At 44.1% G+C, this 72089-nt stretch overlaps 1 protein-coding gene across 1 annotated transcript; it reads left to right on the forward strand.

Moving 5' to 3' along the window:
* The first annotated feature begins 21888 nt into the window (after positions 1 to 21888).
* On the forward strand, positions 21889 to 50537 carry LOC115464705 (vomeronasal type-2 receptor 116-like). The gene is made up of 6 exons (XM_030195068.1): positions 21889 to 22108; positions 29459 to 29541; positions 39055 to 39843; positions 42171 to 42398; positions 43265 to 43391; positions 49633 to 50537. The coding sequence occupies exons 1-6, from the start codon at positions 21889 to 21891 to the stop codon at positions 50535 to 50537; spliced, it is 2352 nt and encodes a 783-aa protein (XP_030050928.1).
* The last annotated feature ends 21552 nt before the right edge of the window (positions 50538 to 72089 follow it).

Here is a 72089-nt window from a genome sequence, read left to right on the forward strand (position 1 = left end):
AAAGATTTTTACTATGTATTTTTGCTTCTAACGTTAACTTTTTTTCAAAGTCCTTTTTTGCCCTCCTTATCTCCGCTTTGCATTTGGCTTGGCATTCCTTATGTTTTATCTTGTTACTTTCAGTCGGTTCTCTTCTCCACTTTCTGAAGGATTGCTTTTTGGTTCTAATGACTTCCTTTACCTTACTGTTTAGCCACGCTGGCTGATGTTTGGTCTTTTTTCCCCTTTTTCTAATACGCGGATTATATTTGTTCTGAACTTCCAGGATGTTGTTTTTAAATAGCATTCACGCCTGATGCAAGTTTTTTGCCCTGTGAGCTGCTCCTTTCAGTCCTTTTCTCATTTTGTTGTAATCACCTTTTCTAAAGTTAAACGCTAGTGTATTTGATTTCCTAAATTCACTTACTTCAATGCCAATATCAAAACTGATCATATTATGATCACTGTTATCAATACTAGTAACTCCAACACCAGAATAGGCGCATTGACTGTAACTCCCTCCTGCAATGTGCTCTTGACCAGCCAATCATCCAGATAGAGAAACTCATATACTCCCAGTCTGTGCAAATAAGTGACAACTAGTACTAAACACTTGATGAATACCCTGGGAGCTGAAGCAAGGCCAAATGGCAGAACATAATACTGGTGTTTCTCTATTCGTAAACGGAGATACTTTTGTGACTGGGATGTTAATGGAACATGGGTTTAGGCATCCTTTAAATCCAGAGAGAACAGTCCTAGAATCCTTTCCCTTCTTCCCCTGGTGGCACAGGTTCAATTGCATTGGCCTGTAGAAGGGTAGAGATGACCTCTACAAGTACCTGCTTGTGCTGAGAGCTCATGAACGATCTCTCCATAGGTAATTTGGTGGTCTTTGATGCCAATGCAGGGCATAACTGAAATGAACTATATGAAGAACCCATCGACTGGAGGTTACAAGTGGCCACCTATGCTGGAAAAAATTCAGCCTCCCTTTTACTGGTAGGCCATCCGGGATGATTACTATGATGGCATGCTATGCTCTCCTGGAGCCAGTCAAAAGCTCATCCCTTGCTTCAACTGTGGAGCCAGCTGGAACATCAGGTCCAAACTGGCAAGGCCAAGAACTCTGGGTCCTGGGGTTCTGGGCACAGCAAGAAGGCAAAGTAAACCTACACCTTTGAGGCCCACTAGAAAATCTCCTAGATGATGAGTCTGCAGCTGGAGGTTGCTGAGACAGGGTCTGGATGGTATCAGTATGTTTCTTTATGAAGTCAGTGACTTCCTCCACTTTGTCCCTAGAAAGATTTTCTCCTTGGCAATATACATCCACCAATCTCTCCTGAACCGCTGGCAGTGACGTAGCCACAGGTGGGCCTGGGTGGGCCGGGGTCCACCCACTTAGGGCTTAGGCCCATTCAACAGTAGCACATGGTAATGAAAACGCTGCTCTCCACAATACTGGCACCTTCGCATGCTCAGTTTTCAGCGCATGCCTGCTGCAGACTACCAAGGTGGAGACTGGAGAGAAGCATTTTCCCACCAGCTGAGATATTTTTTTGATGTGGGGGTGGGGGAGAGAACATTTGATGCCCACCCACTTCTTGCCTAGGCCCACCCAAAATCTGCTGTCTGGCTACGCCCTGGCTGGTTCTAGGTCAGAGACATGTAGCCATGAAAGTCTGAGCATCCCCACACCCATGGCAGAGAGTCTGAACATAATATCAAAAGAATTGGAAGCATCCCTGGCTAAACACTTCCTGTGCTCCAGCTTCTTACTGGCCAACTGGTGAATCTCTGCAGCCTGCTCCTGTGAGAGACAATCCGCAATACTAAGTGTATCAAAATTGCAAGCAGAAGTTCGTGTATTGCGGGCAACAAGCATCAAGGCCTGAAAAAAAGGTCTTCCTCCCAAATAAGTCTCATGTCTGAGACACTCTACCTGGGGGAGCCGAGGCATGAGTCCTGGAGCTCCTAGCTCATTTGAGAGCAGATTTAACAACCAGAGAGAGGTGAGACAATTGTGCCCTCTCAAGTCCAGGAAACTTCTGGATGCAATACTGCGTATCCAACTTCTTAAGCGTGACCTTCACTGAGAGGGGAGATTCCCAGTTCTTCATCAGTACATCTTTAAGATAGGGTGCAATGGTACTGTGACTCCTTCCTTAGGAGGCGACTCATAGTCCAGAATGGATAACATCTCTGCCCTCCTCCATCAACTTAAATGGGATGGTCGAAGTCATCTTCTTGACAAAACCAGTGAAAGAGACCCTCAGGTGGAGATTTAGATATCTCTTGAGCTGAGGAGGGATCAGAAAGTACCCCATAAGACTCCTCCTCCAAGAAGTAATAAGGGTCCTCTGAGTCCCATAAGCGGTCCCAATCAAACTCCTCATTGTACTCAGACTGATCTAAGCGAGTCTGTGCCTGCCCCAGACCAGTGAAACCACGTCCATGCCCTGAAGAATGCCGAGGTACAGCCCTACCCTCAGACTCTGGAGAAGCTTCCTCCCCCAATGTCAAGAACGGTACTGCATTAATCAATGTCAACATTTTTTTGAGACACCAGCGCCGAGGATTTCTCCACAGGCATGGATGGAGCCTCAAGAAGAATCTGGGGTCGATCTGCAGTTGGCACAAACATACTCGATGCCTGAGCAGATTGCAACTGCAGTATCTGTGCCAGATCTTCCCAGAAATGGGAACTTGGCTGCTTGGAGACTTGTGCACTGGCACCTCTACCAATGGGAATGCTTCTCCCAGAATCAGATACTGGGCCAGCATGATCAGAAAAACAAAGTCACCAGACAACAATGGTAGAAAAAAAATCTTTTTATTTTCATTTTAGTGTTTGGAATATATCCACTTTGAGAATTTACATCAGCTATCATATTTTGCAATGTATAGCAATGTGTTTCTTTTTGTTTTTCTGGTATTGTGCTGCATGCAGAGTCTAACTTCTTAGGATTTCAGGTTAATTTTTGAAGAATTTGAATAGGGGCTATTTCTGTTCTGCATGTATGACTGCAAGGCCAAGTGTCTGACTAGGGATCTGTTTGCTAGGCTCTGAGATTTTGATAACACATTGTTTTTAGAGTTGGCAAGACTGTTCTCCTAATTCCTGGTCTGTATGCTAATTTGGTTTGTGTCATTTTGGGTATACTGCAGAGATTTTTTTTTCCTGGTAAAGGGCTTCTAAAACAGACATTATGCTATGAGAATCAGGTTCTCAACGTTAAAAATTTATATTTATTTACTTATATATGGCATTTTATCCCACATTAAACATGAATTAGATTGGAACCTGGGAGCATTTAATTTTTTTTTCCTGGAGAGAGTAATGCATTGTGGCACCCCCCCAGGCTCTGTCCCCGGCTATAGCCAGCTCTACAATTTGGGGGGGGACGGGATGCAGAGGTGGACTGGGGAGAGAGCCTGTTGTTAAACATTTACCAGCACACCACTTGGCTTGATGGACCTTCGGTCTGTCCCAGTATGGCAAAACTTATATACTTATGTCTATAAAATCCTGAGTGGTGTAGAACAGGTAGAAGTGAATCAATTTTTCACTGTTTCAGGGGACACTCAATGAAGTTACATGGAAAGACGTTTAAAATAAATACGATAAAACATTTTTTCACTCAAGGAATAGTTAAACTTTGGAACTTGTTACCAGAGGATGTGGTAACCACTGTTAGCATATCTGGCTTTAAAAATGGTTTGGACAAGTTCCTGGAGGAAAAGTCTATAGTTTGTTAGTGAGAAGGACATGGGGGAAGCCATTGCTTGCTCTACGAGTAGCATGTATTGTTGCTACTAATTAGGTTTCTGCCTGGTACTTGAGATCTGGCTTGGCCGCTGTAGGAAGCAGGATACTGGGCTAGATGGACCATTGGTTTGACCAAGTATGGTTGTGTCAGCATTGCCACGCAGCTTAGTAAACAGGGGGGTAAGAATGCATGGGGTGGGGGCAGCAACTGCAGTAGCAGCTTGAGGACACAGGCACCAGCTGCAGAGCTTGGAGAGCTCAGGCTGCCAGACTGCAGGAGGAGGAGGAAGTGGTCTTCAGCTGGGGACCCTTGCCAGCCACAGCAAAGGTGAAATCTAATTTGAGGGGGGCCTGAGCCCAAATTGGGGGACCCACCCTCCAGCATCCGAATATACCATCAAATTTTGTCTAGTTCAAAAGGAAATGCATTTTTGCTTTTATTTCTTCAGTTTTGCAGTACTTGCCAAGTTTAACTTATTGGGGTTCCCAGTTCAATTTTGGTGTTCATATTTCTAATTTCCAATCCCTTATTCTGTATTTGGTGAAGGTCTGTCTGTGTTTTGTGTGTGAAGAACTCATTTAAAGTAGTTTCATGTGTGGTAGTAATGGTAGGTGGAGAGATCAGTTGAGAGGACATTGGGGGGCAGGGGGAGGGCTTCCTTAATTCCTGCGTGAGCCCCAGCATGTCTAAAACCATCCCTGTTCGTCAGGTCATGCAGTTAGCATGGTTAATTGTTTTCTGTTGTGAGCATAAGGAAATTTCTTTCTCTACAGTATGATAATACAGTACTCATTAAATGATTTAGTTTTCAAGCACTTCTGTGTATTCGATCATTTGGTATCAAGCATATATATATATATATATATATATATATATATATATTGAATGTCAAAGGGCTTAATAACCTTTTTTAAAAGCACACATTTTGGCATTATGCTTGCCACCATTTTCCTGATATTCTTTTTCTTCAAGAAACCCATTATATTTGTCTTCAGCCATAAAAACTGCACATTGGAGGCAACTTCTCCAGCTTTGGGAGAAAAAAATGGAGTGGCATCTGCATTAAATCATCTCTCATCATGCAGATCACTGGATCGTGCAAGAAAAGAAAAAGTAATTGGACGGGAGGCCCTGGAAACAGAGTTAAGAGCGCAGAAAGAGTGAAGCAGAATTAGAGACTGGGAGCAACATGATTAGAAAAATAAAATCACATAAGCATAAGCACATAAGCACTGCCACGCTGGGAAAAGACCAAAGGTCCATCAAGCCCAGCACTCTGTCTCCAACAGTGGCCAATCCAGGCCCCAAGAATCTAGCAAAAAACCCAAAATTTAATAACGAACAATGGACTTTTCCTTCAGAAATCTGTCCAGACCCCCTTTAAACTCAGCTGCCATCACTACCTTCTCCGGCAATGAATTCCTGAGTCTAACTACGCGCTGAGTAAAGAAAAACTTTCTCCGATTTGTTTTAAACCTACCACATTCTAATTTCATCTTGTGTCCCCTGGTTCTATTATTGTTAGAAAGCGTAAACAAACGCTTCACATCTGTCCGCTCTATCCCGCTCATTATTTTGTAAACCTCATCACCTCTCAGCCGCCTTCTCTCCAGGCTAAAGAGTCCTAGCCGTCTTAACCTCTCCTCATAGGGTAGTCATCCCATCCCTTTTATCATTTTTGTTGCCCTTCTCTGCACCTTCTCCAATTCCTTTATATCTTTTTTGAGATGAGGCGACCAGAACTGAACACAATACTCCAGGTGCGGTCGCACCATGGAGCGAAATAATGGCATTATAACATCCTCATGCTTGGTTTCCATCCCTTTTCTAATAATACTCAACATTCTGTTCGCCTTCTTAGCCGCTGCAGCACATTGAGCTGAAGATTTCAACGTCCTATCCACGATGACTCCCAGATCCCTTTCTCGGTCTGTAACTCCTAACGCGGAACCTTGTATAACATAGCTGTAATTTGGGTTCCTCCTTCCCACATGCATCACTTTGCACTTGTCAATGTTGAACTTCATCTGCCATTTGGACGCCCAATCCCCCAGTCTCACGAAGTCTTCTTGTAATTTTTCACACTCCTCCCGCGACGAGACGACCCTGGATAACTTTGTGTCATCTGCGAATTTAATTACCTCACTAGTTACTCCCATCTCGAGGTCATTTATAAATATGTTAAAAAGCAGCGGTCCCAGCACAGACCCCTGAGGGACCCCACTAACAACCCTTCTCCATCGAGAATAATGGCCATTTAACCCTACTCTCTGCTTCCTATCCTTTAACCAGCTCTTAATCCATAATAATACACTGCCTCCGATCCCATGACTCTCCAGTTTCCTTTGGAGTCTTTCATGCGGCACTTTGTCAAATGCCTTCTGAAAATCTAGATATACAATATCCACTGGCTCCCCTTTGTCCACATGTTTGTTCACCCCCTCGAAAAAATGCAGTAGATTTGTGAGGCAATACTTCCCTTCACTAAAACCGTGCTGACTTTGTCTCAGTAGCCCATGCTTTTGTATGTGTTCTGTAATTCTATTCTTAATAATAGCCTCCACCATTTTTCCCGGCACCGACGTCAGACTCACCGGTCTATAATTTCCCGGATCGCCTCTGGAACCCTTTTTAAAAATCGGCGTTACATTGGCCACCCTCCAATCTTCCGGTACCACACCTGTTTTTAGGAATAAATTGCATATTACTAACAGTAGCTCCACAAGTTCATTTTTCAGCTCTATTAATACACTGGGATGAATACCATCTGGTCCCGGTGATTTACTACTTTTCAGTTTGCAGAACTGCCCCATTACATCCTCCAAGTTTACAGTGAAATCATTTAGTCTTTCTGACTCGTCTGCTTCAAATACCTTTTCCGGCACCGGTATCCCTCCCAAACCCTCCTCGGTGAAGACCGAAGCAAAGAATTTATTCAATTTCTCCGCTACGGCTTTGTCTTCCCTGATCGCCCCTTTAACACCACAGTCGTCCAGCGGCCCAACCGATTCTTTAGCCGGCTTCCTGCTTTTAATATACCTAAAAAAAGTTTTGCTATGTGTTTTTGCTTTTAATGCTAACTTTTTTTCAAAGTCCTTCTTAGCCCTCCTTATCTCCTTTTTGCATTCGGTTTGACATTCCTTATGTTTTATCTTATTGTTTTCAGTCTGTTCCTTTCTCCATTTTCTGAAGGATTTTTTTGGCTCTAATAGCTTCCTTTACCTTACCGTTTAGCCATGCCGGCTGACGTTTGGTCTTTTTTCCTCTTTTTCTAATACGCAGAATATATTTGTCCTGTACTTCTAGGATGGTGTTTTTGAACAGCATCCATGCCTGATTCAAGTTTTTTACCCTTTCAGCTGCTCCCTTCAGTCTTTTTTTCACCGTTCTTCTCATTTTATCATAATCTCCTTTTCTAAAGTTAAACGCTAATGTATTTGATTTCCTGAGTTAACTTACTTCGCAGCCAATTTCAAAACCGATCATATTATGATCACTGTTATCAAGCAGCCCTCACACCGTTACCCCCTGCACTAGATCATGAGCTCCACTAATGATTAAGTCTAGTATTTTTCCTTCTCTTGTCGGCTCCTGAACCAGCTGTTCCATGAAGCCGTCCTTGATTTCATCAAGAAATTTCACCTCCCTTGCGTGTACCGATGTTTCATTCACCCAGTCTATATCCGGATAATTGAAGTCACCCATTAATATTACATTGCCCTTTTTATTCGCTTCCCTAATTTCCCTTGTCATTGCTGCATCCGTCTGCTCATCTTGGCCAGGCGGACGGTAGTACACTCCTATCACCGTCCTTTTCCCCTTTTCACGTGGAATTTCAATCCACAAGGATTCCAATAGATGTTTTGTCTCCTGCAATATTTGCAGCCTATCTGAGTCAAGGTTCTCATTTACATACAGTGCTACCCCTCCTCCAATCCTATCCACCCTATTGCTACGATAAAATTTGTAGCCCTGTATGACTGTGTCCCATTGGTTATCTTCCTTCTACCAGGTCTCAGAGATGCCTATAATATCCAGTTTTTCATTGTGTTCAATGTACTCCAGCTCTCCCATCTTATGCCTCAGGCTCCTGGCATTTGCGTATAGACATTTCAATGTATGCGTGTTGTTCCGTATTTTATTATGTTTAATACATGGCATTATTAATATGTTGTCTTCTGTCTGGTCATTATTAATTTTATTTAAGGCTATCTGATCCTCTCTGATTTCTTTGTTATCCTTACTCACAAGTAACCCTATTTTCCCTATCTGGGTGATATCCTCAGAAGATACCTTCTCCCGAACCATGCGCTTTTGAGTGACTGTCAGCCTTCCCCCCATTTCTAGTTTAAAAGCTGCTCTATTTCCTTTTTAAAAGTTGACGCCAGCAGCCTGGTCCCACCCTGGTTAAGGTGAAGCCCATCAGATCAGAATAGGCTCTCCCTTCCCCAGAATGCTGACCAGTTCCTGATAAATCCAAAACCCTCCTCCCCACACCGTCTCATCCACGCATTGAGACTCCGGATCTCTGCCTGTCGCTTGGGCCCTGCGTGTGGAACAGGTAGTATTTCAGAAAATGCTATCCTAGAGGATCTGGATTTGAGCTTCCTTCCTAAAAGCATAAATGTAGCTTCCAGAACCTCTCTCCCACATATTCCTACGTCGTTGGTACCCACATTTACCAAGATGGCCGGCTCCTCCCCAGCACTATCTAAGATCTTGTCTAGGTGCCGCGTAAGGTCCGCCACCTTCGCACCAGGCAGGCAAGTCACCAGGCGATCCTCACGTCCACCAGACAACAAAGGTAGGAAAAATGGTTTTATTTTCAATTTAGTGATTTGAAATATGTCAGTTTCAAGAATTGACATCTGTTGTTTTTATATTTTGCATCAATTTTGAGAGTGGACTTCCCTTCCCCCCTTGCTAAACATACCTATGCTGGCAGGTCTACTGAAGCCCCACCAGCCAGAGAAATATAGTTCTGCTCCCCTCCTCATTCCACTGCTTCATGAGTGCAAAAGTCAGTTCCGGAACTGTATTTCTTTGGCTGGTATTTAAAGGGGTGCTACAGTTCTGGAGGGAGCCTGAGCCCAAAGTGGGATGGGGGCCCAGGTCCCTAAGGCCCCCTTGGCTATGCCACTGTTTTGCACTGTTCAGGAAGAAATGCATTTTTTTCTGTTTCTCTAGTATTGCACTGCATGCAGATTCTGGGAACTTAGGGTTTAGCTTTTGAAGGTTTACCTGTGTTTTGTATGTTTTGTTGCACCTGTTTACTCATTTGTTAGCATTTGGTCTACTAGTGGTTTAATACCTACCTCAGAAACATACTTATAAAGACCTCCCCCTTCCCTCTCTCTCTCCCTCCCTCCACTCCTTCCTCACCCCACTTCCAGTAGCAGAATTTGTGACACAGACATAGATTTCACATTTCTTTTTTATTTTAATTTCTTTATTGAACAAAATAAGTATGTAAGGCACAAGCTCAACAAAACAATTCAGTATTTTTTTAAATTTAATTCTTCTTTGTAGTTCTCCTTTTTTCTTCACATCTTTTCTTCTCTGTAGTTCATATTTGTTCCTCTCTATGGTTTAAAGAAAGAGAACAAGGTTATAAGTATTGCCCAATCCAATTTTAAGATCCCTCCAAATAGAATGAATAGCAGTTATGTAGCTTTTGCTTCTTTTGCGTAGAGACACCCCGGCAGCTATCCCCAGCGATGGAATGGCTGGGGATTGGAGGTGTAGCCGATGTTCGGCTGCCTCTGGCGTGAGCCTCAGAAAGAGAAAAGGATGGGGAGAGCCAGGAAGAGATGGAAGTGGCATTGCCTGATAAAAAATGCCCCCTAGCGATGGCAGTACTTGGGGACAGGGCATAGAAGAAGACCCTGAGAAGAAGCTCGAAGGTGTCCCCTTCAAACGCTGGTTTCCATCTCCTCCGGGCTCTTCATTGTTTCCTGTTCCTCAAAGATGGTTTCTAGACGGGGAGGACAAGAATGCAGCCGCGGTGGAATGGCAGGCAACACTGGTCTTCGGGCCGGAAGCGTCAGAAATGCTGCTTTCCGGCTTTGGAGGGAGATCCACCTGTCTAGAAAGCCCACGCCTGCTGCCATTCTATCCTGATCACTGCAGCTGGGATGGTGTTCCTGCCTCCTAGAGCTGCCGCATCCCTCCACCACCCCTGCGGCGGGAGAATCAGGAACAGCTGCAGTGATGTCTCCACCTCCCCTAGTACCCTCACATGGGGCAATTTTAGCATTGCGTAAGAGGCAGCAATTGCCCATGGCGCTTTCCAGAGAATCTGGTCAGCAATGAAGAACAGCCTGACTCTTGGTTCTGAAGCTGCTGATACTCTACTGATGTCACAATGTTGCCCCTTCTACTCATCCCCCACCCCATTGATGATGTCGTGCTGCCTGATTTACCCTTTCCTGCTTGCACCTTTTCTGAAGATATGTTTTTTTGCTCAGCTTTCCTAAAAGTTGTGTTGAAATAATTATACAGAGAGGGGAGGATGGGGGTTATTGGAAAAGACAGACTGAGAGAGACAGAGAGAGAGAGAGAGAGAGAGAGAGAGAGAGAGAGAGAGAGAGAGAGAGAGAGAGAGAGAGAACGAACAGTATGAGATTAAGGATATAAAAGACTTTGGGGCCATAATGATTCTGTCTAAATACCTCAATAACTGGATATGTTAAAAAAATATCCAGATAAGCCAGTACTACTCACTACAGCTAGTTAGATATATCCAGATACATTTATCTAGATATTTTAGTCTCTTATATGTGCATCTTCCTGATCTGAATATTATTAATAGTAACATGCATTTGGTTCATTAGTGCAGTATTTGTTTGTTTGTTTGTTTGTTTTTTTTTGCCATATAATGCCTTATAATGTGCAGTAACAGGGTAATCATGTAACAGGTGCCTGGTTAAAAATGGATTATAGAACACTAGAGCAAGTGCAGAAATCATGCCTAACTTGCAGGCACAGACATTTTCATCTACCCTAGAGCAGGTGTAATTTCCATGCCTGGACTGTGCAAGCATTGTCATAGTAACAATAGATGACGGCAGAGGACAAGAATCCATCCATTCTGTCCAACAAGATAAAACTCATAATTTTTCCTGATCTGTCCCTGCCATATCCAGGACACAGACTGTAGAAATCGGCCCAATACTGGCCTAAAACACAACCTGGTGCTCCCAGAGACTCACATAGAGGAAGTATTGGCTGAAACTCATTCACTCCCTTGTTTTTAATATCTTCCCCCACCCCATCTCTCTGGGTACCTGCCATGGGTTTCCTTGGTGATTAAACCAGTAATGGGTGATTCCCATACACTCCTTCCCCACCGGTGCTGTACCGTATTATTAAAAATATAGTAACTTTTATTGCAAACCAAAAAAATTCATAGAAGAGGTAGGTTTAAATCCCTTGCTGTTTTAGAGCATAGGAATAGCCATACTGGGTCAGACCAATGGTCCATCTAGGTCAGAAGCATCTGGTAGAAACCAAATTAGTAGCAACATTCCATGCTACCAATCCCAAGGCACAGAGAGAGAGAGAGAGGAGAGAGAGAGAGATGAGAGAGAGAGAGAGAGATTGTGTTTGTATAAGTGGGTTGTGGGCCTGTATGTGTGTGTGAGTGAGTGGGTTGGGGTACATGTGCAGAGCTGCCAAGGGGTCCCAATTTTTGAGAGGGAGATTTTAGTACACGCTCCCAGCCCTGCCCCACTTTGCCTTGGCCCCACCCCCTCTACCTCATGGCTCCGCTCACTGGCATACCTCAATCCTACGGCCATTGCAGAAAATATTTTATTTACACCAGTGACAGCAGGGATGGGTACGAGGGAGTGTTTCAGTTCACTCTCTTATACGCCCTATCCAGCATCTATTGCCCCCAGGGACATAACTGTGGTGGGGAAGGTGATGTACTGAGAGGTGTGGGTAAGGAAGGCATCAAGGAACTGGGTGAGGCAGTTAGAAATGGAAGGCTGGGTGAGACCCGTGTTCACAGCTAGGACAGACTGGAAACTCCCAGTGGCCAAAAAAGAGAGAGAAGCAGTGATCTTCAGGTGCACAGGGATGGGGTTGTTCCTATGGGCCCTGGCCTGCAGGAGGGGTTGGAGCTGGTCACAAAGGTGCTGAATGGCAGCCCTATCAAAATGGTACCTAGTGAGACACTGCAGGTCAGTGAGGTCTAGGAAACTCTGGGGCGTGCGTACCTCCTGCAGTGCCTCCCCTCTTCCTCTAACATGTAAGCCACCTGTGCATTTAGTGCCTCCATTTCCCCACACAATGCCACCAGTGCTTGCCTCTCCCTACTAACTTGGTGAAACACAGTAGCAACAAACAGAAGCTGACACTCACTCTCCCACCACGGACAAACAATGCAGTCACACACAGCAGAGCCACACTGCAAGCACTCCTGCCACACCCTCTAGCCAATCACTCTCCAAGCAGTCTTCACAAACACGGTGCAGCAGTACACAGGACAAAGAGACAAACAGAGACTACAAACAGGTAAGGGAATGAAATATGAACTTGGTAACAGTTAATGGAGAGGGATGGGGGAGATTGAGGAAGAAGTAGTGGTGTTTGGGTTTGGGGACTAGAAGGGTTAGGTAGGGAAAGGTGAAAAGGTAAAACACAAATGAGGCAGGTGAGGCTGACAACGTTCCGACCACAGCACACCAAACAACGATTCAGCTTTCTCACCCAACAACGCTCTTGCCACGCTCCAACTCCACACAATCACTAATGGGTCTAAAGACAACTTCCTCCTTACTCTGTTCACTTTTATTTCAGGTCTAACTAATGCCGGCCATGTTCCCACCCATGCGAAACAATTTCGCTAGCCGTTATACGTTGGAGGCAGCCATCTCGTAACATCGCCCCTATCATGCCTCTAACATGCCCCCTGAGGCGCTGGCCATAGATGGCCGGCTTCGCGTTGATGCCGGCCTTATGTCCCGGCTTCCATTATTGGATTCAGCCGGCCTTCTTTCACGGGGCCGGCCATGTGCCTTTTGTGTCGCTTTTTGCCCAGCCTTCTCGTTCGAAAATAAGCTGGATAGGCGCCTATGCGCACCCAATGCACATCAATTTGGAGTTACCACCCGGCTACCAAGTGGCCCTTGCGGTAATTTCATTTTTGACGTGCGTCTGCTACGTGTGCTGGAAAATAATTTTTATTTTCTGGCACACAGCAGAAACCGGATAGTAATCATCATTCTATGCGCGTAGACGATTACCGCATGGTTAACATGTGAGACCTTACCATTAAGTTAATGGCTGATGGTAAGGTTTCAGATCCAAAATTGACGCGCACTAGTTTTTATTTTGCCACACATCCATTTTTGGCAAAAATAAAAAAAGGCCTTTTTTACAGATGCGCTAAAAAATGGATATGTGCATGCCAAAAACAAGCACCTACACTAGTACAGCCCTTTTTTCGGCACACCTTAGTAAAAGGGCCCCTTAATCAATTGTGTGTGTAAATTCTAATTAATGCCAATCAGTGTCAATAATTGCTTGTAAAGTGGCAATTATCAACGCTGATTGACTTGTTAACTAATTAAGTTGCATACGCAAATCTGGAATACGACTGGATTTGCATGCACAACTTAAGTCGTGCTATATAGAATCCGGGGATACTGGCTAACCAGCTATATCACGCAATATAACCGGCTAGCCATGAATATTCAGCGCTTCGCCGGCTAAGGTTAATGGCCAAAGTGGATCGCCTAAATAACAGTCCTGTCTTATAAGCTTAACTGGCCAGTGCTGGATATTAAAGACCGGTTAAGTTTTAAACCAGCAAAAAAAAAAAAAAAATGAATATGTCCTGCCAGTCACTGGAAACAGTCTGGCATTGAATATCTGGGTTCAGCGCCAATTGCGGGACTTAGCCAGCCTGCCTCCTGCAGGCTGAATATTGGCCGGGTGTTTTTTAAAATACTGTAACTGGTGTTTCAGATAATGTGATCACTGCTGGCTGTAAATATTCATAATATTCCTGCTGCTTGCACTACCAAGCCACCTCTTCCTCTTCACCCTTTAACCCACTCCCTCAACCAACCAACCCAGGCCTCCTTCGCCTCTTTTCCTGATATCACCGAGGAGGAAACCGCCCACCTTCTTTCCTCCTCGAAATGCACCACCTGCTCCTCTGATCCCATCCCCACTAACTTACTAAACACCATCTCTCCTACTGTCACCCCCCCATCTGTCATATCCTCAACCTCTCTCTCTCCACTGCAACTGTCCCTGACTCCTTCAAGCATGCTGTAGTCACACCACTCCTCAAAAAACAATCACTAGACCCTACCTGCCCTTCCAACTACCGCCCCATCTCCCTCCTACCCTTCCTCTCCAAGATACTTGAACGCACTGTTCATAGCCGCTGCCTTGATTTTCTCTCCTCTCATGCCATCCTCGATCCGCTTCAATCCGGTTTTCGCCCTCTACACTCGACAGAAACGGCACTCACTAAAGACTGTAATGACCTGTTCCTTGCCAAACCCAAAGGCCACTACTCCATCCTCATCCTCCTCGACCTATCTGCCGCTTTTGACACTGTCAATCATAATTTACTTCTTGCTACACTATCCTCATTTGGGTTTCAGGGCTCTGTCCTCTCCTGGTTCTCCTCTTATCTCTCCCACCGTACCTTCAGAGTACATTCTCATGGATCTTCCTCCACCCCCATCACGCTCTCTGTTGGAGTTCCTCAGGGATCTGTCCTTGGACCCCTTCTTTTTTTCAATCTACACCTCTTCCCTGGGCTCGCTGATCTCATCTCATGGTTTCCAATATCATCTTTATGCTGACGACACCCAGCTTTATCTCTCCACACCAGACATTACTGCGGAAACCCAGGCCAAAATATCGGCCTGCTTATCCGACATTGCTGCCTGGATGTCCAACCGCCACCTGAAACTGAACATGGCCAAGACCGAGCTCATTGTCTTCCCACCAAAACCCACTTTTCCTCTCCCTCCACTCTCTATTTTAGTCGATAACACCCTCATCCTCCCCGTCTCATCTGCCCACAACCTTGGAGTCATCTTTAACTACTCCCTCTCCTTCTCTGCTCATATCCAGCATACAGCCAAGACCTGTCGCTTCTTTATCTATAACATCAGCAAACTTTGCCCTTTCCTCTCTGATCACACCACCCGAACTCTCATCCACTCTCTCATTACCTCTTGCCTTGACTACTGCAACCTACTCCTCACTGGCCTCCCACTTAACCATCTATTCCCCCTTCAATCTGTTCAGAACTCTGCTGCCCATCTTATCTTCCACCTAGACCGATATGCCCATATCACCCCTCTCCTCAAAGTACCCTTCTCCACCACTGCCAACTCCAGACTCCGCCCTTTCTGCCTCGCCTCACCCTATGCTTGGAATAAACTCCCTGAGCCCATATGCCAAGCCCCCTCCCTACCCATCTTCAAATCCTTGCTCAAAGCCCACCTCTTCAATGTCGCTTTCGGTACCTAACCATTGTACCTCTATCCAGGACATCTAGACTGCCTCAATCTTGATTGACTGCACTTTTGTCCTTTAGATTGTAAGCTCCTTTGAGCAGGGACTGTCCTTCTTTGTTAATTGTACAGCGCTGCGCAACCCTGGTAGCGCTTTAGAAATGTTAAATAGTAGTAGTAGTAGTAAAGTGTGTCTCAGTAAAGTGGCCACAGCAAAAGAAAGTTGGCAGATATTAGACAGCAAGGAAGTCATTGTTTTGCCTAATATTCCAAAGGCAATTTTTGAATGGTTCTAAAGTTTTATTTAGCCACTGTGGTATAACCAGCTAACATCAGGCAAACATTTTCTGGCAAGATTATGTGAATTTACTGTCAAAACCTGCCTCAAAGTAACCAGGTGGAATTACTGAGGCAATTAACATGAAGGAAATTCTGAGGGGGGGGGGGGTGGCAGGCAAGGAACAAACTGGGGCAATAACCAGAGGTATAGGACAGTTCCGGAGACATATGCAGAAGGGGAAAAACAAGATCTGTTTGTTTAATTCATAAAAAACAAATCTGTAGCAGGGAATCACAGTGGAATTCAGGGTGACCCTGAAAAGCCAAAACTAAAGTTGCTTGATAGTCAGCATGAAACTTCAGCCTGTATATTGTCAAAAGGATTATCTTTACTGCAAATCAATAATAACTGACAAAGGGTATAATCAGTACGCTGTGTAATTAAAGCAGAGCAAGGTCCAGAGAGTGAGAACTAATTAATAACTTTTTTTCTGCCTCAGCACACCTGATGTTTTGTTTTGTTTTCCCTTTTCTTTTCCCGCTGTGACTTGTTCTCTGCAGCTTCAAGCCGATTTAGGACAGTCACTTGGCCCGAGGTCAATTGCTCTCTTTGTTGCTTGTCTACTAGTTTCCATCTGTGGCATTACACACGTGACACACCCTCACATACTGAGCGTGTGTGGTGACTATTATCTAAGGAATATTCAAGTTGCAGTTAGGTAAAGACAAAAGACAATTTTCAACAACATTAACCAAGATACACAGGCCTGGTTGAAAACTGACCCTATTGACAGCCCGATGCTCAGAAGCAAACATGAGCGCTAGAGGTCATTAGCACCAAACTAGAGCCCCCATTAACCAGTGCACAGTGCTCAGAGGCCCCTAGCATGGGAAATAATGAGCTTGGCAAAGATTTATTTATGTATTTATTTATTTATTGCATTTGTATCCCACATTCCCCCACCTATTTGCAGGCTCAATGTGGCTTACATAGATTTGTTAAGATTGTCATTTCAGGATATCAGATACAGTTAGTAATGTGTAGCAATCAAGGAAGGGTAGAGAGAAGAAGGAAGAGAGTGATTAGGGTAGTTATAGAAGGTAGGTGTTCATAATTGAGTGGATTGGTGAAGTGACTTAGTGAGATTATAGGGCAAATAGCATGCTAATATAGTCAAAAGGTTGTGAATAAGGTCATTTCCTATTCCCTCTGATACAGAGAACAGCACACTGTGAACAAGGGTACCCTTACCGCTGTAAACCTTACGCCAGCTTGGAGCCGGTGTAAGGGTGTCTAAAGAGGTGGAGAAGCATTTTAAGGCTTGAACCAGTTTTAAAATGCACAACACAGCTTCATTTTTAAACTTGTTCTTATATTTGATTCTCTCCCTCCCCAAATTCCACCTGGTCACCCCCCCCCCCATTATTCAGTTAAGGGGTTATTTTACTAAGGTGTGCTGAAAAGTGGCCTGCGCTAGTGTAAGCATGTGTTTTGGATGCGCGCAGATCCATTCCCAGCGCACCTGTAAAAATGCCCTCTTTTTGAGCCAAAAATGGACGTGCTGCAAAATGAAAATTGGCACATGTCCATTTTGGGTCTGAGACCTTACCACTACCCATTCAGTTAGCAGTGAGGTCTCACATGTTAACTGGGCGGTAATGGTCAACACGCATTCAAATGCCAATTAACACCCGCACACCGGAAAACAAAATTATTTTTCGGCATACTTAGTGGATGCATGTAAAAAATGAAGCAGAAAGACCAGCTTCTGGAAGACTGGCAAAACAACACAAATCCACAACGGAAATGAAAATGAGCGGGAAAAGCTGAGGAGATAGAAGATGCTCTTCTTTGGTGATTTTCTCGAGTCAGGAGCAGACAGTTTCCTGTCAGTGGTCCACTGCTTATGAAGAAAGCTAACCAGCTAGCAGAAAGTCTTGGACTGACTAAATTCAAAGCCACTGTTGGATGGTTGGAAAGATGGAAGGAGAGGAACAACATAAAATTCAAGAAGCAGCATGGTGAGAAACAAGACGCTGATGACTTTGGTGCTGAAATTGGGTTGTTTCAGTTCTTCCTACCATCTTGAACGAGTTTGCACCTCGTGACATTTTCAATGCTGATGAAAATGGTCTCTACTGGCGAGCGATTCCTGATGGAACTCTTGCATTCAAACAAGCCGAAACTACAGGAAGTAAAACGTCGAAGGACCGACTGACGATCCTCCTTTGCTGCAATATGGATGGGAGTGAGAAGTTGGAACCCCTCGTCATTGGAAAGAGCAAACAGCCCCGTTGCTTCAAGAAAGTTAAGTGACTTCCTGTGTCATACGAGGCTAACGCAAATTTATGGATGACTGGGGAAATTTGGAAGCAGTGGCTAAAGAAGTTAGACACTAGAATACGGGCACAAAAGCGTCAGATTTTGCTGCTTTGTGATAACTGTGCTGCACACAGGGATGATGTCAGGCTGTCTAACGCCAAGGTGGTCTTCCTGCCACCAAACACTACCTCTCTGATCCAACCTCTGGATCAGGGCATAATAGCTAATTTCAAATAACATTATCGGCATAGGCGTAGACTGGGGGGGGCGAGGGGGGGGCAATGCCCCCCCAAACGACGATGACGTGGACTGGCGCTAGAAGTGAAAAAAAAAAAACAAGCAGGCACGCGCTCGTCTCCGTCCGCTTCGCTGCTTCCCTGCCCTCTCTGTCTGCGTCCCGCCCGAAAGGAAATGACATCAGAGGAAGGCGGGACGCAGACAGAGAGGGCAGGGAAGCAGCGAAGCGGACGGAGACGAGCGTGTCTATCTACCCCCTCTCTTCCTACCCTCCGGCGCAGGCAGCACCAATCTTCTCTAAGTCTTTCTTGTTCCTGGCAGCGGTAGCGACGTACACGCTGCCTTCAGCTCTGCCCCGAAGCATTCTCTTCAAGTTCCTGTTCCCGCAGAGGTGGGAACAGGAACTTGAAGAGAAGGCTTCCGGGGCAGACCGAAGGCAGCGTGTACGTCGCTACCGCTGCCAGGAACACAGAAAGGCTGAAGAAGACTGCTGCCTGCACCGGAGGGAGGGAGGAAGAGAGGGGGTAAACGGAGTCACGATCCTGGACCTCGCGGGGGGGGGGGGGGGCAGCAGAGGGAAGATGAATGGCTGGAAGGGTGGGGAGCAGAGTGAAGGAGTAAGAGATGGATGGGACTGGGAGGGATGGGAAGCAGTGGGAAGGAGCAGGAGATGGATGGGACTGGGAGGGGTGGGTGGGGAGCAGAGGGAAGGACCAGGAATTGGATTGGACTGGGAAATGAGGTGAGCAGAGGGAAGGAGCAGGAGATGGATGGGACTGGGAGGGGTGGGAAGCAGAGGGAAGGAGCAAGAGATGGATGGGACTGGGAGGGGTGGTGAGCAGAGGGAAGGAGCAGGAGATGGATGGGACTGGGAGGGTGGGAAGCAGTGGGAAGGAGCAGGAGATGGATGGGACTGGGAGGGGTGGGAAGCAGAGGGAAGGAGCAAGAGATGGATGGGACTGGGAGGGGTGGGTGGGGAGCAGAGGGAAGGACCAGGAATTGGATTGGAATGGGAAAGGAGGTGAGCAGAGGGAAGGAGCAGGAGATGGATGGGACTGGGAGGGGTGGGAAGCAGAGGGAAGGAGCAAGAGATGGATGGGACTGGGAGGGGTGGTGAGCAGAGGGAAGGAGCAGGAGATGGATGGGACTGGGGAGGGTGGGAAGCAGTGGGAAGGAGCAGGAGATGGATGGGACTGGGAGGGGTGGGAAGCAGAGGGAAGGAGCAAGAGATGGATGGGACTGGGAGGGGTGGGTGGGGAAGCAGAGGGAAGGACCAGGAATTGGATTGGACTGGGAAATGAGGTGAGCAGAGGGAAGGAGCAGGAGATGGATGGGACTGGGAGGGGTGGGAAGCAGAGGGAAGGAGCACGAGATGGATGGGACTGGGAGGGGGGGGTGAGCAGAGGGAAGGAGCAGGAGATGGATGGGACTGGGAGGGTGGGAAGCAGTGGGAAGGAGCAGGAGATGGATGGACTGGGAGGGGTGGGAAGCAGAGGGAAGGAGCAAGAGATGGATGGGACTGGAGGGGTGGGTGGGGAGCAGAGGGAAGGACCAGGAATTGGATTGGACTGGGAAATGAGGTGAGGAGAGGGAAGGAGCAGGAGATGGATGGGACTGGGAGGGGTGGGAGCAGAGGGAAGCCTACTGGAAAGAAGACACTGCATAAAACAGAAGACACTGGGACCAAAGCGAATAGAAAAACTAAATGATCAACAAAGGTAAAAAAGTATTTATTCAGAATATATTAATTGAAATACAGTATGTCAGCTTTTGAAATGTGCATCTGTGATATTTTGCCTGTAAATTTCAATTCCTTCCTCCATATTAGCATATTCATTTGCATATATATATATGCAAATGAATATGCTAATATGCTCCGCCCCATCCTTTGCCCCCCCAAATGAAACAGTCAAACTACGCCTATGATTATCGGGCTCTTGTGCTACGTCATCTGATGAGCGTTATTGATGACCAGACTGGGAAGGATAAATGTGCTGTTGAACTGGCTCGTAATCTATCACTGTTGGATTCCCTACATATGCAGAAAGAAGCCTGGAATCATGTTACACAGGCAACCATTGTGAACTACTACAAGCGGGCAAGCTTTGTTAAGGATGTGGAGAGGGACGAAAACAGGTGCAGCTGTTGCAAACGCGTCAGATGAAGAGGTTATTGACATCCCAGCCAGTTTTACTGAAGAGGAGTTTCCATCGCTATGTAGCTGTTGATTACGATCTACAAACAGCTGAAGACAGCACTGATGTTGAGAGACGCTCCTACATGCAGGCAACAACGGCTGATGATGGAACAGATGAGAAATGAGCAGCGAGGCACATGCTGATGAAATTCAACAACCTCCTGCTGTCACTTTTCAAGAGCGCTGGAGAGTCTCACACCATGCGGGCCTATCTGGAGGCCACTGGATGTCAGTGCTATGACAGTTTTTACCGTCTAGCAGACGTAGTCTATGGAACTCACAGACACAATAATGTACAGAGGACTATAACTGATTACTTCAAGCCAGCCTAATATCAGTTAACTGAGACTGTATACTGTATGTATAATAATAAACAGAACTGTACATATGTTTATCAGATGTCAAGCTTCTTTGGGTTACAACGGTAAGTGCACGCTCCGGTAACTGCATGCATTTCTTTGCACTTAAGTGGATTGCACTGTATATATATATATATATATATATATATATATATATATATATATATATATATATATGGCAAATTGGGGGGGGGGGGGGGGCTCAGGCAGAATTGCCCCCGCTGGGTAAGCTGCCCAAAGCAACAACCCCCAGTCCCTCTCCCCACCCAAATAAAGGATGGAATTGAAGGTGGTTAGTGATGTGGCAAGGACCAATGCCCACTACCACTAGGGATCATGGTTCTATAAAAGGGCTTGCTTCCCTTGCTCACTACCCATCACCAGGGTTTGTTGGGGGGGGGGGGGGGTCATTTTTACTTCACCTCCACTACTAGCGGGGTTAGACAGATTGTGAAGTCACTCTGGGAGGAGGTCTTGTGGGAAGGGGAAACTTTAGAGGGAAATTTGGTTTGGCGGAGTGCCTTATATCACTGATACTTTTGGCTGGTACTGACCCTTGAGAAATGTGGCCCTGAAGTGTTAGGTCCTTTACCACGGGAGTCAAGAACCTGCTGTAAAGAGGTAACGAGTGACTCCCATAGTAAATCAAGGTACAGTAAAGACTCATCTTTTGCTGCTCCTTGATAATTTCCCCCCTTTGTATCAGTCACAATCTCTGGAATCTCAAATGTATTAAAGGCAGTATGGACAGAATAACTGCACTGTGGATGGGCCATTTCATTTTTTTCTGTTATCATCAACTATGTTACACTATTATGAACTGCACAATCATTTCAATGAAATTAATTTGTCTCTTTAATTTAATGAAGACAAAGGATCTGTAAGATTATATTTAAAAGAAACAACCTATATTTCATGGTAAATGCAGATATCAGGAGCAGATATCCCTTAAGGCTGAACCTCTGAGCAGCAGGGCCCAACAGAGACCATATGATGTCCTCACAGGTGTTTGAGCTCAGCTGGAAATAGAGCTGTCACTTCACTGTAGCATTATAATTTCACATTCTTTCCTCATTCTCTATGTGTATAAAGACACAGGTCTAATTAATACTTAATATTTTCTGCCTATCATTCAAATATTCAATTTGATAGCTCTATCGAGAACTATACATCATCCCTACAAAACCCAAGTGTAACAACTGGAGTGAGAAGAGCGAGAATTATCATAGGAGAAGTTGTTTCAACAAATTTAAAGATGGAAGCTGATCTGGTTCTGTTTGTGTTGATGCTCTCTGACATCCTGTGGAAGACGACTGAGTTTCAGTGCACGCTTAGAAATTACTTATCAAGAGAACTAAAACCAGGATACCATAGAGATGGGGACATCATGATTGGGGGACTCAAGCTTTGGAAATATATTATTCAGTTGGTCAACCATCCTTCACAGCTGTTCCTTCATTTGAAGGACAATCAATGTAAGTAGTATCATGGTTTAGCTCCTATCTCAGACAGGCTGATATTTTCACTGCACACTGCAGTGACCTGCACACTGCAAATGTGACCTGTGGACATTTTACTAGTCCTCTCAGATAAAGTATGAGTGTTTTCCTTTTGAAAGTTTCCCTGGGGGAAAAATTACCAGCTAAGACTTTCATATTTTTTCTGTCTATATTTTCCCCTTAAAATAATCATAGAAATACAGAGCTAGATGTGCTGTCATCTCTCTCAAGACCTCATGCCTTTCTGGCAGGTAGAAATACCCTTTTCTCTGTGCACACTTTCCAGTGTAGAGAGTGGGAAGTATTCAGACAGTCTTAAATCCTGATTAAACAGATTGTGAACAGTGCCTTCCCCAAGTGCATTCTGATGCTGTTTTGTATTGAACTACATCAGATATTCACCAATCTCTCTATGAATGAAAAAAAAATATCTTATTTTTAAGGTTCACTCCTAATTAATTCCTTTGACATCCCCTTAACTTCTTAACATTGAGATTTTCATTCTTTTGAAAATACTACTTGCTTGTACCTTATTGAAAGCAGATAGGTATTTGAAATCTTGCATTACATCTTCCTTTTACTTTTCTTCTTCTGTACATTGCATCTTTAGCTCCTTCGGCTTCTCAGTGTGTGACCTGTTCTTCAGATTATGCAACATTTTGGTCACTTGTCATTTGAATTACACCACCTTATCGATGTCCATTTGTGCATTTGGTCTCCAGTACCTAAGGGTTGTCTTATTATAGACCTATACACATTGTCTTCAATTTAACCCTCACAATGGTCATTCCCTGTATGCAAATTTTGCTAGTCACTGAATTTCTTCTGTATTACATTTTGCTCCATTTTGTCTTCCATCAGTTCTCTGTTCTCCAACCCCTTATGTACTGGATGATAAGAAATCTCTACTCTGCTGTATCACTGAACTTCTGAGCATCGTAATTTCCTAAACCTTAATCAATGAGCTTTTAATTATTCTAATTTCCTGGACACATCTAAATATCTCCTTACTGCAGTAGTTGGAATTCCCTTTTCATGTCTTTTAATGACATTACACATATTGTCTCTGTTTCAGCAGATTACTTATTGCCAGATAGTCAGCTGATCACACCTCATATTTCAATTAAGGACATAAGAATAGACAGACTGGGTCAGACCAATGATCCATCTAGCCCAATATCCTGCTTCCAGCAGTGACCAATTCAGGTACAAGTACCTGATAGAATCTCAAATAGTAGTAAGATTTAGAGTATGGCAAGTACCATCTGAAGAATAGGAAAAACATGGGTGAAGGTAGAGAGAGAGAGAGGAGAGGAAAGAAATGTGCTTATTTTGTGCTAAACCTGGAGTGTGCACTTATCATCTTGTAAGTAGACAAATATGTAACAAACTCCTTTTCTAATCCTAATCCTAACCCTATTTCACTCATGTTTATTATCAATGTCTCTGTTTCTGTATTTTTTAGTTTGATGCTAATTTCATATTATCTCTCATTTATTATCCTTGAAGCCCTGTATTATTATACTATTACAACTTCCTGGCCTTTGTATCTGTGGTGGAGGAGATTAACAACAGCTCGGAGCTCTTACCCAACTTCACACTGGGATTCCACATTTATGACCCTTACAACAATGTACTCTTAACATATAGAGCTGCCATGAATATATTTCAGGAATGGACACTGGGATCCCAAATTATAGCTGCAAAACATCTGGACCACTGGCTGCTATTATTGAAGGTCTCCAGCTGAGCATTCGAGCCAGTTTTCCAGCCTGTCCAGGATATACCACTACCCACAGGTCAGGGGATATCTTAATTTTATTTTGCACCTTCATCATCCAGCACCACCTCTCTGTCTCTCTCTCCCACCATCCAGTATTGTCTCATTTCTCCTCCCCATACAACCTCTATCTGATATTGCCTGTTTTTCTGCCTCTTTCCCTCCTATCCAGCAATGTACCCTCCCTCTCCTTGCCACCACCACCACCACCACCACCATCCTCATCCTGCATTCCCCCATTTGTCTCCCTTTCCTCTCCCCCTCTCACTCACTCACTGGTCGCTGCCAGGCCCATTGCTTTCCCAGGTTTCCATGGCAGTGGCAGCACCAGCAAACTGAAAGAAGGCATGGAGGGCATTGCCCTGTGTATAAGTTACACCTTGGCAGCTGCTGTTCCTTGGAATTTGTGTGCCAGAAAAGGTTGTGTCACGTTTCCTGGCTATTCTGAGCTGGGCACTGTTGGCCATCTTGGATTCAGGTTTATTCCAGGGTTCGGCGGCCATCTTGGAGAGGGCGTTAGGCCAGGGCAGCCATCTTGGAGGTGGCAGCTGCAGGAAGGAAGCCCTTATTGGTCGCAGGGTGTTCCTGATGGGGGCTGCCATCTTGTTTTCAGCTGTGCCTGGTTGAGCCTGATCCTTCCTATTTAAGGCTCTGCCCTCAGTCTATAGGTGCTTCGGCTTCTACTCGGTTCGCTATTAGCAGTGCTTTGGATCTACTTCTGATGGATACCTGGTTCTGACCCCCTGCCTGTTCCTGGACCTTCTAGTGACCGCTGCCTGGTGTTGACCTGTTGCCTAGCCCTGGTTTGCTGTGACCTGCTGTTTGGTCTACCCTGTGGACTTTGTGCTGGACTTTGTTCTCTCTGTTGCTGGCCGCCCGAACTCAGGGGCTCAACTCCTGGGAAATGGCGGGAGGCACAGAGAGGACTCAGGGTTTTAGCCGACAGCCCGGTGAGGGTTTCCTTCATCGTGTTCAAGGGCTCACCTCTCCGTGGACATACATTACAGAAAGTCGAAGCCATGAGCTCGTTGGACCAAACCCGACCTTACCGAACTAGCTCGGATTGTACAGCAGCAGCAGGGTCAGCTGAATCAGTTGACCACCGCCCTACAGAGCGTCTGTGCTCAGGTTCAGACAATCCAGACCACCTGGTCCAACGCTTCTGCTCCTACAGAGCTGGCGGGCCCGCCCGCCGGTTCCGCCTTCCGGACCTGCCACGTTTTGATGGTACTCCCGTCGCCTGTCGTGGATTCATTAACCAATGCCGGATGTTGTTTGACCTGCAGCCATGAGCCTTCCCTTCAGATCAAGCCAAAGTTACGTACATGATGACTTTTGTCTGGACCAGCCTAGCCTGGGCTACCCCCCTGTGGGAACAGAGGGATCCAGTTTTGTTTAATTTCAGTGAGTTTTTACGCCAATTCCGAATGGTATTTGATGTGCCCGGAAGACCTTCCTCTGTAGCCGGAGAGCTTCTCCGCGTGCAGCAGGGTACAGACTCCGTGGGAGTGTACGCCATCTGATTCCGGACCCTTGCAGCCGAGCTGGGCTGGAACCAGGAGGCGCTGACCGCCATATTTTGGCAAGGATTGAATAGCCGCATCAAGGACGAACTAGCCGGACGAGAAGTACCCACGTCCTAGATGCCATAATCTCCTTGTGTACTAGGGTAGACATCCGGTTCCAAGAGCGAGCTCGGGAGCGGGCGGAACAGCGCCCTGGACTCAGACACTCCTCCACCCCGCAGGACTGTCGAACTCCGAGACCTAGCTCCGAAAGTTCCAGCAGAGAGATCGGAGGAACCCATGGTATTGGGCCAGTCTCGGCTGACCAAAAGGGAGCGAATGTTTCGGCGTAGCAACCGACTCTGTTTCTACTGTGGAGAGTCCGGCCATATGGTAGGCCACTGTCCCAACAAGTCGGGAAATGACCAGGCCCAGGACACTGAGGCAGGTGGCCCTGGGTCATGTATCTTCTAAGCCAGAACCAGAGTCCCCGCCAGCGGAGAAGCTGGTGGTGGTTCCCCTAACCCTGCAATTTCAGGGAACGTGGTAGTATCCACGTCTGCCTTGATTGATTCTGGGGCAGGGGGCAACTTCATTGCTGCGGACCTCCTGCCTGGGTTGGGGAGTTCCTGTATGACCTGTGTATCACCGTTGCAGGTGACTTCAGTCCAAGGCATGGCATTGCCCTATGCCATTACCCAAGTCACAAAACCCCTACAGATGAATTAGGGGCGAGTCACACGGAGACTAGTCAGCTCCGTATTCCCCGAAAATAAGACACTGTCTTATATTAATTTTTGCTTCCCCAAGACCCGCTAGGTCTTATTTTCAGGGGAGGCCTTATTTTCCGGGGAAACATCGGGTCGCCCCCCCCAACCGAGATCGCCGGCTCCCCCCCCCTCGATCGCCGGCTCCCCCGCCCTCAGTCGCTCCCGGAACTAACCTCTTAAACGCTTCCTTTCAACCATTCATCTTCGCACTCGCAGCAAGCAGGCAGGGCAGGCCACTCCTTCCGTGTCCCGCCCTCGCCTGACGTAACGTAACTCAGGCGAGGGCGGGACACGGAAGGAAGGAGTGGCCTGCCCTGCTGCTTACGGCGAGTGCGAAGGTGAAAGGAAGCGTTTAAGAGGTTAGTTCTGGGAGCGACTGAGGGCGAGGGGAGCCGCCGATCGAGGGGGGGAGCCGCCGATCTCGGTGGGGGTCTGACCCCGATTGTTTCCCCAAAAAATAAGGCCTCCCCTGCTAGGTCTTATTTTCGGGGGGAGGCCTTATTTTCAAATGCAGCAAGACCTCTACTAGGTCTTATGTTCGGAGGAATGTCCTATTTTTCGGGGAAACATGGTATGTTCTGCCCAAAGCCATTCATCCATTGATCCTGGGAATGCCATGGCTACGCCAGCCACATGCCACAGATCAACTGGGAGACGAGGGATGTGGCCAGTTGGAGTCCTCGTGCCAGGAGACCTGTCTTGAGACCGTGGTTCCACCCATTCTAAAGTGGAGGCGGCCACCGGAAGGTAAGGCCAAGTGCCCTGGCTTCCTACTGAGTATCAAATGTTCCAGTACGTCTTCGATGCCCGGGAAGCAGAGATCCTTCCGCTCATCGACCATTTGATTGCGCCATCGACTTAGTGTCGGGACAGATCCCACCTCGGAGACGAGTATACACCCTCTCTCGCGGAGAGTCAGATCTATGCGGCAGTATGTCCGGGACAACCTGGCGAAGGACTTCATCCGACCCTCTTCCTCGCCGGCTGGCGTGGGGTTCTTTTGTGGCCAAGAAAGATGGGTCATTACGCCATGCATCGATTATAGGGGGTTGAATGCCATCACCGTCAAGAATAGATACCCCTTGCCTCTCATCCCGGAGTTTTTGACCGAATCCAAGGGCCACCATTTTTTCTAAATTGGATTTACGGGGTGCTTACAATCTAGTGCGGATTGGGGCCGGGGGAACGAATGGAAGACGGCCTTCAATACTCATGAAGGGCATTTTGAATATTGGTCATGCCATTCGGCCTTTGTAACGCCCAGCCGTCTTCCAAGATTGTGTGAACTCCATTTTCCAGGATCTTCTATACTCATCGGTCATCGTATACCTGGATGATATTCTCGTTTTTCTTCCTCATTTCCGGAACATGTGAAGCATGTCCGTACGTGCTTCAACGACGGCGGGACCATCACCTCTTTCGAAGCTCGAGAAATGCGCATTCCATCAACGCAGCCTCCCTTTTCTGGGCTATATCCTTTCAGCACCTGGATTACGGATGGACCCCGGGAAGGTGCAAGCTATTCAAGATTGGCCACGACCACAGGGATTGCGAGCGCTCCAACGGTTCCTAGGGTTCGCTAACTACTACAGACAGTTTATACATCGATACTCTATAATAGCCGCTCTCCTTACCGCCTTAACCAAGAAAGGCGCTAATGTTCGGGATTGGTCTCCGCAAGCCATCGAAGCTTTCGAACTTCTCAAGAAGGCTTTCCTTTCCGCGCCGGTTCTTCATAGTCCTGATCCCCCAGCGACCCTTTATTTTAGAGGTGGACGCCTCGGCGGTAGGAGTGGGGGCCATCCTGTCACAGACCTCGGAGGCGGGGAAGCGGCATCCCTGCTTCTTCTTTTCTAGGAAATTCACAGCGGCTGAACGGAATTATACTGGTGGGAGATCGGGAACTGTTAGCCCTCAAGTTGGCCTTGGAGGAATGGCGATACCTCTTGGAGGGAGCAGTGCATCCGATTTCCGTCATCACGGACCATAAGAACCTACTTTACCTGCAGAATGCTAAGAGACTTAATCCTCGACAAGCCCGATGGTCCTTGTTTTTCACTCGCTTCAATTTCCGCCTCAGCTTTCGCCCTGCAGAGAAAAACGTCCAGGCGGATGCCTTGTCTCGAGCCTTTGACCCACCAGAAGAACCGAGGAGTGTCAGCCCATGCTTGACCCAGCTTGCATTGCCGCGACTACGCTCACAACTCCGGGGAAATCCAGGATCTCAGTGGCCCCTCGGTTCCGCAAGAAGATGCTGAAATGGGGACATGCTTCTACGATCGCTGGACATCAAGGATATCATAAGACTTTGCATCTTATATCTCACTATTATCGCTGGCCCCGCATGGCCCAGGATGTCCGCAGTATGTCACCACCTGTCCCACTTGCGCTTAATACAAGAGACCTATGGGGAAGCCCTGGGGGTTGCTTCAACCATTGCCAGTGCCTCAAGCTCCATGGCAGGAACTGTCAATGGATTTTATTACAGAGTTACCACCTTCCCAGGGTGTTACCGTCATCTGGGTGGTGATCGACCGTTTTTCTCAGCATGGCCACTTCGTTCCCCTGAAGGGACTTCAATCAGCGGCAGCTCTTGCCCAGCAGTTCATTCTCCATATCTTTTGCCTGCATGGGCTGCCTATCCGCATCATCAGCGCCGAAGTCCTCAATTTACATCTCGATTCTGGAGGGCCCTGTGTTCCAGCTTCGGTATCATGACCCATTTCTCCTCAGCCTACCATCCGGAGACCAATGGAATGGTAGAACGTACAAATCAAACACTGAAGCTATACATCCGGATGCATGTTATGCGCGACAGGACGATTGGGTTTCCATATTACCCTGGGCAGAGTTGCGTATAACAATAGTCGCCATTCAGCAGCGCACACTCTCCATGCTTCGCAGCATATGGATGGCATCCACGGTTGCCCCTTCCTATGCCCACCGCACAGGGGCAGCGTCTGTCTCTGCTCCACCTCAGCTCTATAGAACCTTGACCGATCTCCGCACAGTATGGAAGGACGTACAATTCCACCTTCATCGGGCCCGCGGAGACGATCCGCTCCTCAGCTGGCGCCAGGTCAATGGGTTTGACTTAATACTCAGAATCTCAAGCTCCGACTGCCATCCTTCAAATTCGCACCCAGATTCATTGGGCCTTTTGCCGTTGCGGAGCATCTGGGGAAGTTACCTATAGACTCCCGGCTGCCATCCCGTTTCAAGATACACAATGCATTTCATGTTTCTTACTCAAACCTTTTGTCTCGTCTAGGTGGCATCCTCGGCCCAAGGTGGGCCCTGTACTGGACGTGTCCTCAGAGCCAGAGTTCGAAGTCAAGACATCCTGGAGTCCAGGTGAGGAAGGGACGTCTCTACTATCTCTTGGCATGGAAAAACTACGGACCTGAGGATAATTCCTGGGAACCTGCTAGTCAGATTCATGCTCCCAAGCTGCTCCGTGATTTCCATGCCCGCTATCCTTCCTAAACCAGGCCCGGATAGAGAGGGAGGCCTTTAGGGGAGGATACTGTCACGTTTCCTGGCTGTTCTGAGCTGGGCACTGGTGCCATCTTGGATTCTTGGAGAGGGCTGTTAGGCCAGGGCAGCCATCTTGGAGGTGGCAGCTGCAGGAAGGAAGCCCTTATTTGGTCGCAGGGTGTTCCTGATGGGGGCTGCCATCTTGTTTTCAGCTGTGCCTGGTTGAGCCAGATTCCTTCCTATTTAAGGCTCTGCCCTCAGTCTATCAGTGCTTCGGCTTCTACTCAGTTCGCTGACTAGTAGCAGTGCTTTGGATCTACATTCTGACGGATACCTGGTTCTGACCTTTGCCTGTTCCTGGACCTGCTTCTGACCGCTGCCTGGTTTTGACCACTGCCTGTTCCTGGACCTGCTTTTGACCGCTGCCTGGTACTGACCCCTGCCTGTTCCTGGACCTTCTAGTGACCGCTGCCTGGTGTTGACCTGTTGCCTAGCCCTGGTTTGCTGTGACCCTGCTGTTTGGTCTAACCCTGTTGCTGGCCGCCCAAACTCAGGGGCTCAACTCCTGGGGAACGGCGGGAGGCACAGAGAGGACTCAGGGTTTGGGCCGACAAGCCCCGGTGAGGGTTCCTTCATCGTGTTCAAGGGCTCACCTCTCCGTGGAGATACATTACAGGTTGTATGGCTGTTTATTTATTAGCCTTTTGCTTGGGATCAGTTAGAAGAATTCAGCTTGTTTCCAGAAGTTTAAGTTAAGCTAGGTGATACTTTAGTTTATTTCATTCAGGGAAATTAGTGAGTTGCTGTAAGAATGTGTAAACCAAAGTACTGCTCTGCACACCAGAACTACAGGAAATTACATCAGCTCTGAAGTAATTTCCTGTTTGTGGAACCATCATGGCATACAAAGGGCAATGTCCCTGTGCTTGCCTTCTGTTTACTGATGCTGTTGCTGCCGTGCTGGACATCAGGAGCATGGGGCCAGTTGACCAATAAATGAATAAGTAGGAGGGGGAAAGGGAGACGTGGGTTGGTGATTGTTGGGAAAAGAGGAGAGATAGGACAATGCTGGATGGTTGGGAGTGGTAAGAGAGAAATAGGCGATGCAGACCAGCAAGGCAACTGGTCACAGCCAATAAGTGAGCAAGTGATGGAAGTGGGTCATGAGCAGGGAGGGTATTCCATTGCGGGGGTCATTATTTGCATAAAATGTTTTATAGCAGTTAAAAATGTAACATGTAAGGGAGCAGCAATCCTTAAAGAGACCGGTTGTAACTGCTACTGGTCTTCACCATTTACATTCCCAGTGGAGAGATTATACTTAGTAAGGATAGAGTTTTGTTATACATCCGTGTGGGTGCTCAACTTCTATTGAGTACCTAAGAAATTAGGTGCCTAAAGGCCTGTGTCAGGTCTTCATATAATTTTTATTGAGAGGTTGTGACAAATTGCACCCTAATAGATGATAGATGGACCTGTGAATTGATTTTGTTCTTGTTCCTTTCTCTTTGGTCCTCTCTAGTCCACCCTTATCTCATTGAAAAGTGCTGTGACAGCATGAAATATATACAGTCTACCTACAGTTTGCAGTGTTTGTGCTATTGTGCAACTTTGGAACAGCAGACGATCTATAAAAGTCTTGAAAATTGGAATGGAGAACAAGAGAAATTCCTTCATTTCTTCCAAGTAATTTATAAGAAACAGTGTATGCTGTGATGATATATCCCTGGAGCGATGTTATATGGGTCTCATAGTATGAGATCACATGGAGTCAACATTTAAACAGAAGTTATACATTTTGTGAAAGTCAGATACGCTAACCACTGTTACCCCCCCCGGCGTCTCCAGCAATGAGTTCCAGAGCTTAACTATTCTATAAGTGAAAAAATATTTCCTCCTATTTGTTTAAAAAAATAGGTTCATGCAATTTCATTGAGTGTCCCCTGTCTTTGTACTTTTTGAATGACCAAATGAACATAGTACTCAAGGTGAGGTCATACCATGGAATGATACAGAGGTTTATAATATTTTATGGTCTTATTTGAATCCCTCTCCTAATATCCTAGCATCCTGTTTGCTTTTTGGCTGCTGCCACACACAGGGCAGAAGATTTCAGCGTATTGTATACAATGAGGCATATTTCAAAGCACGTAGCCTTCCAAAGTTCCATAGAAACCTATGCCTCAATGACACCTAGATCTTTTTCATCAGAACTGACCTCCAAAAGTGAATCTAGCAGTAGATAACATTAAATTTATTCTCTTATTGGATGCCCAGCCTTCCAGTTTTCTTAAGGTCGTCCGGCAATTTTTACAATCCACATGCATTTTGATAATTTTGAATAGTTTCGTGTGATCTGCAAATTAAATCACCTACTTGTGTTGTTCAGATTTCCATATCATTTATAAATATGTTAAATACATTGTCCCTTCAGCAACTCTCCTATTTACCATCCTCCATTGAGAAAAATGTCATTTAACCCTACTCTCTGTTTTCTGTACAATAACTAATTCATAATCAAATAAAGACACTATCTTTCTATCCCATGACTCCTTAATTTCTCAGGAGTCTCTCATGAGGTACTTTGACAAAAACTTTCTGAAAGTCTAGAGACACTACATCAGTTGGTTCACCTTTATCGACATGTGTATTCTCACCATAAAAGAATGAAGCAAATGTTGCCGATTTGCCATATTTTCATCTGTCTGTTCATTCATCCTACCAGTATACTCCTTCCCTCATCTAGAATGGAATATCAATCCATAGAGATTCCATACTGCTATCTGTTTCATGTAGAATGTTTATTTTGTTTGACTCAATTCTCTCTTTAACATGTAGTGCAACTCCTTAACAATTTTTATCCACTCTGGCGTTGCGATATAATTTGTACTCTGCTAATACAATGTCCCATTGATTGTCCTCCTTCCACCAGCTCTCTGAGATGCTTATTGTATCTACCTCTTCATTTAGTGCTATATACTCCAATTCTATCTATTTTAAGACTTCTAGCATTTGTGCTAGACACTTCAAATGGCCTTTTTTCCTTGCATCTATAGGCTGCTTTGAAGCTTAAAGGGGATAATTTTATATCCTTATTCGTTCTCCCCTTGAAACTCTGGCTTTCTTTCCCCATTATTGAAACCTCTATTGGGATTCCCTAAATGTCCTGTTTCAATAGTATCTTTCAAGGATTCTCTGCACTGAACCATGCGCTGCTGGTGGCTGTCGGCTTCCCCTCCCCCAATTTAATTAAAGATGCTCTATCACCTTTTAAATGTTATCACCAGCAGCCCTGGTTCCATCCCAGTTAAGGTGGAGCCCATCCTTTTGGAACAGACCCCCCCTCCCCAGAATGTTGGCCAATTCCTAACAAATCTAAATATCTCACCCTTGCACTATTGTCTGAACCATGCATTGAGACTTTGGAGCTCTGCCTGCCTCTTGGATCCTGCATGTGGAAATGGAGAGCATTTCTGAAAATGCTACCCTGGAGGTTCTGAACTTCAGCTTCTACCTAATAAACTAAATTTGGCTTGCAAAATCTCCCTGTCACATTTTTCCTATGTCATTGGTACCCACATATACCAGACAGCTGGCTGCTCCCTAGCACTATCTAAAATTCTATGTAAGTGATGTATGAGGTCCACCACCTTTGCACCAGGCAGGCAAGTGAGCAGGGAATTCTCATGTCCACCAGTCCACCCAACTATCTAATAATTGAATCACCAACTACACAGTTGTCTTATTCTTTCCCTACTGTTCAGAAGTTCCAGAGACACATCCTCTGTTGGAGAGGACATTGCATCCCTTGGTAGGCCAGGTCCTTGGCTACAGGATTAACTTCCAACTTCACCAGGGTAATACTCTCCCTTTAGGAACCTCCCTTGTCTAAGGCAGCACAGGGGCTGCCAGATTTGAGTTGGGACTCTCCACAATGTCCCTGTAGGTCTCATCTATGTACCTCTGTCTCTCTCAGCTCTCTAAGTCTGCTACTCTAGCCTCAGGATTGTTCTCTGAGAGCTAGGAGCTCTTTGGCATCAGGCACATACATATAACCTATCACCAACTGGGAGATAATCATACATGTGACACTCAATGCAAAGACTGGATAGCATCCCTCTTGGTGCTGGACTGCTGTCTGTGTCTTAGTATTATTGAGTTATTTAATAATTTAAAACTTGTTAAGATGTTGAGATATTAGACTAATATAAAGAGTGTTTAGATTATTTGATATTTTGTGTGATTTATTTACATAGTAATGGAAGGCAGATAAAGACCCAAATGGTCCATCCAGTCTGCCCAACAGTCACATTCATTATCATTCAAGATTAAATCAACGATTGAACCTGATATTTTATACTTCTTGATCATGGTCTTTCTTTGGCGTTCTGGGACATAGACCATAGAAGACTGCCCGATTCTGTTATGTTCCAACTATGTGTTTGCTTCTCAGAAAGTAATGAAATTTAATTAAAACTCTGTAATGAAGGTTTCCACTTGTTATCCTAATTAGAATAATAGACTATAAATTAAGACTATAAATGAAGAGATTTGCTAGATTTGGGTGGGATTTGGGGAGGGTGGGCAGAAATGAGTCTGAACTAGGCCCTGCTGTGCCTTCTAGAGGCTATCTGTTTAAAAGGTGTAGGCTGTGGCAGAAAGTTCCAGTTTTAAAACTATGGGGAAAAGGGTTTACATTATGGAACTAGTTAATAAAGTTTGCTTTTTTAAATTCAAACTGTCTTTATCAGTAAACCTACAATTCTCTTTTATCCCCAATCTTTAAAGCACTAAACCACAGAAATAAAATAATGTTCTCTCCAGAGATCTGTCCTCCTCTCGTAGAACTTCTCAGGAAGTTAGAGTCCACTGGGCATCTCTCAATTGGAGGCAAGCCATGGGAGTGGCATGACATCTGCTGAGCTGTGACCTGCTTGCTGCTTCAGACCTTGTGAGGCAAGCACTATCAATGCATCCTCTCTTCACAGGGGCAGAAAATCCCAAACTTCCACTGTATCAACCAGGACTTCTATGTATTCCCATCATTGAATTCCGATAGCTTGGACTTTGATGACATACCCTAGGAGTTTCCACACCTGAATATTTCTCCGCATTGTCTCTTGCGCTCTTTCCTACAATGTGCTCTTGACCAGCAATTGGTGTCAGTATATTTCCTGATAAGGTCTGATACCTCCTCCACCTTGTCAACAAAAAGTTTCTCTCAGCAAGGTACATCCACTAACCTCTTGAACCACTGGTTCCAGGTCAGAGACACGCAACCATGAGAGTCTATGGATCCTCACACCAATAGCAGAGAGCCTGGATGCAATATCAAAGATGTTATACGTAAGTCCCGCTGGCCATATATATCCTGCACTGCAGCTATTTGTTGGGTAACTGGTGAAGCTCAGTGGCCTGCTCCTGAGGGAGGGAGTCTATAAGACTTAAGCCTCCTATGCACTTTATATGCTCGTGTAGATCTGGTAGATTGGGATGCAGTTAATGAGCATTGAGCCTAATAGAGTTTCCTCCCAAATGAGTCCAGGATCCACACCTCTCTACCTGGGGGAACCAAGGCATAACTCCTGAAACTTCTGGCTCATTTTAGGGAGGATTCAACTACCAGAGAGTGGCGAGGCAATTGTGCTGTCTTGAATCCGGGAGCTTTCTGGATACGATACTGAGTATCCATCTTATTTGGTACAACCTGCACTGAAAGGGGAGATTCTCAATTCTCATCATTAAGGATAGGGTATAATGGAACTGTGATCCCCTTCTTTAGGAGGAGATTACATCTTTGCCCTAGGCTCCTCCTCCATCTCCAAATTAAATGGATTGGCCAAAGCCATCTCTTTCACAAAACGGTGTGAATGAGAGACTCCCAGGTTGAGAGTTACATCTCTCTTGAGGCAGGGAGGAGACAGAAGGGACTCCATATAACTCACATCCAAGAAGTGCGGAGTCTCCTTTGAATCCCATGAGCATTCCAAGTCAGACTCCTCACAATACTCCGGATGTGTAGAGTGAGTCTGTGCCTGCCCTGGCTCAATAGAACATATCGATGTCCCAGAGGATGCCCTACTATCAGATTCCAAGGAAGCTTCCTGTCCCAGTGTAGAGAGCAGTACATCATGGGTTGATGTTGATGTCGACAACCGTCAAGGCACAGGAGTTGGAGACTGTTCCACAGACAGAATAGGGGCCTCAGGAAGGAATTGAGAGGCTGAGCTGCATCTGGCATAAGCACCCTTGATGCTTGAATGGTGTGCAGTGAAACATCTGCTCCAGCTCCTCCCTGAGCATGCCCTAGGACTGCTCATTGAGGGCAGGCATTATCTAAGGCTGGGGAGTCGGTTTAGGGACAACCTGAGAAAGGGTCAGTGTCAAATCAGAAGTGGGATCCTGGCTGCTCAGCGACTGGATACCGGAACCTCTACTAAAGAGGGGAAACTATCCATTTAGGAGTGCCGGGGCATCAGCATTGCCAGTAACAGAGAAGCACTAGCAAGGTGCTTTGAAGAGGACGATGATTATGCTTCTTGGTTTCCCTCAACACTCAGCATCGCAGTCCTTTGGTGCCAATGAGGATAACATCGAATCGAATGCATCTTCGGAGTTGGGTCCGATGGTGGCTGGTATCAGGGCCTAATATCAGCACCTTCTCAATGCTGGTGTTTCTTCCACTGGTAAATGAAGTCTGAGCAGCCATCGAATTGAAGCTTCCAGTACCGATGTTGATGAACCATTCCTTCCACGAACCAAAATGTTTTCCTGCTGGACCTGACACATCTTCTATATCCTTAACTGTATTTTTAAACAGAGAGAAATAAGAGGCTCATGGTTAAGCCCAAGGCACCAGATATATGAGTCCCATTACTGAAATCATCTGACTGCATTGGGCACACCTTTTAAAGCCACAGGGTATCTTCTTGGACATCAGGTAAAGAATTGTGGCTAAATTAGACTCCTCAATCTTGAGTGACAAAAGAGGCAAGGCTCAACTGAGGCTGGTGCTCAGGCCTGAAGGGGACCTGAAAAGCTGAATGAAAAAGAAAGAAAGAAAACTTGATGAACTGAAAACCTAAAAAAATAAAGGCGAAGGTGAAGAAATGGTGGAAAAATATGAGAAAACCCGATTGGAAGCCGCTGATAAGGTATCTGTGAAAAGCGCTGACGAGAAACCACAAAGAAGCGGTCTCCCAGCTCCATGGAAAAACGTAGACTGAGGAACTGCACTTACATATCGGGTGAAGAGGCACCTGCGCATGTGCAGTAGGACTCTGCTAGAATTTCTAGTAGCTATATATGCTAGGCAGGGTCCACATCAAGCTCAGTTGGATGACGTCACCCAGATTTGAGAATACTTATGGAAAAATATGAGGAAAGCCCGCACGGGAAGACACTGAAAAGGTATCTGTGAAAAGTGCTGACCACAAAGAAGTGGCCTCCCAGCTTCATGGAAAAACATAGACTGAGGAACTGCAATTACACGTCGGGTGAAGCGGCACTTGTGCATGTCCAGTAGGACTCTGCTAGAATTTTCTAGTAGCTATATATGCTAGGGTCCACACCAAGCTCATCCAGATGATGTCACCCAGATCTGAGAATACTTATGGCCTACTTGCCTTCAAGAGAATAGCATGATATGATTCTATAATTTAGGTATGACCTTGCACCTCATCCACACATGTGCATGCCATCCACAATATTGTGCACCATGAAATTGTGTCGTGTACTTTTCTGCTAGTTCATATTATGTAAGAGGTCAATGTATTTGCGGAAGTGACTAGAATACAATATTACACATGTTTCTTGCCGTCCTTCAGCTAGGTGACTCTTTACAGAATTACTGCAATGTGTGGAAATGTACATTCTCAAATCTGTGTGCCTACGTTTCTAGAAATGTCTTTGGACGCCCATCTTTTTTCTATGTGAGAAAAGAAACAGACAAAACATAAGTACATAAGTATTGCCATACTGGGAAAGACCAAAGGTCCATCAAGCCCAGCACCCTGTTTCCAACAGTGGCCAATCCAGGTCACAAATACTTGGCAAGGTCCCCAAAAAGTACAAAACATTTATACTGCTTATCCCAGAAATAGTGGATTTTCCCCAAGTCCATTTAATAATGGCCTATGGACTTTTCCTTTATTAAGCTGTCCAAACCTTTTAAAACTCTGCTAAGCTAACCGCCTTTACCACATTCTCTGGCAACGAATTCCAGAGTTTAATTACACGTTGAGTGAAGAAAAATGTTCTCCAATTCATTTTAAATTTACTACATTGTAGCTTCATCGCATGCCCCTAGTCCTAGTATTTTGGAAAGCATAAACAATGCTTCACATCTACCCTGTCAACTCCACTCATTATTTTATAGACCTCTATCAAGATATATATAGAGCTGGACCTCTCCCCTGAAGAATAGCAAGACTTTGGCCATGTGTGGTGGAGGTTCTTGGTGCGGTGGAAGCTGTTGAAAGTTAAGTGGTGCTGGTTTTAACTCCTAAGTTTACACCGTTGAGAAAAAGGTTAATTATTGGATTGATGAAGAGGTGTACGCATTGCCTATAGTAACCCCCCCCCAAAACTATTTCTCTCTACATTGTGAAGAAATAGTGACGTGATGTTTGAGGTATGTCAGCAAAATTTTCTGGGAAGATGCTAGTTTATTAATTTGACTGTTGAGGCATATATTTGGGATGGACAGACATAAGTGTGTTCTAAAGTGTAACTCATGTTGAACCATATAAAACCCAGGAGCACATCTCAGTAGCCCCATTTCCTGGGACACCGCAGGTGTTAGCCAGCCTTCTGGAGGTAAAACTAACATCCAAAAACCTACTATAAGTAAAATTAACATCCACCCTTCAGCAGTAATTTTGAGATACAGAAGCTGCAGGACTGGAACAACGACTGAGTGTTCCCACCTTTAGAAAAAGTGAATAAGAGGAGGGTCTCTGAAGTTTGAAGTTTGAGGGGTTTGAAGAAGGTCCGGGGCGGGGGCGGGGGCTCTTACTTTAGTATTTCAGCAGCAGCCACAGAAGTCACTTGGAGGAAGGTTGGGGGGAGAAGGGAGATTTTATCCTACTGTTTCATTATTCCTTATCTTTGTTTCATTGACTTTAAGGAAAGAAGCCAAAGACATTTAAAATGAATTAAAAAGAAGAGATAAAACATAAACATTTTCTGTGCACAGCCCCTCTTTGCTCTGCTGTGTCTCCCCAACAGCTCAGTACAGCTTTTCTAATACGTCATACCAGTTGGCTTTGCCATCTAATACTTTATCTCCTCTACTCTGTCCAGTATAATTCTGTTCTAAATATTTGATATGTGAATGAAATGTAATCTTACGACTAAGATGGTGATAAATTCAATCTTTATTTTCAACAGATAAGTTACATCTCAGGGAATCCTGTCATGAGCGACACAGTTAAGTGTCCTTATTTTTACCGGACTGTCCCTAGTGAGCTGCACCTCTGTGTTGGGATAGTCAAATTGTTGAAGCATTTTGGCTGGAACTGGGTCGGTGTCATTGCAGCTAATGATGAAAATAGCATGAGGGCTGTGCAGATCCTGAGAGAAGGGATTGAGCAGAGTGGAGGTTGCATTGAATTCATAGAAACCATCCAAGAGTCCAGTTCAATCATGATTCAAAATGTTACTAATATTTACAACACCATCATTACATCTTCAGCTAAAGTAATTATTTTGTATTGTAATAGAGACGTCACAGATTTTATAAGATATACACCCATTTGGCAAATACCGGGAAAGGTCTGGATCACAACAGCTGAATGGTTATTTGTCTTTCCCTCAATCAATGACAATAAGAAAAACACCTTTGCTTTCACTGTGGGAAAGAGGACTATTCCAAGCTTTCACAAATTTGTCCGTGAGGTGAATCCTTCCATGTTTCCAAATGAATCATTCATAGAGATGTGGTGGAAGGACCTGTGTAATAACAAGTGTCCTAAGAGCATCCAAAGATCCTGCAGCAGTGATGAAACGTCTGACTACATCTTACACTGTGACATCGTAATCCTTGGAAGCAGTTATAATGTGTACAATGCCGTGTACGGTCTGGCACATGCACTGCATAACATGATCACTTCTGGTTCTAGAAATAGCAGCCTGTTAAGTGGAGAAAGTGAGAAAATTTTGGATTTTTCACCATGGAAGGTAATATCCTTTGATGGAGGAATGTTATTTTCAGAAACAAGTGATTAGTCTATAATTGCAGGATGCAGTGAAGTCTGTGATAGTCACACAGATGCCGTCAGAGATGTGCACCAATTTCAAAGATACAAGTGGATTGTAAAGCATATATATAAAATTATGAGAGTAGTATTAATTGCACAGATGTCAGAGCTTTAAATTACTTCCAGAGTGGGTACATCTTTTTTCCAATTTGTCAAAACATCTGCCCTTATCATTTGTCTCTGCGTTCAATGAGCTTTCTTCTTTTGATCATAAACTCTCCTCTGCTGCTTTTAGGTGACTTCATCCTGCCCTGTCTGACTCTGTATCATCTTTCTTGGGATTAACCTCTGTCGCTAATCTTACTCAACATGTTTCTTTTCCTATCCACTCTGTTGGCAATGTAAGCTACCTATCCATAAAGTTCAAGTTGGTGAGGTTTCCTTCTCTGGTCCCCTCCTCTATGTCTACTCTCTCTGTTCCCTGGTCTAATCACCTGCTTATTTCCTTTTCTCTCTCTTTTCCAGTGCCTCCACCCACACCCCTCACTTCCCCTCTCTTTCCCTGGTCCCCTCCTCTATGTCTGTGTTCCCTGGTCTGATTCCTTTTCTCTCTCTGTTCCAGCACCTCCACCCTCACCCCTCCCCCCCCACACACACTTCTTGCCCTCCAGTCATGCCCCAACAGACTCAGCTTTCAATCTTTTTTTGTGATAATCTCAATCAGCTCTTCCCCCTTCACCTTCTCTCCTTCTCTCAGCTCAGATGACTTATTTAAATTCCTTGCTTCAGCATCTCCTTGAAATTTGCATGGAAATCCCCCAGCCTCGTATCTGACATTTGCTCTTGCACCAACTTGGTTTCTTAAAACTCTATAAGTTCTGAGTCAAACAGAGATTCAAGTCGATCAATAGAAATCAAACAAAATAAAACATGGAAAAGAAAATAAGATGATACCTTTTTTATTGGACATAACTTAATACATTTCTTGATTAGCTTTCAAAGGTTGCCCTTCTTCCTCAGATTGGAAATAAGCAAATGTGCTAGCTGACAGTGTATATAAGTGAAAACATTCAAGCATTACTATGACAGTCTGACAGGGTGGGAGGATGGGGGTGGGTTGGAGGTATGCATGGGGACATCAAAGCATATCATTGATATTCTAACAGGATGGGTGTGGATAGGTGAGGAATGGGGTGATCAACAGAGACATACAGCTTTATGGTTTATAATGGGCTAGGAACCCCAGGTCCTTGTTAAGTCCTTTCTGTTGGGTGTTAAAATATTCAATTACCTATCCACACCCATCCTGTTAGAATATCAATGATATGCTTTGATGTCCCCATGCATACCTCCAACCCACCCCTAGCCTCCCACCCTGTCAGACTGTCATAGTAATGCTTGAATGTTTTCACTTATATACACTGTCAGCTAGCACATTTGCTTATTTCCGATTTGACGAAGAAGGGCAACCTTCGAAAGCTAATCAAGAAATGTATTAAGTTATGTCCAATAAGAAAGGTATCATCTTATTTTCTTTTCCATGTTTTATTTTGTTTGATTTCTATTGATAACCTTAAGAGTGGACTAACACGGCTACCACACTCCTCTACTTAAGTCGATCAATAAAACAGAGGTTGTTCCTGCGCAACTTTTACTCCAAATTATCTATCTTGTCATCAAAGGTAAATGTTTCTGCATGAGAGCCAGCTGGGCTTGGGCCTGTGACAAGACCTCTGCCATGTTGGAAGTATGTTTCTCTACCTTCTGCATGCAGTGCCCTATCTCAGACCATGTCATTCAGTTGTGCAGATACCTTTTGAAATGGCTATCCAGAGCCGCAACTACTGCTGAGGAAAGTGTTTGAATGAGCGTGCCATCATCCACCTCCACCATCTTTCAGTCTGCGGATTAGGGCTTCTCTTTCACTTTTCCTTTTGATTTATCCATCATTACCATTAACTGTCCTAATTTCTGGCACTTAGCTATGCGGGTGTTGGCAAAACCGCTGGTTCCAACACTTTAAACATGCGTGGTCAGAGCTGATATTCAAATAGCTATGCCTGGTTTAGTGCCACTGAATATCGGGGCTAGGCAGCCACAGGGCTTTTTATATAGCTATAAATGTAGGTAGAGATAGATAGGTAGATAACCGTGTACAAGCAGCTGGAATAATTTTCCAGATAACATCCATTACATCATGTTGCTCTGAAATTAAAGTCCATCCCTAAAATGAGATTAAATGTGTTTGATATTATGAATGTATTCCTGCAGTGAGTTCATTAATAAAAATGTTTTGCTTCCCATTAGCTTCATCATTATCTGAAGAAGCTTCGTTTTAACAATGTTCTGGGTGAAGAAATGTTTTTTGATGAGAATGGTGATCTCGTCATTGGATATGATATTATAAGCACAGTAATTCTACCTGTTGGGACACGGAGTAATGATATTGTTGGAAGCTATAATCCTTATGCTCCACCAGAGAAGAGCTTTACCATCAATGAGAAGACAATTGTGTGGGAGGACTTGTTCAGCCAGGTCAGGTATAAAATGGAAACTAGTGAACCATGCACATATCATGCGTGTTTTTATAAAACATATAAGAATACCAAATCTGATCACTGTTCCTTATAAGCTCAGTAGGAGTCCTCTAACTGTACTACTGCCAGTGGGTGGTGAGGGCTTCAAGATCACCAGGCAGACATGTGAATGGACACACATTGATGATGTGTTCTATTGCTTGGTAGATGCTATAGGGGCCTTGTGGACCACCTCTGAAGACCCAGTGCCGTTCTTTGAATGCTTACTGACTACAGTCTGACTGAAATTGGTATAGCCATGATCACAAATGACTTTTAAAGACTGCTTACAGTCAGGTGTGGGCTGGAAGGTAAAGCCAGACTGAATTTCTCAACAGAACTTGTCTTGCAAGGGTGTTGTAAATGTCATGGTGAAATGGAAGCTCTGGGATTTTTTTGGATCTGAGCGAGCAAACTAGCTGTGGTGCTCCAATGACGAATGCCTGATGTTGCAATATTATTAATCATCATTGTTAGTAAATGAGTGGGTCATAGAGGGCCACTAATGATCCATATAGTACAATTCAGCATTGTGCCTTCCAAATGTACATGTAAAGTGCTATGTTACACTGTATAAACCTCATGAACTTGAACTTTATGGTTAGGTAGCTTACAAATAACAAAATTAATTAAATTAAATTATATTTGATCTTCCATTCAAAATATAGTGCTAATACCTCATTCCCATATTCTCCTGAGTAACTTGGTAATGAGACAAAAAAACGTAAAAGGCTATAACCACCTCATGTTTACAAAGAAACTGCATCTGAAAAGTCATATTCCAGTGTTATCACAACTTTCTACGATTATTTTCTCAATCCTCAGGCACCTCCTCAGTCCAGATGCAACCCGAGTTGCCTTCTTGGGTTCAGGAAATTAACCAGGGAAGGAAAGTCCATTTGCTGTTATGACTGTATTCGCTGTTCAGAAGGCGAGATCTCCAACCAAACTGGTGAGCGATGACATTATAATGAGACATGCCCTTGGGCACTGGCTATTCATCATTGAGCCCATATCCAGCCTTTGCAGTCAGCATTGTAAAAATACTAACGGGTATGGCTATTAAAAAAAAAAAAAGCAAGGTATTGATCACCAATATCCAGATAAATTAAGTACTCACATAGATATGTTTTATATAAACTATCGGTCCAATATTCAGTGTGGGGTGCTGGGTGTCTTTGGGGCAGAGAATAGGCATATTCTGTGCTAATCAGTGCAGATATATTCCATGCAGCAACTGATTAGCACTTGATTAGCAGGGAACCCTAACTGCCTAGAAAATAGGTGTTGGTAAGTGTTCCCAGACTAATGGTGAAATTTTAGAGTAAGCTGCTTTATGGGATTTGGATTTGGATTTGGATTTGAAAATATGGGCACACAGAATTGATATGACGGAAAAATTATATAGTTCTTCCCCGTGTTTAGCAGTATTGTTACTCTTGACTTCTATGGAGGGGCATAATCGAAGGGGCGCCCAAGGTTTGCTGAGGACGTCCTTGCAAAACGTCCCGGTGGAGGGGTGAGGAAACCCGTATTATTGAAAAAAGAGGGACATCCATCTTTCGTTTTGATAATAAGGTCGGGGATGCCCAAATCTTGACATTTAGGTCGTCCTTAGAGATGGTCGTCCCTAGACTTGGTCATTTCTGATTTTCGGCGATAATGGAAACTAAGGACGCCCATCTCAGAAACGACCAAATGCAAGCCCTTTGGTCGTGGGAGGAGCCAGCATTCATAGTGCACTGGTCCCCCTGACATGCCAGGACACCAACAGGGCACCCTATGGGGCACTGTAGTGGACTTCAGAAATTGCTGCCAGGAACATAGCTCCCTTACCTTGTGTGCTGAGCCCCCCAAAACAAGTGCACTGCACCCACTAAAACTGCTCCAGGGACCTGCATACTGCTGTGATGGACCTGAGTATGACATTTGAGGCTGGCATAGTGGCTGGCACAAAAGATTTTTAAAGATGTTTTTTGAGGGTGGGAGGGAGTTAGTGACCACTGGGAGAGTAAGGGGAGGTGATCCCTGATTCTCTCCGGTGGTCATCTGGTCAGTTCGGGCTCCTTTTTATGACTTGGTCGTAAGGAAAACAGGACCAGGTAAAGTCGTCCAAGTGCTCATCAGGGACGCCCTTTTTTCCATTATGGGTTGAGGATGCCTATGTGTTAGGCATGCCTAAGTCCTGCCTTCGCTACGCCCCCAACATGCCCCTGTGAACTTTGGTCATCCCCGTGACGGATAGCAGTTGGGGAAACCCAAAATTGGCTTTTGATTATGCCGATTTGGGCGACCCTGTGAGAAGGACGCCCATCTTCCGATTTGTATCGAAAGATGGGCGTCCTTCTCTTTTGAAAATTAACCTGCAAATGTTCTGTTTTGTGGGTAATCAAGGATTTTTGTCCAAATTTGCAAACATAAGAACATAAGAGTTGCCCTAATGAGTTAGACCAAAGGTCCATCTAACCTGGTATCCTCTTTCCAACAGTTGTCAATCCAAGTCACAAGTACATAGCAGAATCTCAAAAAGTAGATACTCCATGTCCCTTTTTTTCCAGGAATAAGCTTTGGCTTTCCCCAGATCTACCTTAATAATGTTTTAAGAATTTTTCCTCCAGGAATAAACTTTTTCATAATGTATCTAACTTCTGTCCCTTGCCCTTTGGGAGGGGAAGACACTTCAGCCTTGGAGATACACTCCTTGGCTAGTATCAGTGGCATTCCTAGGGGGGCTGACACCCAGGGCGGATCGCCGATGTGCCCCGCCCCCCGGGTGCACGCCGCTGGGGGGATGCCACACGCTCCTGTCCTTCCTTCGTTCCATGCTCCCTCTGCCCCGGAACAGGAAGTAACCTGTTCCGGGGCAGAGAGAGCAATGAACGAAGGAAGGACAGGCGCGCGGCACCCCAGAGGCGTAGCCAGGTTTTGACATCAGGGGGAGCAGACATTTCTAAAATAGGCGCCAGTGCAAGGATGAAGGACTGGGAGAGAGGGGGGGGGGGTTTAAAATCCTGATAGGCATATGCAGTCAGTGACTCAGCTGTTTTGGGAGGCTAGGGTGCGGTTGGGGTGGGGCTAGTTAAAATCTTTAGGGTGGGGGCAATACCCACGTAAGCAGTAAAGGGATAGTAGGGGTACTTTTGAACACAGCAGTGAAGGACCCCTTCGCTGTGTCTTTGGTGCATATGCACCAGCTATTTCCCCCTACTATCTCTATTACTGATGGTATTATGCACACTGAATACACTCCAGAGAATTATGTGGCAAAAATTCAAATAATGTATGATGATAATGCAATTTATTAAACAGAACAGTATTTGCAGTATTCTGGAAATATATGCAGGTACTTTAACACTGGACTCCTAGTCAGTCCTAGCTCCCAGTCCAGCATCTTCCTGTTGGCTACTACTATGAGAGGTATGAGCTAAATACAAACACAACGTCCAATACCAGGCATATTGTGAAGTAATATAAAAACCTACAAAAGTCATTTGGGAATAGTAGAGCAACTCTACTATAATAGCACTAACATCTAGGAATCTCACAACAAGGGTCTACCTAGGAAAAATCAGCAACATAAATATTGTAGTGGGCACTAGAACATCAATATACCTATTCAAAAAGATTAACAAGCCAGATTAATACAGACTGATCCAACAGACATTCAGTGCTTAACAGCATACCTAGCCTCCTTCACACACACAGAACATACAGACCCCCATCATATACAGAATAAGTAACCATAACCTAAAAATATAAATATGTAGACAAATATTAATCTGAACCTCCAAGAAGCCAGATATTGAATACATTGCAACACCAGAAATAAAGAAACAGTGATGTGTGAAAAACAAAGATTGCAGCTGCAAATTTCAAAAACTAATATATTCCAATCACTACATTAGAAATGAACAAATACAAATAAATTAAAAAAAACCAAAAGGTGATATATTTTCATTGCACTAACTTAACACGTTTTTTGATTAGCTTTCAAAGACCAAAACTTCTTTCCTCAGGCCAGGGTGGTATAATGCTTTTATGGTATACTGTCCTGACCTGAGGAAGGTGGTTTTCGCCTCTGAAAGCTGGCCCAAAAATATATTAAGTTGGTCCAATAAAAAATATCACCTAATTTTCCATTAAAAATTTTTTTTTTATTTTTATTAACTTTTAGAGTTGACTAAGGGCCTCTTTTACTAAACCGCACTAGCGATTCCCGGTGCAGCAAATGAGAGGAAGTCCATTCAATTCCAATGGACTTCCTCTCATTTGCCATGCATGAATCACTTGCACAGTTTTGTAAAAGAAGCCCTACCATGGCTACCACACTAATTTAATCAGAATTACAAATAAAATTCTTTTTCTACCTTTGTCTGGCCATTTAGTTTCTCCAGTTTCTGCTTCTTCAGTCTTCTCTTAACTCTCTTGCCAGGGTTTTCTGTCCATTTCTCCTTTTTTTCTCTCTCCTTTCTTCTATACTTCCTCCACTACATTTATGTCTTGACACTCATCTTTCAGCTTTCTTCTATTTTTTCTGCATTTCTATCCATTTAGATTTTATTAATTCTTACTATGCAGTCTTTAAGCTCCCTTTTTTCACTGAATCTACCTACATTTTTCCATGTTTCCCTCACTCAAACCCATCTATTCTCCTTTCTCTTATTCCCCAGTCTTTCGTTAACTCTTTCCTCCTGTCATATAACATCTCCTCCTCCTCCTCCTCCTACTTAACATTTCTAGAGCGCTACTAGGGTTACACAGCGCTGTACAATTTCTTTTTCTCCCCTTCTCCCTCCTCCACTATGCAGCATCTCCTCTTAGTATTTCTTTCTCTTCCCCATCTAAATGCAGCATCTCCACTCTCTTTCTTTCTTCCCCTGCCAACCAGCATCATCCCATCTCTTTCAATCTGTCACTTCCCCATATTCAGCATTGCCCCATCTTTCTCTCTTCCCTGTTATCCAGAATTGTGCCATATCTCTCTCTGCTCCCCCATTCAGCATCAGTGTCTTTTTCTCTTCTCCCCCATCCAGCATTGTGATCTCTCTTCCCCCATCCATCATTGCCCTCTCTCTCTTCCACCCAATTCAGCTTCACCCCATCTATCTCTGATCCCATCCACCATCTCCCTGTCTCTCTCTCTCTTCCCCCATCCAACATCTCACCCTCTTCCTTCCTATCCAAAATCACCCCTCTCTCCTCCCCCATAATCATCACCCTGTCTCTCTTCCTGCCCCGCACTCAGCATCATTGTCTCCTTCTCATCCCCCATCCAGCATCATCTCTTAATCTTCCTCCTCATCCAGCATCATCCCATCTCCACTTCCATCATTATCCTGTCTCACTCCCCCCCCCAGCATCATTATCAATCTTCTTCTCATCCAGTATTTCTTTCTCTCTCTCTCTCTCTCTCTCTCTGGTACCTCACCCAGCACGGTAAAGTCTCTGCCCCCCCACCCAAAATCAAGTCACCCATCTCTCTCTCTCTACCTTTACTCTCCCCTCTCTTTCTCTGCTATCCCATCCACCATGGTGTGCAGTCTCTGTCCCCGCACCCCCACCCCCACCCCCCATCACTCTCTCATCAAGCATCACATTTCTGAATCCCTTTTGTCTGTCTCCCTTTTATCTGAAAACAGTAGCTACCCAATCAGATCTTGGACAGCTTCAGAAATAGGAAGTCGCCACGAGGTAGTCTATTAAACCTCCTTGGCTCACATGCCCCACCTTTGCGAGGAACGCCTCATCACTAGCCACTTGCTGCTGGATTCGACTATGAAGTAGTTAACCTATCATACCTCATTCTTTGATTAACGCGTTATGCAATTAAAATCAGTCCCATTTACAGGATCGATCGGAGGCTTCGAAGCACCTGTAGGAAAAACTTGTCAGAACTGGGTCCTGGTATATTGGAGTCCTCTTTTCACACATTTGTTGTTAACTCAGGAATGTTATTACCTTCTTCAGCGTAGACCAAGCCGGTAGGATTCTCACCCATCAGGATGACTTACACTGTCCAACTTTCAGCATCATCCCCTTTTGTCTCTCCCTCCTGCGCAGCACCGGCGAATGCGATTCACAGTCAGCCTTCAGTGCCTGCGTCGGGGCTTCTCCTCAGGCGCGTCCCACCTCTGCAGAAAACAGGAAGTTGTAATAGAGTAGGCGGGACGTGCCTGAGGAGAAGCCCCGACGCAGGCACTGAAGGCTGACTGTGAATCGCGTTCGCCGGTGCTGCGCAGGAGGGAGAAGGCGTCAGGGAAGTAAACAGTTACCACGCGGACGGGAGAGACTAGAAAAGATTAAGAATTGGGAGGGAAGGAGCAGAAAAAAATATTTATTGGCACAAGGCGCATAGGCGCCATTTTTTCAGAACAGCTGTTTGGCGGAATGACCGCTCCCCCTGCGCCCCACCTAGCTACGCCACTGGGCACCCCCCCAGCGGCGTGCACCCAGGGCGGACCGCACCCACCGCCCCCCCCCAGGAACGCCACTGGCTAGTATAAGAGAGACAATCAGACTCGGATAAGCAGCAACCAAGTAAAATCTTTACTGGTATTTCTGTTAGTCAGAACAAAAGTGATTGTTCCCTCTGGAGCATTTTTGTCATACAGACAGGAAGACATTCAGACTGAGTTACAAAGCTGCTCAGTTTAGCTTTCTCATTCTGCACTTATATACTGTTATAAGTTTCATTTCTTCTAAAACATGTGATTCCTCTTGTTCTTACTTATTGTACATAAAAGGATATTTTCTATTTTATTCGTTATACATAATAGGTTATTTCCTTTATTCTTACCAGCCTCTCCTGTCCAAGTATATTTGAAAGAGTAAACAAACATTTTATGTTTACCTGTTCATACTGAGCTCTGGCATATCTCCCCTCTGCAGTTACTTCTCCATGCTGAAGAGCCCTAACTTCTTTAGCCTTTCCTAATATGAGATTTGATCTATCCTTTTAATCAAACTTCTCTGTACCTTTTGTAATAATGCTATGCAACTACAAGAATACTATACAATATTTGAGGTGTGGTTGAAAAAGGTTTGGCTGATAGGGGTAAGTTTATAAAAGGACACTAATATTTAGGTGCCTAGAAGATGCCTGGGAGGAGTCTCTTCTATAAAAGAACATAGACATTCATGTATGTCCTGCAACAGATGCTATGAGATAATAAGACAATATTTTTCATTCTCAGATATGGATACCTGTATAACATGCCCAGAAGACCAATGGCCTAATCAGAAGAGAGATGCCTGCATCCCAAAAGTAATAACCTTCCTGTCCTATGAAGAGCCTTTGGGGATAACTTTGACTTTCATCATAATTTTCCTCTTTCTCATCACTGCTGTTATTCTGGGAATCTTCATTTACTACCAAGACACTCCCATAGTGAAAGCCAACAACCGAGACCTCAGTTACATTCTCCTCATCTCACTCATGCTCTGCTTCCTCTGTTCTTTGATATTCATTGGCCATCCTGAAAAGGTGACTTGTATTCTCCGACAGACTGTCTTTGGGATCACGTTTTCCATTTCACTCTCCTCTGTATTAGCAAAAACCATTACTGTGGTCATGGCCTTTCAAGCCACCAAACCTGGGAACAAGCTCCGGAATTGGATGGGTTCCAGATTCTCTAACTCTATAGTCCTTTCCTGTTCCCTTCTTCAGGCTCTTCTCTGTCTCATCTGGTTGTGTACTGCTCCTCCCTTCCCATATCTTAATATGAGATCAGAAACTGGAACAATACTAATTGAATGTAATGAAGGGTCAATAGTTGCATTTTACTGTGTTCTGGGATATCTAGGATTTTTGGCTGGTAGCAGCTTCATCATAGCTTTCATAGCAAGAAATCTACCTGACAGTTTCAATGAGGCCAAGTACATCACCTTCAGCATGCTGGTGTTCTGCAGTGTCTGGATCTCATTTATCCCGACATATCTGAGCACAAAGGGCAAGTACGTGGTAGCAGTGGAGACATTTGCTATCCTGGCTTCAAGTTCTGGACTTCTGGGCTGTATCTTTCTCCCTAAGTGCTACATTATTCTGCTGAGGCCTGAAAGGAACAGTAGAAAATTCCTAACTAAAAACTGGAATGATTAAAATTTTTGCAAATGATAGATTAATTTATTATTGTTATCATTTGTTGGGCAAATCCAAAGTGACTTATCTGTTTGTTTTTGCAGAAGCTACATCACTGGTCAAGGCCATCCTACATTTCACATATTTTTCTTTTTTATTATTTTAGCTAAAATTAGATGTTATTCACAATTTGAACATAAAATTTAAGTAAATATAACAGTCAATAACAATTTTGTCATTGATACATTGTTGGATTAAACCTTATACATGTGAGTAGCTTTTCAGGGTCTTCCTGCATTCATCATATTAAAGGGAAACAGTAGTAACATTTGAGGCCTACTTACAAAGCTGTGTTAGCTATTACCATATAAATTAACATGGTGGCCTAACACACGCCTGCCGAATGCCAAAAGGGTCCTACAGCATCCCACAGTATTTTTTTGAGGCAGACTGTCTGTTCTATAAGTTTTGTCAGAAAAGGGATGTTAGACACTGGTCAGTAGTTTTCCAGCTTGTCCTTGTCAGTAGGGGGCACAAGACAGACCTTTTAGTGCCATTGGCAGTTGCCCTTTCACAACAGTAAACAATTGTGGCCCTTTCAAAAAGGCCTCTGATGCCAGCTGTAAGGATGTTGGCTGTAAGTCATGCAAGGTTTTATGAAAGCCTCCTCTGTTTTCGGGTTGAATGAATCCCAGATAGCTTTACACGGTGGGGATAAGGATGTGTCCCTTTTTTTTGCTGGTGGTAAGTTTTATGGAACTGCCTATGGGACCTGATGGAGACATTTAATTTTGCTGGTCAGTTGTGATTAGGAAGGCTGCTTATATTGCATGGAACTTCATCCTTCATAGGAAAGAAATTGAATTGCTGTGGGTTCTGAACTCATCAACTGTCCTGTGGCACTCCTGTGTCGTAAAAGTATCACAATAGAAAGGGTTTTAGGCTGGACTTGAACATTGGTAATGAAGGTTCTAATCATAAATAGACTGAAGAACATTTTACAACCAATCACACTAAAAATGCTATTTTGAATGTAATCATATTTAATAATACCTAAATGTGGGGACCATAAGTTAACTGCTTTGTTTGTACCCACAGAAAGACGGTATATCAAATCCATCTCCACCTTCTTCTTCTTCTTTTAAGTGTCCTACTAGGATAATATGAAATCAATAAACATTACAAAAAATGGATGGCTCGACTGTTGAATCTTAAGAAGTAATAGTATTTGATACGTATTGCAGTGGGACAGGGTAACCAGTGTCTATTTGAGTAAAGACGTAACATGCTCATACTTTTTTACTCACGTGATAAGTCTGCCACATTTTCAGTTAGTTAAAGATGTTAGATGTTGGAAATTTTGATACCTTGATAAAAGGCATTGCAGGAATCTAAATTATTAATGACTAAAGCATGGACTAATATCTGAAGAGCAAGCTGATGAAATAAATGTCAAATCGAATGGATCAATTTAAATTTATAGAAACAAAGTTTAACAACAGATGAAATCTACGCCTTAATATTAAGTTGTATCATCTGATGTAACACCTAGTATTTTAAAGCTGTTACTTCCATGCTTTATTTTCCCATTAGTTCTAGATGTAATTTTGTGCATACAGATGGATGAAGCAAAGCATCCAGACCAGACCAGTCCAGAACCTAATGCAAAACAGAATCAATTCAGTGATAAAATACTGCTCACTTCTCCCAGTTTAAGAAAGCAGTGATAACACACACCTTATCACAGGCAAAGAAGACAGAGCTTTGGGTGGTTTTGACCTATGCAGTCAATAATCAAGTCTGCCACAAGAAAAGAGAAACCTTGTCATCCAAATAATCAATTGAGGAAAGAAAACAGCTTAATCAGTATGATCTGGTACAAGAAGTACATAGATCCTTTCATTATAACATTCAAAGAAGCTTTTTGTGCTGATCTGGATTCCTGAAATCAGATCTTTTTAACTGGAATTGGTTAAAATTTGCATCTGCCTTAGATCCAAAATTTAAAAAATTGACTTTTCTAAATCATGCCAATTGAGAAGCCACGTGGAATTCTATTAAGCAGTTGCTGACTTCAGTAACTCTGACTCTAAAGGAAAGATGCCTGTTAAATTTGCAGCCAGATTCAGATGATGAAGATGATAGGTCATCAAGACCATGCTGATGCAAACATTTTATGACTGTGTGGCGGCAGCTAAGAAAGCAAATAGAATGTTAGGTATTATTAGGAAAGGGATGGAAAACAAAAATGAGGACATTATAAATGCTTTTGTATCGCTCCATGGTGCGACTGCACCTTGAATATTGTGTGCAATTAGAAAAGGAATTAGAAAGGTACAGAGAATGGCGACGAAAATGATAAAGGGAATGGGATGACTTTCCTATGAGGAAAGGCTAAAGCGGCTAGGACTCTTCAACTGGAGAAAAGACGGCTGAGGGGAGATCTGATAGAGGTCTATAAAATAATGAGTAGAACCTGTGTACTCATGATTGATGATAACATGACAGCGCATGAAATGTACTTCTCACATCCAAGCAGTTCTGTTGCTGTTTTGCATGGCTGCAGCACCCTTGAAACTTTATCTTCTCCCATTCAGCTGCTGACAAGGTGGCGAGTGCTTCTGTTCGGACAGTACCACAATAGCTTCATTCATATGTTTCTGAAGTCATTGAAGCATATCATAGCTGCTATTCCAACATGTAGGCGTATCTTGGGTATTAAACTTTCCTCTGGCTAACCTTTCAATTTTTGCTGTTTATGTAACTCTGCAGTGTTAGCTCGAATATGTTTGAAATGCACAACGATTTTTCAGCACTTTCCAAGACAAATTTCCAAGTTGACTGCTTTAATTGCGGTATCTACAGAAAGCTGAAATGAATGTGCCATACCTGGAACAAGCTTGTACGACAATGTGGTCACAGCCTTGATCATGTTTCGGGCATTGTCTGTTCCAAGTGATGTTATTTTGTTTCACAGGTTCCAATCATCTGTATCTAAAATAATGAGTTGTTCAACATTTTCCTATGTATGTCACTTACTGAAATTAAAAATGTCTAGTGTAAACAACTGAAGAATCTAGTCCTTATCCATGAAGTGAGAGTAAACTCCATTGGCCATGAAAGTCCAGTAATCTACAGTAATAACAACATAAATAGCATCTGCTAAATTTTGTACTATCTCAGTTTTAGGAAGATATTCAATATTTTCTTTGAAATTGTTATTCTTGATGGACATTTGTAGGTATCATCTGACATTGCTAACCTCAGTACATCATGCAGTCCTGTATCAGCGACAATGCAATGTGATACCCGCAAGCGAGCATTCTCCGTAGTAGCCCCCACACTCTGGAATGTACTCCCTGAAAAGGCTTCACTTAACAGAAGACTATCTCTACTTCAGGAAGCAGGTGAAAGCTTGGGTCTTCAACCCAGGCCTTTAACGGAAGAAGCAAATGACACTGGCTGCACATACTATAACAGGACATGTTTATCCACTCCTACCCTAGCTAAGATAATGTTTAAACAACTTTCTTTAAACTAGGCCCTTAGTTTCTTACTCCTGTTGCTCTATCTCTATAAGTTCCATCTTTGCTTATACCCTACGCTGTCTGTTAAAATGTTGTATTAGATATTGTATTGTACTATTCCATATTTTGCATTATTGTTTGAATATTTTTACTGCTGTAATTGTCTATTGCTTTATGTTTGACTTATTCTTGCTGTACACTGCCTTGAAAGGGGGATGGATCCTCCATCTGGATTGTCCCTGCATCAGAAGGTTTGGCCAAAGAGGAAGATGGTAAGGGTTGTTTACTAGTAAGCAAACCAGATCTGCATACCAAGGCCTTCAAGGCTAATCTGGAATGATGAGAACCACCAGACCTGGGCGTCAAAGGATCCTGTGAAGGACACTCCCTATCGTGGGCCAAGGATGAAAGACAGAGAAGGGCCAAGATTGAAGAAGTCAGTACAGGAAAGTAGGGGTGGACCAGGAAATGTCATTGAAGCAACTTTATTCAGCACCAGATATGTATATGACCCAACATGGGGCCGTGTTTTGACAGAACAACCGTCTGCCTAAATATATAAATACATAATCATAAAACATTAAAATCATAAAACATCAATAAACATGCATACATAAAAACCATAAAAAAGGACATAAATGACATATTAACAATCAGAGTATAAATAAGCAGAAGGAAGATGAAGACATCATCAGAAGCAATATATTGAAACAATATACAAGTCTTGTAAGAAATAAAAACAGAACTGACCTTGCAATTGAAATCACAAAGTATGGGTGCAGAATGTAGAGTGAAATATACCTTGTAATGAAAAAACCTGAATCAACAACATGAAAAGAAACCGATATATAATCAGGAAAGGACATTGAAATACATTCGGACAAATGAAGGACATCAATTAAAATATTCAGTCTTAATAATCAGAAAAAAAGGGTGGATGACAGAAAACAGTAAAATGATTATTTAATGAAAATACATATTGATAAAAATGTATATATAAAAAAATATAGCCAAGAAGGACCATGTATATAAGAATCATAGTCAACTTGTGAGTACACATCATACAGGGAAACATGATAAAACGATGTAATATCCTTAAAAAGCATAAAAAAAATGTATGATAAAAGGGGGAGGGAGTGCTTAGCAAAGAATAGGAAAAAAGTAAAAAACAAAAATATGAAAGATGCACTAAATATCACTGAAATTGTGATAAGGGCCATGTTTACTAAGGTGCATTAGCCTTTTTAACGTGCCTACAATTAGCACACGTGCTAACCATGTAGGCACCTATAGGGATATTGTAGGCGTGTACATGGTTAATGTACGTTAAAAATGCTAATGCCTATAACGCACCTTAGTAAACAGGGCCCTAAAATAAAACAACAATGCGAAATTAAAAAAAGTTGGTTAAAAAAGAGTAAAGGTAAATCTGCCACAAAAAACATGTAGTTTCAGAGCTATGCCTTCCTATGGTGGTTATGGTGCAGTGGGGAGAAAATATAGAACCAAAGAATGCACTGAGTGAAAATGTCAGGGGTTTAGCTACGGGTGAGCCTGGATGGGCCCAGGCCCACCCAGAAGCAGAGTCCCAACATCTCTGTGTCTTCCAAATCCTCACCCTCTCCCACCCCCGCCGCAGCGCTTGTATTTAATGCTGTTGTCGCTACCAGTGGCAGCAACTCATAGACGTGGCGTCCTGCTCCTGCAGCTCACAGTCTCCCACCCCAGAGGCAGCGATTGCAATTCGCTATTGGCGCTGCCTGACAGCAACTCACAGACGCGGGGCTGACGTCCTGCTCTGGGGCCTTCTCTTTGCTGTGCTGATGCAACTTCCTGTTTATACAGGGTGGGACGCTGCAGAGAGAAGGCCCCAGAGAGGACGTCGGTGCCACATCTGTGAGTTGCTGTCAGGCAGTGCCAATAGCAAAGTGCAAGTGCTGCCACAGGGGTGGGAGACTGTGAGGTGCAGGAGCAGGACGCCACGTCTGTGAGTGGCAGCGCCGATAGCCTTAAATGCAAGCGCTATGGCTGGGGGGGGGAGAGGGTGAGGAAGACAGTGGGGTGCTGGCCCTGCAAGGGGAGTGGGCTGAAGGGAGGGAAGAAGAGGTGCTAGACTATTTGGGGGGAGGGGAGTGAGATAGACAGTGGGGTGCTGGCCCTGCAAGGGGAGTGGGTTGAAGGGAAGGGAGAGGTGCTGGACTTGTTGGGGGGGGGTAAGGAAGATGCAGAGGTGTTGGCCCTGGGAGGGGAGGGGCCTGAACGGAAGAAAAAGGTGCTGGACTTGCGAGGGGCAGGAGGGTTGGAGGGAATTAAAGGGAGAGAGGTACTGGACTTGCAGGGGGGAGGTTGGAGGGAAGGGGAGAGGTGATGAATTTGCAGGGGGTTGGAGGGAAGGGGAGAGGTGCTGGATATGCAGGGGGGGTTGGAGGGAAATGAGAGATGTGCTGGATATGCAGAGGGTTGAAGTGAAGGGGAGAGGTGCTGGACATGTAGGGGGGCTGGATGAAAGGGAGAGAAGTGCTGAACATGTAGGAGGGGGGGGGGCTGGAGGAGAGGTGCTGGATATCCAGGGGACGGCTGAATGGAAAGGAGAGAGATGTGGACCTACAAGGAGGGCTGGAGCAAAGAGAGAAAGGTGCTGGACCTATGGGAGGGAGAGAGATGCTGGTTAAGGGGATAAAGAAAGAGGGGGTCAAATGCTGAACTCACAGTGGGAGAAAGAGCCAGATACATCAGGGGAAGGAAAGAGAGAGCGGAAGAGAAGCTGGTTGAGGTGGAATCAGAGAGGAGAGGGTGTGGAGGAGGGAGAAAGGGGACATAGGGAGGTGTACAGATACAGAAGGGAGATGATGGGCATTAGGTGGGAGCATAGGGACAGGGTCACAAATGTGAAATGCTGTATGGGGATGGCATATGGGCACAGAGGGGCAATGCCTGACAAGGGGGGGAAGGGGGATATGGAATAGAGATACAATGCTGGACACTGGAGAGGGGGTATATGGACACGGGGGGGGGGGGAGATACCAGACAAGGGGGAGAATAGGAACACAGAAGGGATATGCTGGGCATGGGGTACATAGGTGCATAGAGAAATGATGATGGATGAGGGGATATGAACACAGGGGAGATACTGGATAAGGAAATATTGGAAAACAGAGATGGGAGATGAATGATGGACATGGAGAAAGAAGAAATGTCAAATAGACAGGAGAACCTGGTAGACCAATATAATGTGAAAAATAAAATGACCATACAACAAAAAGGTAGAAAAAATGATTTTATTTCCAATGTGTGAATCTAATATTTTGGATTTGGAATGTACATCTTGCTAGAGTTGATGTTAAACATGGCAGGGGTCCAGGACAGAAATCTAGGAAAGGACCCCAAAGTCCATTACCAGGCTGCGCCTTCAGCTTCTAGCAGGCGGCTTTCTCTGGCCAGGGAACCAAGCACAATTGCCCTAGTTGCAACCCTTAACACCATCCCTGGCATGTGCCATCTTTATATTTTGCACAGGAGGAAATGCCTTTCTTTCTTGTTTCTCTGGTGTTATACTACATGCAAGGTCTGGTTTCTTGGGGTTTCTGTTTAATTTATATTTCTAGAGTTTGTGGTCACATATTCTGTATTTGGCATTTGTGTTCTCTGTGTGTGACTGGGGTATTCTGTTAGCATGAAGTTTCTATGTAGCATTCTGTAATAATTTGGCTTGTTCAGCTTTCCTTATAAATGTGTTTGTATTTTAGGGCCCCACTATAATAGTTAAGGCACTTCCTTTTCATAGGATCCTTGTTTTTGGAAGTTAGTGTTGGCATGGTAGATTTGCTCTGGGTTCTGAATGACTTTTGTTTTATAGAATTTTTAAAATTAATTTATATGTCTGTTATTGAGATTACACTAGAAACCAACATTTATTTGAATGATGAGTTTTAAGGGGAAATGCCCATGCTGTGCTCTGTATCCATTGTTGGTGGAGGGCCAGGAGGATCTATGGATGCAGAATGTGTTTGGCTTCAATACCATATATATGTTAGAGGACCATGGCTCAATGGGGCTGAAGAATGCAGTCTATTGTACTTCCCTTAGTTCTCAATTGGGCAGCCACTGAAGCCTGCACTGCAATCCTTATTGAAGTTATGGGGAGTGAAGTAGTGGTCGAGCATGGAGTGGGGTAGGGACAGAGCATAGGTACATCAGGTTGCTGTTTTTTCTCTTTCAAAAAAGTTGGCAACTCTAGTGCCCACCCATCCAACCTGTTGGCCCACCTAAAAATTGCCTTCTGGCTACGCCACTGGTATAGATAATGCTTAAAACTCAGTGCCAAAAAGCAAAAATAAAAAGCAAAAAATAAAAATAAAACATGGAACAAAAAAAAAAGGAGAAAATATAAAACTGAAATTGCCGATGATGGAACAAAGTGGTGAAAAACATATTGATAAGAAAAAATACTCAGAAGCCACATTGCAAGCACTGGTAATGTGGAAAGTTCACACAATGCACATCCGAGGCCTCAATAAACCAACTTGTTTTAACTTTGAGCACCTGTGCTCCAGTATCCCTCCACCCTGGCAACCACCTGGCCCCGATATGAGCAGGGAATTCAATTTACTAGCAGAACTCCGGATCCCAGCACAGCTCTCCTAGAGTTGTGCTGGAGTTTCCATATGCCTTACCATGGCCTCCAGCACTAGGCCACTCTGAGCAGGCTCTTCTTCTGTGCATATACTCTAGTATTCCCGGTGTAACAGGCCAGAGTATACCCCCCGCCCAGACTATACCCGGGGTTAAAGTGGCCTAGGCCAGAGTATACCCTGGGTATATTCTAGCCTAGACCAATTTAACCCCCCACTTTAACCCCGGGTATAGTCTGGGCAGGGGGTTAATGTGGCCTGTTACACCGGCATTATTTGGCAGTTGGTGCATGCCGACTGGTCACTGAGCATGTAGCACTACCACTACCACCCCACTACCCATACCACTAGATCAGTGGGTGGCATTAAGGGCTCAGCCTATTAATAGTCACTCGCTGGTTTTAATTTTACCACAGGCCCTTTTCCCGGCCCATTGAATAAAAGTCCTTTTTCCCAGAAACGGTACAAATGGCCCGCTGTGTGCCAAAAACATGCGCCTGCACTACTGCAGGCCACTGTTTGCTGCGGCTTAGTAAAAGGGCCCCATAATAATTAGTGCTTAGGTTTATCTGATCCTTAGTCTTGCTTTCACTCCTAGGATCCTAATACTCAAGAGGCCAGTATTCAAAGCGATTTAAATGGGCAGGAGATGCTTCTGCCCTCGGAAATCACCTGAGGCTGCCTAACACCCAATATTCAGCAGCACTAAACTGGACAGTGCTGCTGAATATCGCCTCTGACAGTTGCTAAAAAAAATGGACAGGTCAGGAGCAGTTTGAGGGGCAGCATTAGGGAGGAGCCCGGGGTTATGCAGATGCCTTTAATATTCAATGCCATCACCTGCATCATTCAGCGGCCTAATTTAGAAAAGCACAAAAGCTGTCTTAAATTGGGCCACTGAGAGAAGCAGGTATCAGCACTGAAAATTTGTCAGCACCCAATGAACTTTTTAAATGTTCTTTTATTGGTATGATTCCACTCCTGGCCTCTCTCCATTCTTCCCACCCTCCCTCCCTCACCATAAGCTGCTGTGAGGGGTCCATACAGTTATGTTCTCAGCACAGAACAAGAGGCAGGAGCGAGGGGGTTGCACTCCCTATGCCCCTAATGACCCCTGGACCACCAGTAAGCACAGGTAGGCCCGAGGGGGTTAATCCAGTCCTAGGTTTTCCTCATTGCATGCAGGGACTTATATTCTTGCTTTTCTTAGGAAAAGCATTGGGGAAATCAGAACTACAATACCTTGTATGTAATGGGGTAAAACCAGGACTAGATCAACCCTGTTAAGTAAATCTGGATCCAGCTGGCAACCCTAAACTGATATAAGGACTCATGCTAGTATTCTGTTAAGAAAAGTAGGTGCCTAGCTTCTACAACAAAATAAACTTTGCATAGAAGCCATCCAGGTGCCTAATTCTAGGTGCCCCTTTATAGAATTGCCTTCTGAGTGGAGAGAGAGAGAGAGGAAATAAAACACATCTAATTTGAACTTTGCCTAAAGAGTGAAATTTCCCAACCTGTTATGTGTTATCACGAAACTTCATCTAATTCAAAAAACCTTTGATTTATCCAATACTGTGGAGCTTTACTGGCTTTTAATTCAATAAAGAATGTTATTTCAGGCAGCCTGCTATTTTAGGCCAGTTATGGAATAGGTTCTGAATTAGTGAAAGTATTGAGTGAGTCTCTTTTCAGATTTTCTCTTTGTCTGCAAAATCAACTAGTTTTCTGCCTTGCTGACATAAAGGGAGTACATTTTTTAAGGCTGGCAAATTCTCTTTTTTCACTCTTGGCTATTTTGTTTTGGAATTTTCTTCCTTTCATATTAGATGTGAGTTGAGTCATTAGTGTTTTTGAAAACAGTTTTAAAACATTTTTATTTGATAAATAATAATTGTTATAGTTTTATAGCATTTATATTTGTTATGTTGTATTAATTCTGGTTTGTTTTTATAGTGTTTACATTTGTTATATTGTATAGATTCTGGTTTGTATGTTTATTTGATTGATAATATTATCTTGTATACTGTGCTGAACCCAGTTTGGGGGATTTAGTGATATATAAGAATCGTATTGGTATCAGTTGGAGGGATCTATCCATTTCTCTTCAGCCTACAAATAAAGGTCAGTTCTATGGCATAGGTGCTAACATTTACCTGTCCATTACTTGTGTTTAAAATAACAGCAGGTATACACATAGACCCCCAAAGTGCCATAATTCCACCTAAAGGGCTATTCTGTAAATATCAGCTTATTTACGTAATGTGTATGTGAAAGTGGGGTGTATACATTTTATTTATTTATTTATTTATTTTATTTATTAGGATTTATTTACCATCTTTTGAAGGAATTCACTCAAGGCAGTATACAGTAAGAATAAATCAAACATGAGCAATAGATAATTACAGTAGTAAAAATATTCAAATAATAATACAAAGTATGATAGTAAACTACTTACAATATCAACACAATACATAATAGAACATTTTAATTGACAGTGAAGGGTGTAAGCAAAGATGGGACATATAGATAAGTAAGAGAAAAAGAAGAGTCAGAAAGTAAGGTGACTAATGTAAAGAAAGTTGCACATGAGGTCAGTGAGATGATTAAATGTTTTCTCAGCTAGGGTAGGAGTGGATAAACATGTCCTGCTGCAGTATGTTAACATATAGATAGGTAAGAGAGTAAGAGGAGTTAGAAAATAAAGTGATTATTTTAAGGAAATGTGCATATGAGGTTAGAAAGATGGTTGAATTTTATATCAGCTAGGGTAGGAGTGGATAAACATGTCCTGCTGCGGTATGTGCAACCCGTGTCACTCCTTGTGTGTGAGAGTGAGGCTAACAAGGCATGGTTGAAACGCCAAGCTTTCAGCTGCTTCCTGAAGTCGAGATAGTCTTGTGTTAAGCGAAGCCTTCTAGGCAGTACATTCCAGAGTGTGGGGGCTACACCGGAGAAGGCTCACTTACAGGTATCACATTGTGTAATGTCTTTTGGAGAGGGTATGGTTAGTGATAGTCATTGAGAGGACCTTAGTGTCCTTGGCGGTGTGTAGAGAGTCATCCTGTTCTTCAAGTACTTGGGGCCATTTCCTTTAAGGGCTTTGAAGATCAGACATTGAGTTTTAAATTTAGCCCTGTATTGTACTGGTAGCCAATGAAGTTTTTGTAAGAATGGTGTGATGTGGTCCCATTGCTTGCAACCTTCTACGAGTCTTGCTGCAGAATTCTGAATCAATTGAAGCTGGTGCAGGCCCTTCATAGTCAGACCATTGTATAGTGCATTGCAGTAATCCAGTTTTGATATTATCAAGGCATGTACAACTGGGTTTAAGATTTACCTTCTCAAATAAGGAGAGAGGCAGTGTAGCTGTCACAAATAGTAGAAGCAGCTCTTGAAGGTTGCTTAGATTTGGAGAATCAGAGTAATTGTTGAATCTAATTGTATTTCAAGGTTCCTGACTTGTGATTTAAGGGGGAGTTTGTACTTCCCAAAGAGATTTTGATGTCAGGTATGTATCCACTTGTGCTAGAGACCCAGAGAAGCTCAGTTTTACTTGGGTTCAGGCAAAGTTTGTTGTGTTTAGCCCATTCTTGATTGATGTTAAACAGGTAATCAGTTTATTCAAGACTGTAGGTAAGTCAAGTTCAATGGGTATGAGTAGCTGCACATCATCCGTGTAGGTGTAGAACTGAGTGTCCATTGACCAAATCAACTCAGCTAGTGGCTTGAGGTAGAAATTGAACAGAATAGGTGACAGTATTGATCCTTGTACTGTTCCATTGATACCTGTTTCAGTCAGTTGTGTTATTTATTTGGACATTTGTTATACTGCAATATCATCCAGTGGATATCAAGGCATTTTACATAAACAGCATATAGTATATGTAAACAAAAACAAACTATAAAAACAAAGATACAAATAAACACAGAACAAGAGAAAAACATGAGGGAAGGGGAGAGAATAGAGCAAGAAACTCAAACTTTACAAAATGTGGAACCAACACATAAATAACTGAACATAATAGAAAGGGAAGTGAAAAGAAATAGGAAATGCAAACTGAAATTTAATATGCCAAGGACAAAACATATTGCTATTACAATTTGACATGTCAAGTGCATTCGACCTAGTAGATCATGCAATACTAATGACCCTGCTCGACAATATGGGAATCAGCAGAGCAGCAGATGGTACCAAATCTGATCCTGAAAGCCAAATTGCTTCACATTTGCAAGGGTCTAAGGAAAGTGTTATTGCTGAACCTGGAACATAACTCATTTAAACCAGAGGTAACAGTGCATTGAAAAGATTGGTCACAGGTATCATGAACTATGAAAGATAGTTGTTGAGTTAGAGTAGCAAGGGTGATAAGAAGATACTAAAGGGTCAGGAGGAAAGTACTGAACCATGTGGAACTTCACAGGAGAAGGAGAAGGAACTGGAAAAAGTGTCATCACAGAATACATGAAAAGTACAATCAGAGAAATAGAAGCAAAAACATTAAAGAACTGGACCCTTCAATCTTGATTTTGTGTATACGAGCATGAAGAAAACATGGATTTGGCTCCCATTTAACAAGTATAATTTATAGAATACTGTATATTTCAAGCCTATCTCCAACAATTAGGTGTGAACATTTATACTAGTTCTATCGTTGGTTTAAAGGCTATTGCTTAAGCGTATATGTGTCTATCATGGAAAGTAGGTGCCTACCAGGAACCATCTGGGGACCAAATTGTAGGTGCCCTTTTATGGAATTACCCTTGTGATGAGCAGTGGGTCAATTTTCAAAAGGATATATGTGGTTGTTGGCAGTCGTAGACCACAGAAATCCTATTGCTGTATATTTTCTTTTTTTTTTTAATTATTATTTCTTTATTAAGTTTTCAAAATTTACAAGATAATACTTATAAATCAGAAATACAGCGAAGTAATTAGAGAGATAGCATTGTTCATCAATATCCAAAAAGGAAAAAAAAAAAAGAAAAATGTTAATCTCCACAACTAATATGCTTTCTCTAAGAATAGGTAACATAAAAGGAAAAGATAAATCGCTTTCTTAGACCACAATCATTATAGGGAAAGGAGACATCTAGTTAAAGGAGAAACATAAAAGTAATACATTAACGTAAATGGCCTGGCTCGTATACCTCCAGCTTTATATACTATTTCTTAATACTCATCAATCACTATCTGGACAGTTTCTTACTATCTATAAACGTTTTAAGCTGATCTGGTTCAAAAAAGATGTATTTATTTCCCAGGTATTTAATACAGCATTTGCATGGATAGGCCAATACAAAAGAAGCTCCCAGTGCTTTAACCTCCTCTCTGTAGGCAAGAAATGCTTTTCTACGATCTTGTGTGGATCTAACCACATCTGGAAAGATCCAGATTTTATGACCACAAAATTCTTTAGAGTTCTTAAAGTAAAGTCTTAATAAGGCATTCATATCCTGCTCAAAAACGAATGACACCAAAAGCGTCCTTCGAGTTGATACTTCTGATATAGATTCCTCCAGCAATACTGATAAGTCTTGTAAATTCAGTTCAGGTGTCTGTATCTTTTCTGTTGGATTCGCCTTAGATTGTTTAGATTCAGGTAAATAATAAATGTTATTTATCGGTGGAATTGCAGATTGAGGATAAGCCAAAACTTCCATCAAGTATTTTTTCAAGAAATCAATCGGGGCGATTCCAGGTGAAACAGGGAAATTTAAAATCCGTAGATTCAGACGTCTGTTATAGTTTTCAAGAGTTTCTAATTTTAAGGAAACCTTAATTTTATCTTTTATCAGAGTATCTGTTACTGCTTTCAGAGATGAGATTTCAGTTTTTTGAATAGACAAATCTGTTTTAACATCCTCATGAGCTAACGTTAAAGCATCTATTTTATTTACCAGCAAAGCCATATCCTGAGAGGTTTTTGTAGCCAGAGTCGTTAGTTGTTGGATGGCTGACCAAATGGATTGTAGAGTTACCGCTTGGGGAACCGCATGTTCCATGGTTGTAACGTCTGCTTCCTGGGGCAGAGTACCTCCGTCTGAGGGCCTTCGGTCACCGACTTCCGGTTCCTTCGCGTCCTCAATACTCGACCGCTGGATTGCAGGACAAAGCGGTGGATTAAGGTCCGGTGGGGATAGCGATGTTTCTACCCCTAATGGAGATGTCACTCCTTCCACATATCCAAATGCGGGGTCCCTCTCACCGGTTCTCGCTGGGGTGCTGGAGACATAACGCAGAAGCGTTTGCTGACCGGGGGCAGGTAATCGGGCTGGCGGTAGTAAACCCTTTACCACCCCCTTCCTCTTAGTATGCGGCATATGGAAAAACAAAATAAGGTTGAACAGCAGAGTTTCAGCTCATGCTAACCGCGGAGTCTCCAGCTCGAGCCGCCATCTTGACTCCTCCCCCTCGCTGTATATTTTCAAAACATCATACTGACTGAATATTTGATTGACTGGACCCCTAATATCAATACAACCTAGTGGTGAGGGGAGGGTGGAATCAAAGCAGGACTATAATTTATCCATATACTCTCTAATTCATTAAAAGTCACCATAAATTGCTCTTGTGCCCAATTTGCATGCACTATTTAATTGAATAATGAGCCAATTAGTACCAATAATTGGTTTTTAACATGCATTTACTACTATTTATTTATTTATTTTATTGCATTTGTATCCCACATTTTCCCACCTTTTTGCGGGCTCAGTGTGGCTTACAATACATTATGAATGATGGAAATACAATTTGTTACAAAGGCATTTTTCATAGGAAAAGCTCTCTTTGCACAGCAACAGAGTTACTCAGCTAGACTACCTTTTCACTGTCCTGTCAATTTTCTTTCTCTCACTCCCCTCTCCCCACTTTTTGTTTTTTCCTAGGTTAATTTTAATTAAATTCTACTTGGATTTTACTAAGTTTCCCATGTAACCCAACTTACCTTTTGTTTCCATCCTCTCATTTCTACCCTAATATTTTTAATATGTAAAATGTTAAGATACTTTCCAGCCGATATTCAGCGCTATTTAAATGGTCAGGAATGGCTCCTGACTGGTTAAATAGCGCTAAGCTGGCTAAGCGCTAATATTCAGTGTCAGATAACGGGTTATCTCCGCTTAATAATATCGCTTAGAAGATAGCTAACCGGCTATATTGTGAGATATCACCGGCTTGCCGCTAATATTCAGCACTTCGCTGGCTATGTTTGGCGGCCAAATCAGGCCCCCTAAATAGCAGGCCTATCTTTGGCCAAAAAAACCTAGGCTGAATAACGGTCGTTTTTTTTAATTTGTGGTATATTAAATAAAATTGAACTGTGAACCTTGATGGTCCATTTGCTTGCATAGTATTCCAAAACACGGCAGCCCCTGTTGCCTTGGACTTTGTCATATGATTCCTCCGTCTCCCATAAAACATCTTTGGGACTCCATTAGTGGTCCAGTGTCATAGCAAATAGCAATCTAGCACACCTTACAACAGGTAACGGTCCAAAGGACGCTGCATGCCACCCAGATTGGCTACATAGGACAACAACAGTGCAATTGCAATTCTAAATAGTCCACACCATCCCAAAACAGGTTCCTTATGACCATATCATGCACAGGGAGATCTCAGGCCACATTGCAATTGTACCCACATTCATATCTTTGGTTAACACTGCATCTAGAGCTCTCCTAATTCCCCAAAGTAATTACAAGTATCCATCCCTCACTGTGGTAGAACACATTTCAGCAAGGGAACCCTCATTACCCCTCATTATGGGACCTATTTTCAAAGGTATGGCACTACCACCGGCTTATCACAGGAGCCAGGGGTAGTGCCGCCCCCAGTGCATGTCTTTTCAGGTGCGCCAAAAATATATATATTTTTTAGTGTTGAGGACTTACCCGGAAGTAATCAGGCAGTGCTGTGAGCTGCCCAGTTACTGTGGGGTTAGTGTATGAGCCCTTACCACTCTTAAATAGTAACATAGAGGGGCATAATCGAACGTCGCCGGCCAAATAGATCACCGGCGATCTATGTTGGTGGCGGCGCTACAGCTGGCCGGAACCGTATTATCGAAAAAGATGGCCGGCCATCTTTTTTGTCGATAATATGGTTTAGCCTGGCCAAATGCCGTGGAGTTCGCCGGGTTTGAGATGGCCGGGTTTGTTTTTCAGCGATAAAGTTATGTCGGCCATCTCAAACCCCGGCCAAATTCAAGGCATTTGGCCGTGGGAGGAGTCAGCATTTTTAGTGCACTGGCCCCCCTGACATGCCAGGACATCAACCAGCCACCCTAGGGGTCACTGCGGTGGACTTCAGAAAAGCTCCCACGTGCATAGCTCCCTTACTTTGGGAGCTGAGCCCCCCAACCCCCCCCCAAACCCACTACCCCCAAATGTACTGCACCCACTAAAATTGCTCCAGGGACCTGCATACAGCCTCTAGGACTTATTGCTGCTGTATAACTTTGACACATCAGTTCACACCTGAAGACTAATCTCTCTGAAAAAGTCCTTTCTTGAAATAACCACGTTTACTCACAGTTAACTGCAGATCAGAGGTTGTGCACCACTGGCAAAGAGTCCCCTTGTACTAAGATTAGCAGTAGGTCAGAGCTCGCACAATGGTGTACAATGCCCTCTTTCAGCACCATTCAAGGTAAGAACTACGTTCTCAAACGTGGATAACACAGGAAAGGGAACTAAAACTGGCTTACAAAAATGGCCACTACCGCATGGACTACAACAGGAAACAAAACGGGGCACACTCTGACCCAGTTAGCAGGGGGGAAAAGCACCATGGGAGTAGAGCCCAGTACCCTACACCCACCACAATGCATTGCTAATGTGACTCTGCAGGGCACCTATCAGAAAAGGTGTCACACTCACCCGAGAGCCACATCACAACCAGGGAAAGGCTGTCGGAGGATACAACTCATTCTGCTGTCATGGAGGTGGGTACGGCATTTGAGGCTGGCATACAGGCTGGCAAAAAAGGTTTTTAGTTTTATTTTTTAAGTCTGGAAGGGGGTTGGTGACCACTGGGGGAGTATGGGGAGGTCATCCCCCATTTCCTCCAGTGGTCATCTGGTCAGTTGGGGCACCTTTTTGAGGCTTGGTCGTGAAAATAAAAGGACCAAGTAAACCCGGCGAAATACTGCTTAACGCCGCTTTTTTTTTTCATTATCGGCGAAAGCCGGCCATCTGGTAGCCACGCCCATGCCCGCCCATGTCCCGCCTTCGCTAATCTACCAACACGCCCCCTTGAACTTTCGCCGGCGAAGCAACGGGAAAGCGGCGATGCTGTCAAAAATGCTGCTTTCGATTATACCGATTTTGCCGCTTTTAAGAAATCGCCGGCCATCTCCCGATTTGTGTCGGAAGATGGCCGGCGATCACTTTCGATTATAAGCTGGCTAGTAACATAGTAGATGACGGCAGAAAAAGACCTGCACGGTCCATCCAGTCTGCCCAACAAGATAAACTCATATGTGCTATTTTTTGTGTATACCCTACTTTGATTTGTACCTGTCCTCTTCAGGGCACAGACCGTATATAAGTCTGCCCAGCACTATCCCCGCCTCCCAACCACCAGCCCCGCCTCCCACCACCAACTCTGCCACCCGATAGGAGGTAGTAAGGGCTTCCCCCAAAAATGGCTGCACTGCAAGTGTGTACTTACTACACAGCCTTTTTTTTTGCCTTTTACCCACTACAGTAAAAGGGGCCTCGGCACATGGCAAATCTATGCAGCTTGTAAAAGTAGCCTTCTATTTGCTAAACATGCACCTATGCAGATACCAATGACATCAAAGATTACAATGCTGTGGTTGCCTGTACCATAATGATGTTGTAAGAGGGGTCTCACACCAATTTGATGCAGGCTAAGGGATTACCACATTTTATTCATGAGTGAGCCATTCAAAGAATAGAGGCCTCCAGTGAACAGATCTGAACCTGACTTACCACATATCTGGTCAATAGCAAACCCATGGCCACAGCCTTCTTAGTCTTGCTCCAGGCCAGACAGACACAAGTCACGAACATATCTTTTCCTACCTCCACCCTCTGGAAATTTAGATTTTGTTTTGGACATTTTTGGTAAATGTCTCCTGTCGTCCCCCTTCTCCCCCACTGCTAACTCCCGGCTCCGTTCCTTCTATCTCGCTGCTCCCTATGCCTGGAATAGACTCCCTGAGCCAGTACGTCAGGCTGTCTTCAAGTCTAGGCTTAAAGCCCACCTCTTTGCTACTGCTTTCGACTCCTAACCATGACTCTCTTACTCAACACCCTCACTTATCACCCCTACCACGGCAATTTCCCCACCCCTAGCTGTCTGTTCGTCTGTCCAATTTAGATTGTAAGCTCTGTTGAGCAGGGACTGTCTTTTCATGTTAATTTGTACAGCGCTGCGTAAGTCTAGTAGCACTATAGAAATGTTTAATAGTAGTAGTAGTAGTAGTTTTGGCAGGAAAGTTTTGATTTCTACCTGTAGTTGTCAAGATTATTGTTTTATCCATCATGAAGTTTTCTTTTGTTTAAAATAATAAATATTAGTAAAAAAAAGGCCCGTTTCTGACACAAATGAAACGGGCGCTAGCAAGGTTTTCCTCAGAGTGTGTATGTTTGAGAGAGAGTGTGTGTGAGAGATGGAGTGTGTGTGTCATAGAGAGAATGAGAGAGAGACAGAGACAGCGTGTGTGTGTGTTTGTGTGACAGAGAGTGTGTGAGAGACAGAGTGTCTGTGTGTGTGAGACTGTGTGTGTGTGACAGAGAGATAGAGTGTGATAGACAGGGAGTGTGTCAGAGGGAGTGTGTCAGAGAGAGTGTATGTGAGAGACAGTGAGTGAGTGTGTGCCCCCACCCCCCTCTTGCAGGGCCCCCCTCCCCACCCCTTCTCTCTGGTCTCAGGACCCCCTCCCCACCTCCCTCTCCCCTGCCCCGCCTCCAGCCATCCATGTCCAAGGACCCTCCTCTCCCCCTGCCCCCCCTGCAGCTACCCATGTCCAGTGACCCTTCCCTCCCCCTCCAGCTACCCATATCCAGTGACCCTCCCCTCCCCCCAGCGCATCACCCAATCCCACCCGGCACATCAAACCCCTCTCCCCCCCAAGCACATCAAATACCCCCTCCCCCAACCCCTGGCGCATCAAACCCCATCACTACCCGCCAATGCCAGTAGTAACGCTGTCCGGCCGCTGCTGCTTCTCCTGTTGAGCAGCAGCAGCCACTACAAAAAGAAAAGAAGCGATAAATGTTTTTAAACCCAGCCCAATCATTCGCAAATGCCAGAGTCTTACAACGCAGTCTCTGCAGCCGCTCCTCCTCTCGCCTGTCACGTCACTGCACTCCTCCAGGGTCTTACTCCAGGGGCAGTGACGTGGAGGCGAGAGGAGGAGCGGCTGCAGAGACTGCGTTGTAAGACTCAGGCATTTGCGAATGATTTGGGCTGGGTTTAAAAACATTTATCGCTTCTTTTCTTTTTGTAGCGGCCGCTGCTGCTCAACAGGAGAAGCAGCAGCGGTCGGATAGCATTACTACTGGCATCTGTGGGTGGCGATGGGGTTTGGTGCGCCGGAGGGGGGTGTTGATGTGCTTCGGGGGGAGGGGTGATGCGCCGAGGGGGGGTTCTGTGGTGCCGCGCTTGTAGTTTTTTGATGTGCCGCTCCCTGCCACTTGCTCCGAAGTGGCAGGGAGCGGCACACTGACAGCTGATTCCCAGGCAGGGGGAGGAGTAGGGAAACATGCTTGTTTCCCTACTCCTACCCCTGCCTGGGAATCAGCTGTTAGTGACATCATCCTGGCTACGGAGCCTAGCTCAGCAACTCCAGGAGCCACGGACACAGGCAGTCCCACATTAGAACGTTGGTGGTGAGAATTATTATGTAGGATGACAAGCACTCTACTTTATAAAAACACGAAGGAATATGTAAAGGAAGAAAAGTGCAACAAAAAAAGAGGAAAAGTACAATTGATAGTAAATGTGTGTACGGAATCACTGATTATAATTATTTTCTTCTTACTAAGACTTTCTATATAATTAAAATATTATTGGTTAATGAATGTGCAATTTCTATATTAAAAAAAGCAAAAAGCAACCCCCCCCCCCCCCCCATATACGTATATTTAATATCAAGCACACATATCTGGCAAAGACATCCCTTGAGTCTGAATCTTTGAGGAGCAGAACTCTGTTAAGATTTAAAAGTATTCTCACCTGCTGCTGAATCACAGCTAATAATACAGAGATCTATGCAAACATCAGAATGAAACTTGTGCGGTCTTTCCTCAACCTCCTGTGTGTCATTGCACAGATTTACAGTACTCGTCTGCATTTTGAAAATACTTGGTCATAATATGACTTTTTCTGCACATTATTTTATTATCCAAGACCTCTGAAACTTCCTCACTCATACCACAGTTGTAGAGTAGGACAGACAGGTGTTTGTTTCATAAGAAAATCTGATTCACAACCTGAAAGATGGCAGCAACTCTGGTTCTGATTCTGATATTTTGCTATATCCAGTGGAAGACCACTCAGGGCCAGTTTCCACCAATGAAATATGGAAGCTTAAAATCCAGGATACCACAAGGATGGAAACATCATGATTGGGGGAATTATTACAATGAGACATTTAACAGTCACAAAACCACTGTCCTATACAACGTTTCCCACTTGAATTCATAGTTACTTGTAAGTAGCACAATGGCTTAGCTCCTATTGGAGGCACACTTATGATTCATTTGGTCTCTGACTTGAACTGTCAATTTGATTTGTAGCTTAATGAAGGATCTTTAGATAAGGGAGATCTTGGGATTTTACATTTGCCTAACAGTATTCAATGGGATGCTAGGAATTTAATCATGATCTGAGGGTTTACAGTTATAAATCAGGCTCTGTAAATACATTAATTGCCATTACCAAAACACACAGAGGTAGATATTCAAAATCATTTAAGCAGTTAACTTCCAGTTTAACCACATTAGCCTTTTTTTTTTTTAATTTGGAGCTAGCAAACTGAAACCTTAGGTTAGATATCAAAATATTTTTTTCTGAGTTATATGTGTAAAAGGAGATGATGACAGAATTCTTCCCAGGGCTTAGCATAAATTCAACTGGAGAGTAGAGATATTCATCCCCTTTATGGTCAAATTTATTCCATTTAAGTTTAGGACTATATATTCATCAGTCCTATTTAAATGGATAGTGTGATTGAAATAAAGCATCAAAGCAGTCAGATAAGTCATTTGCTTATCTTTATGCAGATACCACCCTGCTGAGTATCAACCACACACTGTCCAGGTAAACAGAGGAGAAACTGCTCAGCTGAATTCTTATCTAGCCCAAGGTATGAAATGTGCAAAACTAGTGACCTTGAAAATGTCATATAAGCACATTTAGCAAATCCCATAAACGTCTGAGG

This window comes from Microcaecilia unicolor, chromosome 3 (assembly GCF_901765095.1).
Source record: "Microcaecilia unicolor chromosome 3, aMicUni1.1, whole genome shotgun sequence".
Classification (NCBI taxonomy): Eukaryota; Metazoa; Chordata; class Amphibia; order Gymnophiona; family Siphonopidae; genus Microcaecilia; species Microcaecilia unicolor.

What these genes read in the sequence shown, in the direction of transcription:
- LOC115464705 (XM_030195068.1), top strand. Translation starts at nt 21,889, where the DNA reads ATGGAAGCTGATCTGGTTCTGTTTGTGTTGATGCTCTCTGACATCCTG. An exon ending in TCATTTGAAGGACAATCAAT is followed by an intron (nt 22,109 to 29,458) that starts GTAAGTAGTATC and finishes TGTCTCGTCTAG; the next exon opens with GTGGCATCCTCGGCCCAAGG. An exon ending in TGGATTTTTCACCATGGAAG is followed by an intron (nt 39,844 to 42,170) that starts GTAATATCCTTT and finishes GCTTCCCATTAG; the next exon opens with CTTCATCATTATCTGAAGAA.